At 31.3% G+C, this 68,097-nt stretch overlaps 4 protein-coding genes, 1 long non-coding RNA gene and 1 pseudogene across 10 annotated transcripts; 2 read left to right on the top strand and 4 right to left on the bottom strand.

Moving 5' to 3' along the window:
• Positions 1-14,632: 14,632 nt before the first annotated feature.
• LOC107920154 (signal recognition particle receptor subunit alpha) lies at positions 14,633-18,863 on the top strand. Of its 4 annotated transcripts, none has more exons than XM_041117208.1 (11): positions 14,682-14,822; positions 14,918-14,959; positions 15,244-16,232; positions 16,803-16,887; positions 16,979-17,074; positions 17,186-17,338; positions 17,429-17,536; positions 17,676-17,795; positions 17,981-18,106; positions 18,382-18,465; positions 18,575-18,863. In XM_041117208.1, the coding sequence occupies exons 3-11, from the start codon at positions 15,265-15,267 to the stop codon at positions 18,698-18,700; spliced, it is 1,866 nt and encodes a 621-aa protein (XP_040973142.1). In that variant the 5' UTR covers positions 14,682-14,822; positions 14,918-14,959; positions 15,244-15,264; the 3' UTR covers positions 18,701-18,863. The 4 variants fall into 4 exon arrangements, with proteins under 4 accessions (XP_040973141.1, XP_040973140.1, XP_040973142.1 ...); XM_041117209.1 differs by having other exon boundaries at positions 15,236-16,232; XM_041117207.1 differs by lacking the exon at positions 14,918-14,959 and having other exon boundaries at positions 14,633-14,822.
• An 802-nt stretch (positions 18,864-19,665) lies between these two features.
• Positions 19,666-24,376, bottom strand: LOC107920609 (leucine aminopeptidase 2, chloroplastic). Of its 3 annotated transcripts, none has more exons than XM_016850403.2 (10): positions 23,804-24,376; positions 22,890-23,304; positions 22,603-22,791; positions 22,199-22,424; positions 21,525-21,651; positions 21,228-21,323; positions 20,991-21,068; positions 20,826-20,886; positions 20,267-20,454; positions 19,666-20,155 (listed from the first exon to the last, which is right to left on the bottom strand). In XM_016850403.2, the coding sequence occupies exons 1-10, from the start codon at positions 23,852-23,854 to the stop codon at positions 20,027-20,029; spliced, it is 1,560 nt and encodes a 519-aa protein (XP_016705892.1). In that variant the 5' UTR covers positions 23,855-24,376; the 3' UTR covers positions 19,666-20,026. The 3 variants fall into 3 exon arrangements, with proteins under 3 accessions (XP_016705892.1, XP_016705891.1, XP_040973139.1); XM_016850402.2 differs by having other exon boundaries at positions 22,603-22,797; positions 23,804-24,374; XM_041117205.1 differs by having other exon boundaries at positions 22,603-22,797; positions 23,704-23,814.
• A 4,750-nt stretch (positions 24,377-29,126) lies between these two features.
• Positions 29,127-32,532, bottom strand: LOC107920305 (probable WRKY transcription factor 32). Its single transcript, NM_001327173.1, is given in 5 exon segments — positions 29,127-29,498; positions 30,074-30,232; positions 30,358-31,058; positions 32,106-32,155; positions 32,281-32,532. Coding segments are annotated over 5 exon segments (1,518 nt in total). The 5' UTR covers positions 32,531-32,532; the 3' UTR covers positions 29,127-29,140.
• Positions 32,533-37,581: 5,049 nt separating this feature from the next.
• Positions 37,582-40,768, bottom strand: LOC107918856 (probable LRR receptor-like serine/threonine-protein kinase At2g24230; annotated as a pseudogene).
• Positions 40,769-56,466: 15,698 nt separating this feature from the next.
• On the top strand, positions 56,467-58,223 carry LOC107918796 (CBL-interacting serine/threonine-protein kinase 6). The gene has a single exon (XM_016848383.2). It carries the CDS (start codon positions 56,725-56,727, stop codon positions 58,027-58,029), a length of 1,305 nt encoding a protein of 434 aa, XP_016703872.2. The 5' UTR covers positions 56,467-56,724; the 3' UTR covers positions 58,030-58,223.
• Positions 58,224-59,771: 1,548 nt separating this feature from the next.
• On the bottom strand, positions 59,772-67,887 carry LOC107920802 (uncharacterized). Its single transcript, XR_001690792.2, has 3 exons — positions 67,592-67,887; positions 66,510-67,484; positions 59,772-60,203 (listed from the first exon to the last, which is right to left on the bottom strand). It is a non-coding gene; the product is annotated as an uncharacterized lncRNA (long non-coding RNA).
• Positions 67,888-68,097: the final 210 nt, after the last annotated feature.

Genomic DNA, 68,097 nt, shown 5'->3' with positions numbered 1-68,097 from the left:
GCGCGGACTTAATTTTCCCTTCCGACCAAATCTCAAAATTTTCTTCCACGGCGATACTTTGAGGAATACCTTATCACCAACGGAATATTCAATGTCTCGTTGTTTCAAGTTTGCGTAAGATTTCTGTCTGTTGAAAGCGGCTTTCAGTCTATCTTTAATCTTTTTAACTGTTTCTTCTGTCTCTTGAATCAATTCCGGCCCAATCACTTTTCTTTCTCTTAATTCTGTCCAACATATTGGTGATCGACACCTTCGACCATAAAGTGCTTTATACGGAGCCATTTGAATACGAGATTGGAAACTATTATTATAAACAAACTCGGCCAATGGTAAATAACGTTCCCAACCTGATTCAAAATCAATGACACAAGCTCGAAGCATATCTTCTAATATCTGAATTACTCGTTCAGATTGTCCATCAGTTTGAGGATGAAAAGCTGTACTGAAACTAAGTCGAGTACTCAATGATTCATGCAGCTGCTTCCAAAATCTCGAAGTGAATCGAGGATCTCTGTCTGAAATTATTGATACCGGAATACCATGTAATCTAACAATTTCTCGAATATAAACCTCGGCAAGCTTCTGTAATGACCAGTCGGTTCTTGATCGTCACTTTGTTTAACTGCCGGTAATCAATACAAAGCCGCATCGATCCATCTTTCTTTTTAACAAACAATACTGGAGCTCCCCAAGGTGAAATGCTCGGTCTAATAAATCCACGATCTAACAAGTCCTGTAACTGCACTTTCAACTCTTTCAACTCAGTGGGCGACATTCGATACGGTGGTATAGAGATTGGTGCTGTACCCGGATACACTTCTATAGAAAATTCAACCTCTCTGTTAGGTGGTAAACCCGGTAGCTCTTCAGGAAATACATCTGGAAACTCACATACGGTTCTGATCTTACTGCACTGACTACCAACCAAATCAGAATTAATAACATAGGCTAAATACGCTGTACAACCCCGCTGAAGCAATTTATTAGCCTTTATTGCCGAAATAATACGTGCCGGCCCATTAGTACGGATACCATTTACCTCAATTCTGTCCCGTCTTCTGTCTGAATACTAAACTTCTTTTTATAACAATCCAATACCACTCCGTGCTCAGCCAACCAATCCATCCCCAGTATTATATCAAAATCTCCAAATGGCATAATCAACAGGTCAATAGGAAAAGTTTTATTTTGTATAATTAACGGGCATCTCGGACAGACCTGATTCACTAATACTGTTTGCCCCAACGGACTCGACACTTCTACAGTCACTCTAGATATTTCAGAATTAAATTTTCCCAATTCAACTAATTTTGAATTTATATAAGAATGTGAAGATCCGGGATCAATTAAAGCATAAACAGGCTCAGAATATAGTAAGAATATGCCTGTTACTACATCGTGGGCGTCACCTTCTTCCCGTGTTCTGACCACATAAGCTCTGGCAGGTACTTTAGCCTCAGACTGCTGAGTAGCAATATCACTGCTTCTCCTAATACTTCCTCCCCTTGAAACCGAACCACCTCTTCCTAACCCTCTGCCTCTAGCTGTAGATACCGATCTCTGTGATGTCACGGGTACAGTACTATCAACTTTCGGACAGTCTCTGATGAAATGGTCTGTAGAACCACATCGAAAACAGCCTCTAGTTAATTTCCAACATTCCCCTCTGTGTTTCTTTCCGCAGTGTTGGCAGTCTGGAATATCTATTTCTCGGGAAGGACCTCTCACACTGCCAGTAGATATCATCGTCTGTTTTCCCCTACTTCTACCACCTCTGTCTGACCTGAAACTGGATCTCCAACCACTTTGGAATTCCTTTGGTCTTTTCGGCTGAGGATTCGAACTGGTAGTTCCTGTACGCTTCTCGGTTGGTCTAACAACTTCAGTCTTTTTGTCGAGGCCCAGAACTTGTTCCGCCATTTTAGCTCGTTCAATCAAATCTACTAACTCAGTGATCCGATGAGATACTAGCTGCACTTTGATCTCGTCTCGTAAACCCCGTAAAAATCTTTTACAACTATCGGCTTCTGTCGGAATAAACTTGGAGGCATATCTGCTGAGTCTCGAGAATTCCCTCTCATAATCTATTACTGACATATCACCCTGTTGTAGCAACAAAAACTCTTGTTTCTTGTCTTCAATATACATCTCTCCGATATATTTCTTTTGAAATTCCTTCTAAAATAGATCCCACGTTATCTGACTCTCTGGTAAATGTCGAACCACTGATTCCCACCATAGATAAGCCTCCCCTTGTAACAATGATACGGCACAGATTAAACACTCTCGGGGGGTACAATCCAATTGCTGCAAAATTCTTTTAGTCGACTCCATCCAATTTTCAGCTGTGGATGGATCAACTCCTTTTAGACCCATAAATTCAGTGGCACCATATTTCCTCAGTTCCTTTATCGGAGCCCGTCTAACAGTAGGTACTGAAGTCGTAACAGGAGTAGTTCCTGCTACTCTTTGTAATGCATCAGCTATAATTCTCAGTAATTGGGATTCATCTCTATCTCTGACATTTTCTCGTTCTACATTAGAAGGTTGGTTGCCTAACGGATTCACACTCGGTGCAACAGATTCTGTTTCATCTAATTCTCTATCTTCAGTATACATTCTTTCATCAGTATCATTTATTCTTTCTTTCAGACATCTTTAATCTATAAAACAAAACAAACAAATAGGTCAGCATCCAAAAATCCCGACTCAGTTTAACTCGACAGTGGCATGTACATCTAGACTCAATTTCGAGCTCGATTTAGGCCGAGAACCGGCTAAACCTGATAGCTCTGATACCACAAAATGTAACACCACTTAACCCCGAACCGTCGCCGGAACAGAATTACGAGGCATTACCGGACGTATCGAACGATTTACAACAATTCTTAAATAAATAACCAATATATTAAAATAATTCATAAAATTTATTAGTTTGTTTACCAAATGACTTCATTTTTTTTTATAAAAATTTCGGCAGCATTTCTGCTTATTTTTACATAAAACCCCCTGCAAATTAAAACCATATAGTTCCCAAATATCACCAATTCAACCAATTCATTTCACATTCACATTTTCTATTCTAAATACTTCTAATCAAACTCAATCTACACAATATCAATTTAAAATTTAACAATGTACTAATTAGATAAAATAGATAGACTTCTTTCATTAAAATCCATAAACTTTTAATACTAACATTTTTAACCATTATATATTAAAACATAATAACATTTATACACAATCTATGTACATGCCACCTTTACCAAAGGAAAAATACATCACCAAGTTTTGCCGAAGCCGGGATTAATCTGGATGCTGAACCGGGACCTTTGACTTCTATCGACCTGCGCACGAAAACAACCGTACGCTGAGTAATTCATACTCAGTGGTATTACCATAATTCAAATTATAACAATAATGTACATGTAATGCATAAATCGTATATACAATTTAAATTCAATATTTCAACAATAGCAATTCATCAACCAATATCGTATATCCACAATTTGAGTTTGAATAAATCACGAACCTTAGGTTCATTTCTCAATCTCATTTCACATTTCAATTCACAATTCAACTTTTTCATATCATTTCAATAGCTCGTTTGACCAACTCGTTCGGTTTATCATTTCATCATTTACCCTATTAACAAAACTCGGACTTTCGCGGATACACGGATCCAACCAAACACACCAGAATGGCACCCAGTGCCTCATCGGATAGTTCGAAGCAATAGTTGACACCCAGTGTCTCATCGGCAAAGCCGAAGAAAGTTGGTACCCAGTACCTCATCGAATCTATCCGAACAAATATAGTGACACCCAGTGTCTCATCGACTCGAGGTCGAAGTATCCCTGAACTCTTCCAATCCTATGGCATGCCAACTATATCCGACTCAGCCCGACTAGTTAATAGGGTATTTAAATCACATATATTCTCAATTCAATCACAATTTCTCACACTTTCAATTCAATCATTTTTCCACATTTAATCAATAATTATTTCACAAATTCACACATTTTCACAACTCAATACATTTCCATACAATTTAATACCATTCACAATTCGATTCAAATTCATTTCCCGCTTTCAATCAACAAACAATTCAAATATTAATTCATATAAACTATTCAATTTAATTCCCACTCATAATAATAATAATAATACTAATAATAAATTAATACTAATATTATACTTACCTCACATTTCATTTACTAGACACATAAATTAAAATTTAGCATTTAATAATAAATAACTTGAATTATAGTAATACAAACCGTTATTCTCCCGTTTTAGTCCTCGATAACTTTCTCCTTTCCTTTTGACGCCGATGCCTCGGGTTCTTTGTTAGCTACGAAAATAATAATTTGTAATATTAATTACAACACTAATTATAATAAATAATTGAATTTCTATTCAATTTCTTCCTAATTCTCAATTTAATCCTAACTAAATTCACTTACTTTCCTAATTCAATTCACACTCTATTTCTATTCAAATTTCATCCAAACTAAAATTTAACTATCAAAATTTCAGCATATTTTGATAATTTCGAATTTCCCTCAATTTAGTCCCTAAAACATAAAACTTATAGTTTCTTTTACAATTTAATCCCTTTTTCAATTCTAACTTAAAATTCCTTCAAGTTAATCCCTAATTCATCTCTTTTGTTCAACAAAAACTATACTTGAAAACCTATGAACTTACAAAATATCAACTTAATTCCACCAAAACTTTGTTTTAAAGCTTTTAAAACATTAGAATTAAGAGAAAAGGGCTAATTTGACTTACCAATCAAAGCTTTAAACCTTAAACCTTCAATTTTTCCTTTTTCTTTCTTTTTTCTTCTTTCTCCCCTGTTTCTTCTCTGTTTCGTCTTTGGCTATTCTGTTTCTTTCTTCTTTTGTTTCTTTTATTCTTTTATTTTAACTTACTTTACTTTATTTCCTTTATTTTATTTCTTTTGTTTTCTTTTATTTAATTACTTTAATATAATAATTAAAACAAATATCTATTTAGTAATTAAATATAAGTATTACAATTGTATGTATTTTATTAATACACTTGTATTAAATATCACCATACATTTGTCTTTATTTAATTTATTTCTTAATATAATGTTTATAATATAATTAATTTAATAATATCCTTTATAATTAATTTATATATTTATATAAATAAATAATATAAAAATCTAAGATTTTTACAATGTTATGCCGCCTCAACTTCCAAATGTGGCTTAATTGCCCATTTGGTCCCTCTTATTTTCTTTTGATCTATAATTAAACATTTACCCTTTATTCAATTTAATCCTTTTTCCTAATTATTCTTAATTAGATTAAATTCATCTATCTAAAACTTAATTAAACACACAACTAGTCTCGTAAATATTTCTAATAATTATTTTCGGACTCAATTTACTAAGACGGAGGCCCGATATTATACTTTTTCGATGCCCGTGAATTTTGGGTCATTACATTAGCGAATCCAAGAGACAAAACGGTGTGGTATTCACCGTTGGGAAGTGGTGATCTAGCAGAAGGTAGTCCCACAAAAGCGATTATTGACTAGAGTCAGGCTCCGCCAAATTTTAAGTCTAAATCCTTGGAGCTGGTGGTCGTAGGCGTCTTCTTCCACTATAACTGGCTTATCCTGCTCGAGAAGGGTTACTTAAAAGTCAAGGGTTGAACCCAAGGCGGAACAAGACAACCGGAGGTTGAAATCTTGCCACATAAGAAACTCTCTTTTCCCAACTCTATTTATTTTTATATTCCTCATTTTAATTTCTGCAATTTATTTAATTTTGCAATTTCAATTCACTTTAAATTCTGTTTCTATTTTTCTAGATTCTTGATTCGATTTTTTTATTTTTCAGGAACGCAGGTTTTCTTGGCCAAGAAATTGTCTAGGATTTCAAGAAACGAGCATTTGTACAATCCGGTCCCTGAGCATTCGACCCTACTTCCCCTTTTCTATTATTTTTACTATTATTTTTTACTATTTTACAGGGAATAGGATATTTTTAGTGCTCTCAACGATGCATCAATTGCAAACATCACCCATGATTAAAAATGAAGTTACAAATAACCTCTGAATGTTAATTTAATGGTTAGGATATTCGCCGCCCCAAATTTGATTTGTTTCGAGTCGCATTAATCACAATTTTTCAAAAAAAAAATACAAATCATTTAAAAAAAACAATACAACAAATATTTTAAAATTTACAAATGAAAGTATTTTATCTTTAATTCTCAAACAATCTTGTTGACTTAATTATTACTTTTCACCCCCCAAAGGTTAAGAGTTTTGACATTTGACAACCACATTTGTAACAGGTTTGGGTACTTGCAAACATGTAGTACTACTGTACTTGTTATGATTATTGAGCTTTGACCATTTACATTTGTCCAAATTAATAAAAGAAGTGTTTTTTTAATTAAAATATTAATCTCAGATTCAATCTTTAAATTTTATTTAAAAAAAAAACCTTCAGCGGTGAAACAGCTAGAGAATTAATTTCACAGCTCAAAGCAGTGAGAGGTCTAATTTATTCAACTCTTAACAATATTTGAGATTTGCCCATGATTTCCGAGATGTTGCCTCTACATTCTTTACTCCGTGTATTAATATATATAGGTCTAATTTTGGTTTTAGTACTTTTACTATGCTAATATTTTGTGATTTAATCCCTTCAATTTGTTATAATTTGATCTTTTTATTTCTATAATATTATTATCATTACTTGCTATTGTTAAAGTGTTGATTTGATTTTCTTTTCTTTTCAAGCATTTAACTTACATGTAAATTTACTATTGATTTAACACAGTTAATTGGATTTTTATATGGCTCCATCTCTGTAACTGGTTAACAATAAAATTAAAATAAAAATCATGTCATCGCTTTAACCGCAACGACTAATGGTGTTATCAATTTGGACTTATTCATGTAATTAATTTTGGTTTTTTTTTAAAATTATATGATTTATATTTGTTTAATCTAATAATTTTTATGGTTAAATTCTACTATTAATGCTGCAATTTGTAAAAGTTGTGAATTTAGTCTTTGTACTTTAATTTGATCAATTTTAATCGTTATACTTTTCGAATTGGTCAGTTTTGAAATTTTAGTACCCAAATAGTAGCTGTTAAATTGTTTGGTTAAATTTAATCATTAGTCCTATACTATCCGCACAGTTATATGTTTAGTTCATATTTTCCAATTAGATCATTTAAAGTCTCTATACTTTTCAAATTTTGAAATTTTACCTTTGATGTAAATGACATTTGTTAATCCATTAATTGGATTTTTAGTAAGTAATAGTTAGAAATAGCAAGCCAACATGGTATTACATGTTTGTTAATATGTTTACCGCATCGGATTTTGGAAATAGCAAAATTTAACTTAATAGATTTAACAGTTATCATTTGAGAGGGATGAAATTTTAAATTTTAAAAAATATGAAACTAAAAATAATTAAATTAAAGTACATGAATTAAATCCACAACTTTTACAAAATAGGAAAAATAATAACAAAATTTAGCCTATGATTATTCATTCATATAAATAAGTCCAGCAAATCAAAATGTTCAAAACTTTTAACAAAAAAGGATTATTGATATTTATATATATATATAGATTGGGAATTTTATTTACATTGCAAATAGACAAATACAGCCATATTATCGAACTTGATTACTAATTTATTAAAATAATCCATCAAGTAAATTATATTAGTAGTTACTTAATTATATTTTTTTTGTTATTTAATTGTGAAAGCTACAAAAAGGTTATTTAATGTAAAAATGGAAATATTTAAAAATTCAATATAGTTGGGTGACCAAAAAAAGATAAATTTGGATAGTTGCGTGACCAACTTATAACTTTTCATAATTTGGTGACTATTTTGTTAATTTTTCATAATTAAATGACCAATATATATATAATTAGATGACTAGTAACGTAATTTACCCTAATCAATTATATACAAAATCATTAAAATGAACATTTTCCTTTTTATCGGTAGAAGCAACAAAAAACATATTTTTTTTAATTCTAATTATATCTATTTTTTTTAAGACAATACTTAAAACTAGGCATAGGCCATCCCAATATGTTCTCTTGATAACAATGTCCATGCCAATTGAACTAATACTCAATCCATAAAATAGAAAAAAAAACATAATTATAGACAATATTATTTGTATGTGTTTTACACAAAACCCCATGTGCATGCTTAACATCTCTACTACAGACTAACTCGATCCAATGTGGATCTCTCATGGATCCCACAAATTTTTTAATCACCACCAATGCCATATCTGGCCTGAAACCATCTCTTTAATTTAATCCACCACTTCATATATGTACTTCAACTTGACATTTTAATAATATATAGAGAGAGAGTCAAAGGTTGATTATAGTAGTAATTTATAGAAGGAAAACGATTTCTTTGGGATGTGATGCATTATCTCACCATGTCATATAAGTTAAAACAATAACAACGTATCTTAAAAGTTGGAAAAATTTATATTCGAATTTTAGTAATAAAAACATGAGGTTGGGCTTGAAATACTGAAATATAAAATGGAAAAGAAAATCATAGTTAAGCAAAAGAACGTTGGTAGCTAGGGAGACATTTGGCCATAGATCCTCCTCATTCAGAATAAATATCTAAAATTAAGGTTGGTGGCGTAGATGTAGAGCCATACATGCAGATGATGGATAATATATATTGAGAGAAAAGAGATGTCCCGTCGGCTACGGCACCGCCGTTTGACCCCATTTTGTCGCCTTAATAAAATCATTCATATGAAAATGAATGTAATTTTCTTGGTCCTCTACTTCCACATTTATGAAGCGAGCAGATACATACAATCAGATCACATTAAAGACCATTTATAAGACAAGAAAATTATGCGGAGGAAAAACAAAAATTCATCCAGTTTTTTATTTTATCGATTTATTCGGTTTAATTTAATAAATTATTAAAAAAATTAATTCAACTGTTTATAGGTCAGTCTATTCGACCAATCTGATTTTGAAAATAATGATTTTTACTTTAAAATTTAAATAAACACTAAAATATTTATTTTTTAGAGATTATATATGGCCATTATTTGAGCTATGTAAAGCTAAATGTTTTAAAAAATTTGTTCTTTTTAATAAATTAAGTTCTATTATTAAAAACTTACACGTGGTGATATTTGAATAAGAGAACTATTGATCTTAAACTTTCAACTTTACCATTAAATTAAGATTTCACTTATTTCTTATATAAGATTTTAATAAGTATATTTCTTGCATAATGTTTTTCACCTATATAGTGGTGTGTCATAATCTGCAACCTAACATATTGATGCTTCGCTAAGGTCCTTCTACTATGAATGTTTGTTGAATTTAATTTTATTATAATTTAGTTATTTTTAGTCTTTTGAAATGTGTCTTGAAGCTTCTTGAATCCTTGATGATTTCATCAAGAAGGGTGTCTGAAAGGAAGTTAAGACGATTGGGAGAGAAACTGGAATTCTTGTGTATTATTGGTAAGTCACTTGCATCCATATACATAAACTAATTAATGACTCAACAAACTGTTAACCGAATGCACAAACAATCTTGTTAGAAATAGCTTAGTCAATATGTCAGCCACTTGTTCTATGGCTGGTACATAGTTAAAGCTCTACATGCTTTGATCTTGCATGGAAGACTGGATTTCTTGACATAGCAACGCCACTTTTATAGTCACACTATAGGCACTTGTTTTAAATAAATTGACCCAAAGGTCATCGAGCAAAGATCGAATCCAACTGAATTTGAAATTGTGTTTGATACACTATTAGACTCAACTTTTGAAGTAGAAAAAGGAAACAATTGATTGCTTCTTTGAGCTTTAGGTTATTACCACCGAGGAATAGTGTACAGCCTGAAACCCATCTTCAATCTTCCTAGGTTGGTGGATTACATGCACTTGCATGTTATTTTGTACTAGAGTGAATTTGCATCTTAAGTTGTCATCGTATATCTTCGATTGTATTAGTAAGTGGTTGCGAAGATAATTCACCTTTGAAGAATAATGATTCTGGTGGTGTTTACGACATTATTGACGAAAAATTATATTGTGTCGAATAATTCAATTGTTCATAGAATAATAAAATTATAGATGATGATAGATACATTAATATTATTTACAACATTAAAATTATACGTGAGCTCACATCTTCTTGCATATAAAAACTTATTGAGGGTTAGTAGGAGGAAATGAAAGGCAACTAAAAGAGAACCTACAAGCGCAAACATGGCATCATATAGAGTTATGAAGGCAGACCGAAAGAAACAAGACTAATAAAGCTGGGGCTCTATAATTATGGGTTCCCAAAGCCCTATTTCATACTTGCACTTCACTAACACATTTATTCAATCTCATCTTAATAGGTGCTAGGGCTTTTACTTCCTCAAAAGTTCTAATTTTTAATTTTTAATTTAAACTTAAAATTTAGGGATAAATCAATTTAATTCTTGAATTTAGTAACTTTTCTTAATTTGATTTTTAATTTTTATTTTATTCATGTTAGTTTTTGAACTTAATCGTTTTTTTAATTTTGAAATATGTGATGATGTGATACTTTAAAATTATGTCACATCATTATTACCAAAATTGAGAAATTTTACTTAATTCCAAAACTAACGTGAGAAAGTTATCAAATTTCAACTCAAAACTAATATGAACCTAAAAGAAAGTTTAAAGACCAAAGTAAAAGAAGTTACTAAATTCAAAAGCTAATTGCTGCTTTTATCTCTAAAATTTAATGTCAAGATTCGGTACTACATTCTTCGTTGATGACATTTGGTACGTGAATATGTGGTCTATTGCATTGCAGGCTTCTTTTTAGGCATCAATTGAAAGCAAGCTCAAACTTCTCCTGTTTCCATTTACTCATTTGGCAAATTTAGCTGAAATAATAATGTTGGTGCTACAAAAGGTTAGTTCACATAACTGAAATATTGGTAGGTGTTAGTATAAGTGTACTAGGGTGAAGCAAGAAATTTTATATTGAAGCAGTCGAAATTAAATTAAAAATTTTTGACAGATTAAAATAAAATTTTTATCATTTATTAATTAAAATTTACTAAAATATAAAGATTTTAAAAAATATGTTAAATTAAAAGGGTCAAAGTCCTTGTCGGCTTTCTTAGTGTCGCCTTTATAAATGTATTTTAATGTATTATTTAGTTTTATCAATATTATAGAATGCAAATGTAGCTCAATCAATATAACCATATTTACATATAAATATAAATATAAAATTATTAATTAAGTTTAATAACTTACTTTTACGATTATATATACTTTAATGTAATTATAATAAATAAAAATAATTAAAACAACATATTAAAAATTAATCTAATTGAAATCTTGATTAATTGATACAAGTTAGTAGATATACGTAAAAAATAATATTAATCGAAATGAATTAAAATAAATTAAAGTCATCACCAGATATCGAAATTTTAATTGAAACTAAATTTAAAATAATTATATTATTGAAACAGTAGTACCCATACCCATGCATTTTTTTTTTATTTTGAAAAGTGGAATAGTCCTATTTACTCTAGCTTTAGCCCATCTATCTATCGTCGAATTGGCTTCAACCGCGACATATGCAATAGACCGGTTCAAATCTTGAAGAAATAATGATGTCCAGAACATAGCATTATTACAGTCACTTTCCGAACTATTTAGAAGCATAGGAAATCTTGAGAGCTTCCTTAATCGCAATGATCTCAGCTAAAACAGGATCGACAACCCCAATGGCCTTGGAGAAGATAACCAAAGATGAGTAGATGACCCTAGGTGATTACGTAAAATACCATCGATACCTGCTGAACCATAACTACCCAAAACAGATGCATTCACGTTAAACTTTAAGGACCCAAATGGTGGAGGTCTCCAACTCACAGTAGGCATATTGTCAACACTCTTCGTAGGAGGAGCCAAAAAAAAAAATCATTCAAAGATGCCGCCACAGTTTGCCTTTGAGCCTTACACCACCAACCCAATCTTAATTTGATGGTCTCAAACAACTGAATAATATCGAATATCTTCCCATTATAAACCATGCTATTGCGCCACAACCAAATGGACCAGATGGTAGCAAAGAAAGCCATGCTCCGGACTAGATGAAGTCTTTTAGAGGGAAAGGAGTGCAACCAACTCTGGAAAAATAGAACTAATTGAACATTCCAAAGCGCACCACACATTTGCCAAATCCTCCATGAATATCACACGAAAAAATAATTTAAGTGTTCAACGGGCTCTGACACCGAAAAGCTAAAAGGGCAAGTATTGAAATTGAAAACCATGATAAAACTTCAACTTATCTTTTTTAAAAAATAAACTCTTAAAAAATTTATATCAATTAAAAAAATCAATTAACCCTTTGTATTAAAAAAAATTGATGTTGACATATTCGAACATTAATGAACACTGACATAGTTGATGGAAATCAATACATGGCGTTAATAAATACTTTCTATGTGGGATATTACATACTACATTTTGCCAATCATATCAATATTCGCTAACAGTCAAATCAATTAACAATAGTTTTTGTTGACAAAAGTGATAAGTTAATAGTTTTCATTAACAGAAAAGAATACTTTTTTTTCCTTTTTTTTTAATGTAAATGTTTTAAAGTGCGAACTTTATATTGGTACAATAAAAAAATAAATTATAATTTAAAAGTGAATGTTAACACTAACTACTCTTTTGGATCGTGACTGTGATACAATAAAACTTTTTATCTTATAATTATTGTAATTAATCGTTTTTAATTTTACTAAAGGTAAAGGCTCCATATTCTAAACCCTATGATTCTGGTTTTAGAGTCCTTTTTTGGAAATAAAAAACATGTTAAAATTCCAAGCCCTATGAATTTGGGTTTTAGTGACAAAAGTTTTATTTATTCCAATCTTGAAAGTGGAGGTAAGTGATAGAGACATGGAATCCTTGTTGGACCGCATTTTTATCTTGTTTCCAAAGAAAACACTTCTCATCTCCTGCGTTCTGAAACGCACCGTTTCAGCACTTTCAATTTTTAATTAATTTTTTAATTTTTATTTTACAAAGGCTTAATTGATTATTTAAGTAAAAAATTATTGAAATTCTTAATATTTTAAAAGGCAGCATTAATTATAAAAATAGGGAGAGATTTACTTATATCGATATAAAATTTAAGTAGTTTCATATCCTTTCGTAACTTGTTATACGATTAATATTTTAACATTCTAACCGTTGAATTTATCAATATATTTGTACTTATCATCAAATGTAATTTTTTGAATCAATTCGATATCTCTATTATATTAATTTAAAATATTAACTATATTAATATATATTTAAGGATTGAATTTTTTTAATAAAAATGAATAGTTAGAAATTTTTAATTTATGTCAAACTTGACATGCATGATCTAGATGAATGAAGCATGAAATATGACAATTAAATTGTTAAAATATTAATCGTATAAAAATTACAAAATAACGTGAAACCACTTAAATTTTACACTAGTATAAGTGAATTCCTCCCCTATAAAAATAATAATATTTTTTTAAAAATTTATAAAATACTTAAAAAATTACTAAGAATTATAAAAAAGTTTAAATGTTATAAAATATAAAATTATAGAATTATCCAAAAATTATAAAAAATTAAAACAACTACAATTTTTTATTTTCTCTCAAAATATCCTGCATTTTACCTCAACTTATCCTTATCGGTTTTCCTTACATAATACTTTCCTTAACTAAAGCATTACACATCAATAGTGGTCTCTCTACTTTTCAGATTCAAAAATTAAGTTCAATTGTTAACATTGTTAATTTTTTTTGTTAATTTTGTTGATGTCACATTTTTAAATGAAAAATACTCGGCATTCATGTAACTAAAAAATGACTTATAATGAACATGAATTTAACAAAATACTTTTAATAATGCTAACAACTGAACCTGAATTTTAATATCTAAAAAGTAGGACTAATCTAAAAATAAATGTACATAGACTAAATTTCAAATTTATGAAGAGTACAACTAGTTATGGCATATTTTAACCTCGTATAAAAATATAAATATTTTAATTATATAAATATGAGTATTTATTTAAATAATATTTAGCTTCATTTATATTCTAATATGTCAATATGTACTATTATATATGTAATTTAAATTAAATTTTAATTAAGCATTATTTATTATTAAGTTTATATATGACATTGATTATTACAAAATATTTTTTATTATAAAATAAATTTCGATTGTTAAAAGAAACTTATGCTATAATATTTTATAATAAATATATTTATGTCATATTTGTTTAAAAAAATAAAATATAAATTTATAAAATATAAAATAAATTTAATTAAATAATAAAAAGATAAAAAAATATCAAATATATGTGTATTTTAATAAAAATATTTTTACGAAATCTACTCAATAACAAAAAAAATATTTTACATAAATTAATTTAAATATCAGAAAATATTAAATTTTTTAAAAAACGAAAACTATTTCAGTGAAACGAACGAGTGTAGTAAAAAAAATTATTTATCTCAAGTCATTAGATTGCAATTAACGGAATAAACGGAGGAGTGAATGAAACGAGAAAAATAGCTAAGGATGGTGTTACTAAAAAGTTATTAAAGAAAAAGCCCTATATAAAGCCCTACTTCAACATTTTCTCAATTTGATTTTCTTTTTTCCTTTTTCAAATCGACCTTTTCGTTTTCTCTTTATTTTGGGATTTGTTAGATTTAGAAGGAAAATTCAGGTATTCTTCTTTTCATTTTTATTAACTTTCAATATTTACAATAATTTTCTAGGTTTTGGTTTATAATAATTTTAGTCTTTGATTTTGTTGGCTAGACGTTTTGATTTGATTGTGATTCCTGCTGATCTACTAAACAGGTCTCAAATTTAAACCTTTGTTTTGTTTTGTTTGGTATCTGAGAAAATTGTAGACTTTAGGTTGGCATTTTAATTGAGGATCTTGAATTTTGCTCTTGATTCTTTTATTTTATTCCTTCCAGATAAGATAAATATCATTTCTTTTTAGAAAAAACCTCTTTCATATTATAGGGAAAGGGCAGATAAATTTGAATTTGTAGCTCAACGGTTTCTTTCTTGCACAGTTATGTGTATTATATTGCTTGGGTATTTGAATTTTGAGTTTTGATTTGATAGTATTGCAGGAGAGTTATTGAAATCAAGAGATGTTAGAACAGTTGCTGATATTTACTAGGGGAGGATTAATCCTCTGGACATGTAAAGAACTTGGGAATGCTCTTAAAGGATCACCAATTGACACCTTAATCCGGTCTTGTCTTTTGGAGGAACGCTCTGGTGCAGCATCATATAACTATGATGCCCCAGGTGCTTCTTATACCCTCAAGTGGACCTTCCATAATGAGCTTGGCCTTGTATTTGTTGCTGTTTATCAGCGTATTCTCCATCTTCTGTATGTGGATGATCTTCTTGCACTGGTCAGGCGTGAGTTCTCTGAGATTTATGATCCGAAAATGACTGTTTATAATGATTTTGACGAAACTTTTAGGCAGCTTAGGATGGAAGCAGAAGCTAGGGCTGAGGAGCTTAAGAAATCAAAACAGATGGTTAAGCCTGTCAATAACAGTAAGAAGCAAGGGCAGGCTCAGAAAGCTGGTTTTGATAAAGGAAATAAGAAGAGGGAGGGTAGCTCGGCTGCTGGTGGTGGGGATGATAATGATGAAGGGAAGGGTCGTAAATTGGAGAATGGGAACTCCAACGGTAAGAATTTTGAGATTGACGAACCTAGGATGACAGCTGCTGTAAATGGTAAAGAAAATACTAGTTCCAATTTTAGTGCTTTTGATGTAAGTAAGCTCCAGAAAAGGACTAAAGGTGGAAAGAAAACTGACACTGTAGTTAATAAGGGTTCCAAGGTGGACCCTAAGAAAAAGGTTACAAAGAAGAATAGAGTTTGGGATGATGCACCTCCAGAGACAAAATTGGACTTCACTGATCCAGTGGATGGAAATGGAAATGAGAAGATGGAGGTTGTTCCAGCAAGTCAAGGTGAAAGTATGATGGATGTAGAAGAGATTATCAGCAGCGATAGTGGAGGTGAGGAAGATGACAATGTGCAGAAGGATAGCAAGCCTGAAGCTACGAAAAAGGGCTGGTTTTCCTCCATGTTCCAGAGGTAATTTATTGATGTAGTTCCTTCATTAGATCATAATTCTATTCTTGAGTATATTTGTTCTGTCTTCGTGAAGAGTGAAATAGGATGCAATTTTTTTGTGAAGCCTACTTCATTTTGAAATAATGTCTCATAGCTTGATCCTGTTTATATGTTCATTATAAGGCTTGTCCTGGATGCTTTTTTAGTTTGTATAGATCCTTACAAGTTACAACTAGAGTTTCAAAGGTTTGTTTATTGAGTTGGCCACGTTAATGTTGCCAATTTTTGGCTTGATATTAAATGGAGAAACATGGGTATATTAGTTGATTTATGAGATGCTAGACTTTATCATGTAAAGAAAGGAATATTTTAGATATGATATGCTTGTAACATTGCCTGTTTTTCAGCCTTTCTGTTTTCCCATAAAATCGTGACTCTTATTGTGTTTAGTAAGTGGCAGGCAGAACTGTATGCTTCTAGACATGTTTCATTTGGTCTTTGTACAACTTTTAGTGGAAGCTTTTATCATATCATTGTGAAATTTACTATCTGATTAAATCATTTATGCATTTTCTTCTTTCCTGGACTTAGTATCGCTGGAAAGGCAAATTTGGAGAAGGGAGACCTGGAACCGGCTTTGAAGGCTCTGAAGGATAGGCTTATGACCAAGAATGTGGTATGTTTTCTGCTAATTTAACATATTTGATTGCTGTTATTAGTACCTATTCATATCTATAGGTCTGCTTAGTTATATCTGACATTCATAGGCTGAGGAGATAGCAGAGAAGCTTTGTGAATCAGTATCTGCAAGTCTTGAAGGGAAAAAATTGGCCTCATTCACAAGGGTCTCTTCAACAGTGCAGGTCTACAAACTTCCATCTTTATTATGCGAACTCTCAATTTATATTTCTGTTTTCTTTTCCTGCCTTTTGATTTTGTATAAGTTTAATTGTTTATGGTAATTGTGACTGCAGGCTGCAATGGAAGAAGCCCTTGTTCGTATTTTAACTCCTCGGCGCTCCATTGACATACTGAGGGATGTGCATGCTGCCAAGGAACAGAGAAAGCCGTATGTTGTTGTCTTTGTTGGAGTTAATGGAGTTGGGAAATCAACAAATCTAGCCAAGGTTGAGCTGATTTAACTGCTCTATGTCTAGATTTTTGCTTTGGGATATGCCTTCTGGTCAGGCTGGCTAAACTTAAATGTTACTTTGCAGGTCGCTTACTGGCTTCTGCAGCATAATGTCAGTGTTATGATGGCTGCTTGTGATACATTCCGATCTGGTGCTGTTGAGCAGTTGAGAACACATGCATGCAGACTCCAGGTATTACATCAATTGTAAATGTTCTATTTTTGACATACTTGGTGCCATTATGCTCGAAGGTGGTTTGCTTCATGTAAAAACGAGTATCATTTTATAGCTACTCTTTTATATCTGATTTGCTGCTTCTTGCTCTTGCTAGATTCCTATATTTGAGAAAGGATATGAGAAAGATCCTGCAATTGTAGCGAAGGAAGCAATTCAGGAGGCCACTCGTAATGGTTCAGATGTTGTTCTTGTTGATACAGCTGGTCGGATGCAGGTATCTTCTAATCAGTAAATTTATTTGTTTGTAGACTTTATACTTAGGCTATAGTACAGTCAAATTAGTTTTTCTAAAGCCCATGACATGCGAGAGGTTTGCTTTGAAAAGTAGTACTTAAATGCAATCCTAGGATATTTGCTTTTCTTGTTACCACATTAATGATATAACTCTATGCTTATCAGGATAATGAACCGTTGATGAGAGCCCTTTCGAAGCTAATATACCTCAATAATCCAGACCTTGTCTTATTTGTTGGAGAGGCACTAGTTGGGAATGATGCTGTTGATCAGTTATCAAAATTCAATCAGGTTTGCTTTCATATCAAGTATTTTGTCAATTTTATCTAAACCATACCTATGTTACTCAGACTCGGATGTAAGTGTTGGATACGGGTTTGTCTATGACACGGGTATACTAAAATTTTCTGAGTTTTTCTTGGAGAATCATACCCTCATTCTATGTCCAAATGTGTCTTGAATATGGATATCGGACACTAGTACTTCAGAAAGATGTACAGTCGGAGCAACATAGACCTATACAACTTAAATCTATGTTACGAAGCTGTGCCCTATTCTTCTTGCAGAAATTGGCTGACCTCTCCACTTCTTCTACTCCAAGATTGATTGATGGGATTTTGCTCACCAAGTTTGACACTATTGATGATAAGGTAAAATGAGCTTGAAACTTGAGAAGGTTTTCATATTTTACATAGGTTTGAGAAATCACACTGCCATTTTACCTCACTTATGGTGAACTTCCAACTGAAATTGATGTAGGTCGGAGCAGCATTGTCAATGGTTTACATATCGGGAGCACCGGTTATGTTCGTTGGGTGTGGGCAGTCATATACAGACCTGAAGAAACTTAACGTCAAATCAATCGTCAAGACACTGCTGAAATGAGTGAATGCTTTATCAAAAAACCACCCCACATTTTATTTGCAATGCTCAACCAACTCTTTTGTTAATGACTTTGGCCTGTGATTGCATGTTTACTTTAATGGAGGTGCATTGGTCCCTTGTAACTGTTAAGTTTGTTTTATGTGAGATCTTAAAATTATTCCTAGTTTGGTTACTTTGGTATCCTAATTCTCTTGTCCGTGCTGTTTAATCTTAGAAAAGAACAAAATTAATTACCACTCTTTAGTATTTAAGTAGGAAAGATATTTAATTTGCTTTTCTTTTCTTTTTATTTTTTTCTCTTTTAACTTTTAAAACAACATGATGACTGAGATGGGTTAGAGATAAATCTTAAAAATACAGTTCACCAATGTGTATTTGTTAAATATAAAATCTTACTTTTGATTAAATTAAATATATAATTTTGATTTTAGTTTAATATTAGATATTTTTTCTTGGCCGAAACAAATGTACCCATTGAAAATAAATAGATTTAATTGTTTTTAAGGTAAACTATACAAATAGTCACTTAATTATGTTCGCCTTCTTATGGTCATTTAATTTTAAAAAATTTTAATTTAGGCATTAATATTTAAATTTTTTTTTGGTCACTTTTCATTAAATTGATGATAGAAAGTTTCATTCTAACTGGTATAATACCATATTTAGTCCTTAATACTTATATATTTTATTAATTTGATCTTAATTCTAAATAATTTAATAAATCTAATACTTCACATTTATAAATTCCATCAATTTAATTCTTAAACTTCTTAACATAAATTCTACATGCTATGTGAAATTTAAAAATTAAAAATTTGAAGTACACAAAACTTCCAAAATAACTTAAAAATTTTCATAAAATTTAAAAATTGCAATCAACAATCGAATTTGACTCTATGAAATTTATTATTACCATTTGAATTAATATTGAAATTAATGACTCAAATTAAAGTTCAAAAACTAAATTCATAACATGGCGAATTTGATAAAGAAAAAAAAAACCATGTTACCGATAAAGAGGGAAACATGTTACAAAGGCAGACCTAAAGAGCAAAAGGTTTATTGATAGAAATGAAGAAGCAATATAGATTTTAAAGGGCTTCTCTTTTTTTAAACAATAAAAAGAGCATGGAATAGTTCTATAATCTCACTGTCTGCAACAACCTCAAAAACAAAACTATCTCACTTCCCTTCTTTCCCTTAATCACAACATACATTTTTGTTCATCAAACATATCTCAAAGACCAACAACCTGGGAAAAGTTTTATTCTCCTGTTTCCTCCTCCATCTTCCTTGTCACTACTACAGCATGCTCCAAGCTTTTCATTAAGATGAGTTTTTCAGAACCCATTCCACCAAAGTCGCAATGCCAAATCCTGTTGCTACCCGCTTCTTATCATTCCAGACGGGGCCAGCCAAGTCGATGTGCATCCACTGTACTTTTTCATCAACAAACTGCGAAAACATAGCTTAACAATCAAATTCTGCAACAAGCTTTATATCAAAGAGGTTGAAATATGTGTGCAAGTGTATAATTCAGATGGTAAAATTATTCAAGAGACATACCTGTTTTAAGAACAGAGCAGCAGTGATAGCGCCACCTTGACGACCACCGGTATTTACCATATCAGCAACTCCTGATTTCATCGACTCCCAATAGCTTTCTTCTAGTGGCATCCTCCAAAATTTCTCACCACTGACCTCTGAAGCTTCGAATACCTCCTTTGCCAGATCATCACTGGGTGTGAAAACACCTATAAGCGAAGAGGTTCCGACAAATTGGTAGTGGTTAGAATGTCCATACATGCTTTTTTTTCAATTGATTAACAACCAAGGAAATGATAAATGCAATGACTTCTCAACTGACTACGAATTGATAGTGTTGATCATTACTACTATTAAAACCTTTAAATTTGAATGTCTGGAAGGCAAATGAAGGATTTCATTCATTATGCCTAACAAATATGTCCATTTATTGTGTAAGGTATCATCTTGTCAATAGTCATCCAGAGAATAGATGAATATCATTATTAAAAAAATCACGTTCCCCTGCATCTAAAACTAACAAAAGATCATTTCAAAACACCCTTTTTGAGGACTTTTAGAATCCAAATGTTGTGGATACCTGCAATGGAGGGTCCAAGAGCAACTATACAAGCTCCAGTTAGTGTTGCAAGGTCAACTATCTGCAAAAAGGTTGACAAAGTCTTAAAATGTACTCCTGATTACTCAGAAAATAGCAATTTACAACTGTCATCACAAATTAAGATTGCAGAGTGTTTGGCTTGACCTTGTCAACACCCTGGTTGCAAGCATATACCAGAGCATCTGCAAGTGTAAGCCTGCCTTCTGCATCAGTGTTATTAACCTGCGTCGGCAGAGTGAGCAATGGCGAGCAATAAATTTATTGAAACAATGAAGAAAGTAAAAACTAACCCAGTTAGCAATGTCACCGTACCATATAATATACCTATACTTCAAAAAAAAAAAAAAAAAAAAATAATAATAATAAAGAAACAAAGCATACCTCAATTGTCTTTCCATTCGAAGCTGTGATAATATCTCCGGGTCTCATACCTGTTCCACTTATCATGTTTTCGCAAGAGGCAACAATAAAATGAACCTGCTTATTAGGACATTTTTACTGGGTGACAATCTAGATTCATGAAGCAACTGGAAAAGCAAATAACAAAGAAAAGAGAATAAAATACAATAACGAAAGAATACTCATCCTTTCCCCAGCCCTTTAGAATGTAAATTTGAAAAGGTTACAAAGAGAGAGGTAATGGTGAGAGAGCAAAATGAGGGCAACCAAATGACTTACCTCTACTCCAGGAGGTTTGATTTGCCCAAGGGCTTTTGCTGCACCAAGAACTGCTGCAGAACCTCCCATGTCAGTTTTCATGATGTCAATGGAGCAACCAGCTCCAGTCTTGATATTGTAGCCACCACTGAGAACATTTAAGACAAACATTCAAAGCCTATATAAACACGCAGCTAGAATACAAAAAGAACAAGGGACATGCATTCTGACCACTCATGTTAAATAGATCTCAATAGCATTAGGAAGAAATTTTGGTTAGATTATTCAAGTAATATGCTGCACATGGACCCATGGTGACTGGTAAAACTGTAGATGTGTACATAAACACTTGGTGAAGAACCCATCTCTTTGTTTATGGCACTGCACCAGAAACTTGAATGTACCATGCAGGCATCTCATCCCTTCCTTTTTTTTCTTTTCTAATTTCCTACTGTAAATCATAAATATCTTCTTGTAGAATATATGGAATCTATGTTACAATGAGTGTGACATACCAGCATGTGTTCAATATAGATATACATATGCTCCATCTTTTAGAAGTTCTTTCTTTCTTTTTTCCATATTTTAAAGGATCTTATCCCTCATAACTGTGTCCAAATATGTGTCGAACACAGGTATCAAACAAGGGTACAATGGGGAAAATAAAGAGTCGGAGTAACATAGTACGAAATTACCTGTCAAAAGTCAATCCTTTTCCAACTAAAGCTAACTTGGTTTTAATAGGTCCACTTGAGGGTTTGTAACACAAATGAATAAAATGAGGGGGATTTGCAGATGCAGCGGCAACTCCCAAGTAAGATCCCATCTTCAACTCCTTGCACTGCTCAGCGCTCAATATGTTTGCAGATAGAACATCACTGTACAAGGAAGCAATATTTGAAGCCTCTGCTGCTAGTGCAGCTGCAGCATAAAAAGACATTAGATCAAAGGCTAAGAATTATATCATCCTTCTCAAACAAAGCCCTATTATAGTCCCATCACCGACAATAAGAAGTTCAGTTTTGTACTTATGCCTGAAACAATAATCATAAAGAGAAAAGGATTTAAGATAAAAGGTAAGAATAATGCCTATACGAACCAGGGGTAAGTACATTTGCTGGTGAATTCACAAGCTCTCTTCCAAATATTATAGCAGAAGAAACATTTTCAGCATACTTGAGCTTCTTCTCCAACTCCGGTCCAGTTCCAAGACCAATAATATCCACAGAATTAAGCTTTGGTTTCCTTGGCTCCGACTTGTATCTACTATCTTCATACATGCCCAACACTGTCCCTATGATAACGCAAATGTTCAAATAACATCAATTTCAATCTTAGGAACAAGTACACATTAATCATGATGCTAAGAAACCAAAAGAGCTTTACCAGATGCTATTGCCGAAGCAGTACTCAGCTTTGACTCATTTGAGAGGTCTTCGGAAGAAGCCAGAATGATAGCCACACTATTGGCTTGCGCAGTCTTTGAGGCTGCAGCAACAGCTTCACCAAGCCTTTGAAAAGATGCTGGATATGAAGCTGTCTTTCCAAGACCAATCAAACCAACCCTTTTGGAGCCACAGCTAGGAAGTCGAAGAACCATAGACTTGCCAGCTTTCCCGGTGAAATCCTCCTCAGAAGAGACCTCAGCTAACATACCACCCAACAGGCCATCCAATTTTTTCAAAATTGAGTTTTGAAACTTGGAATTTTCATCCTTGGACATGTCTTTTTCAGTGACCCCAACTGCAAGTATGTCCCCTTTCCATTCTGCCACATCGATCTCTTTTGCAGCAAAAGAGATCTTTCCAGCATTTTTCACAAAAAGGCAACATCCATTTTAGTATTTAACCAAATTAAACACACACAAACAAAACAACATTTACATATTAAGACCATAAGCAAATAAATTCGTGGATCTAACTAACATGATCTTATCATATAAAATCAATATTAAAAAAATGAAAAGAAAAATGTTTAGCTTATCTTTACTCCATCGATTTCAGAATTTGAGCCTATACTAAAAGAAATGGACATCAAGAAATTAAATACCAAGAACCCTTAAAGCATCAATCCACAATCAAAGGCCAGTTCCTTAAAAACAAAATCATCCCCAAACAATTAACAAGAAGTTCACTTTCTTTTAGATATATGCATTACCCCCATTAGCAAAAGATAAAAAGATTTTCAACCCAGAACTTACTCTGAACCTAAAAGGTCAATCCAAAAACAATTTTGCTTAAACCCAACACAGAGAGAGAGAGAGAGAGAGAGAGAGAGAGAAGGGAGTCAGTCTCAGTCACCTTGGGGTGTTGGATGTTGGCTGGCTGAGTAAGGCCAAGAGTGTGTGCCATGAACTTGGCTCTTGGAAAACACAAAGGAGCAGATTTAAGTTGGTGAAAACACAAACCAAGAGAAACAAGGACTCTAAAAGAGAAGTAGGTAAAGGAGCGACAATGGTGGCGATCATTTCGCAATGTAGCTATAGTGCATGTATTTATATTGAAGTTCCCCCAAGACCAAATGGGGTTCAGCGAAAAGTAAACGTAAAAGGGGGCTAAAGGCTAAAGCTGATGGATGCATTGACATCATTATCTTGGGCATCTCGTCGCCATAAGTTTTGCTTCGTTGGATTAGCTTGATATTTTATTAATGCTTGCTCAGCTTTATCTGGTTTTATCTTATTTTAGTTTCTAATATTGTGCATTACATTAGTTTTTCCAAACCGCAACCCGATCCTATGCATGAAAGAATATTATATTTTTCAGGTGCAGCATAAATAATTAACAAAATTAATATCTATGATGTAATAAAATAATTTATTAATAAGAATAAGAGTAAAGAATTGGATATGATTGGTAGTGGAATTGATAATTTTATCAATTTGTTGATTTAATCGATTTAATTATTTACAAAAAAAAAATTAGTTGAATCAATTTGTCATTTGTTCAACTAGTTTTTAACTTGGTTCATATTTTTCTCTAAATTAATATTCTGATCGATTTTTAGTCAAATAAATTTGAAAGATGAATCTGATTCAATTCAAAAGACTGCGTATAAGAGGACAAGAAAAAAGTTGGTTGGCAAATCCAGCCATTAGCAAAGGACAGTGAAGATAGGTTGAAGATGAATCCTGTATTATTGGCAGGCCGTTGATCCATATTGCTTCCAATCTTATTTTGCCTAGTTTGGAAGGCCCTTAGTATAGAAGAACGGTAGTGTAGCAGCGTTAGAGGAGTTGGTTGTTCATCAGAAAAAGCACACCTTATTTCTGTATTTGCCATAGGATAACAACACATTTGATGTAGTAGAAAGCCTCTTCATTATATTTCAACCAGTGTGCTACCTATTCGGTTAGTTATATGTAGGAATTCAATACAATCAGTTGACCCAAACCAAACAGCATGGGGAGTGGGCATAGATGATCTATCAGGAACCCTGCATTGTAGTTCCTATCTAATTGATAGCCAACTGTTTCCAAAGAAAATTAGCAGTTTAAATGATAGTTTAATCTTCCGTTTTGCTAAGTAATTGAATCTCACTTTCAGGCTTGTAGAAACATACAATCCTCCTTTAGACTGAATCTCCAAACATAGCAATCGCCTTCCTTTAAGAGGGAGAAAGCCCAATGTGGAAAACCCTTCATTCCAAGGCCTCTGCAAGCTGCAACTGCGAATGAATCTCATTCTACTCCCACATAAGCTTAGCTTCAGTTTTGTTATTACTTACAAGCACACCCGATAGACGTTGACTGTTATATTGCCCCGATAAAAACCCATTGATACATTATTGCCATCCCAAATTTGAACGTCTGACAACAGATATCACCTCCGCACAAAATGCTTTTCCAAGTCCAAGTATATGCTTTCCTTGCTTGAACCTGCAAGAAATTTTGTTCCGTACAATCTTTTGCCAATAGAATGCTTTGCGTAAAGCCGTGGCTTGGTAATCAGTTTCCACGCTTGCTTAGCTAGAAGAGCATCATTCTTCATCTGAGTATGCTGAATACCCAGACCTCCAAACTTCATCGGTTTGCAGACTCGGTCCACTCATATCATGACCCCAGAAGAAGGATCGAACTAATCGATCAATGTACCTGAATACTAAATGGAGAATGACTTATGATGTGCCATGAATATTTGTTGAAACTGATGATATTAAAGAGTTGGTAAATAAAAATTGTAATGTGGTTGACTTGTTGAGATGAACATGTAGCATAATGCGATATAGCAAGGCACAATATATGAAATTGTAGATTGTTAACTAAAAATAAGCTAAGTGGTTAAAAATGAATTAGAAAATAAATTATTACAATTGAAATAAGAAATTAATTTGATTAAATGATCATGTGAATTGAAAATTTCTATAAATTAACAATAACTGAAAATGTACAAAGATTTGAAATCAATTAATAAAATGTGGTAAATAGTAACATAATCACCTAAGAACGTATATAGATATGAAATGAAAGAAAGAAAGTAATAATAATGCGCTAAGAGTAGTTGCATGTATGAATGAAATACTTTCAATTGAAGTGGTAATATAGATACATTGCTTATTGATGGGTTACATGAGAAATGAGATGTGGAAATTGATTAAATGCTCAATGAGCAACGGATAAGTGTATATATATATGTGTGCATAAGAGTTATTATGATGATTAATATGTGTGAATATGAGATTTGCCATAAAATTTAGATATGTAAAATGAATAATTATATATTTATTTCTTAGTAAATTTGATAGAATAATTAAGATATAGTTGACATGTTATAAGAATTAGTTGCACATTTTTACGGAAATACATCATTTAATGGAGATATATGCCTTATGATATGCCTTATGACATAGCATTTATGTGCAATTTATAAGACCTACATATATGTGATTTTGGTTATGATGGTTGGATGCATATTCGTGCAATGTACATATGGTTGTGGTTGGATGAAAATTCTGAGTGTCCAATTTTTATTTTACTTAAATTATTAAAGGTTGAGAAATGAAATTTAATAATAATGGACTAAATAAACAATTGATGACAACATGAAATTTAAAGCATATCTTTTAATTTCGCTTAAATGAGGTAAGAGTGATTGTGTAATGAAATTATAAATTAGTAAAAGAACTTAGGGTTATGAAACCAATTTAATGGAATGTATAAATCTGCACATTGTAAAATGGAGTTAAAGAGATAGAATAATTTACTAAGATGCTCAACAAGTGTATAATGAGGAAAGTGAATTGATAAGGTGAAATTGTAAAATGGAGTAATATTTAAACTTATGAAGTTAAATTGATTGAATAATATATAAACCAGATAATAAGTTACAAGATAAATGATTAAGTAAATGGTACAATTTGAAACTATAATTCTTTATTTATTAGATATTCACCGTAAACTTAAGAAAGGATTTAGTAGAGAACCTTTGTGTACTTACTAAGCTCGCCGAGCTTGGCGCGTTAATTGTTTAAAAACGTAGGTGAAGGACTTGTTTCAGGAAAGCATGGAGGACTTGGCTACATCAAATGCACCACATCACACCCTCTTGAGAATTCAAGGTCAAATCCCTGGTGTAATCTAGGGACTTTGGAGGGGCATGTATATAATTTGTGTATGTTTATAGTGAGTAGTGTAATAAGTGTTTTGTTAAATTCTTTACAAGTGTATTTAAATGATAATGTGATATTTAGAATAATAATATGATGTTCCTAATGGTTTTGAAAGGTTTTGTTACTATCGGAATGGATATGAAGATGTTTTATCATGTTTTGAAGTGCTCCAAAGTTTAAATTTAGGTCTCCTGTATCCATGTATCTATGCCTAATCTTCAAGTATCGGTACTAGGAAAGGCATTTGCCAGATTTTTACAGTATCAAGGTAAGGTATCAGTACATATTACCCTATGCCTTAAAATTTATGTTTTTGTCTTAAATTGTCACCCAATGACGACTAAAAGTAATAGCTTTCTAATAAGAGCACTAGTTGTATATGTGTATACCTATGAACATATTTTTGCAGTTTTTGTGGACTTTGATCCTATTGCTATATCAAAATTAAACGAGAAGAGGTTAAATAGCACCCGGACGCATGGCAAGTTCATTGTTACCGAAACTAAAGCTTTGAGAATGCACGCCAAATGCCTAGGGTGGATGCTCATTCTCCTTTTAACCCTTCTAACCTTTTCGATTATGAGATTTAGTTAACAACTAATGACAGTCTCCATACCTGATGGAATAAGACAAAAGATTTGATGTTATTGTGTTAGACAATAGCACAATTCTAGCCGTCCTCTTTATATATGGGCTCATTTTAAACCTATACTCCTAATGTAGGATTCATTAAATTGATTGTTACACCCACAATTAGGTAGCACTTACATCTTTCCCTCTTGACTTAGCAGGTAATTAGACAAAAATAACATGTTCTTAGTGATTATTTTATTTTCCCAAGTTAGGTGAAAAGTAGCGAAGTAATGGTCCAAACCTTTAGGCTTGTGTTACTCAGATTTGAGTGTGAGTGTCAGATATGAATATGTATCTAATATGAATATAATTTTAAGTTTTTACATACATTTGAAGGATCTAGTTAAATTCTTTTTAAACTTTTACTTACATTTAAAAGATCCTGAAAGTTCATATCCTCATATCCATATCAAGAGTCCAACCAACAATTTTCCAAGGATATATGTATCATATAGGACAATTTTACAGTTTGATGACATATTTTACTTCATAAACTTATTATTTCTATCCATTATATGCAGCTTGCTTAGTTGATAAATCCCATGTCAATTCATTTGATTTAAATTACTTTCCATCATTAACCACTAGTCCTCGCTAATGAAGTACCATACCATATATGTACTTTCCATAGTACTGGTGATTATCATTTTAACTAACTTTTTGCAGGTTTTGATGATACCAGGTTATAGATGAGTTTTGGGTCATTCGACGACTATACGGAGTTTTGTGAACCACAAGCCTCTAGTTAGCAAATTCAGATATGCCGGCCAGGTTCCGGTTAAAACTCCAAAAGCAGATGTCATAAGCAAAGATATGGTAAGAAGGGGTCTCCAAATCACGGAGCGCATGTTAATCTACTCGTTCATGCAAGTGGCGGAATGACAAACGACCAACTCATAAGTTGTTTCAGATTCCAGGAGTGTACAACAGCAGAAGGAAAAGAAGAAAACGGGACCGAAGACATGCCCAAAAAGAGAAAAAACCAAATAATGTGAGGAAGTAAGACTTGTCCATAGCTATTTACAGTGAATTATGATTGACAATAGAGAAGATTGCCTTCCAAACTATGTATTAAATGCAGTCACCCGCTGACCTGCATGGCCGCAATCTTAAGTTCCGGCTGGCTCATGTCACATAAAACAAAAAGAGAGAAATTTGGAACATGGTTCCAAATAAGATCACAATAAATGGGTTGCCAACCAAATCTATATTGTTTCCACTATTATAACCTTGTTCCAAACAGATTGAGAGAGAGAATACAACAGAAAATATACAGCCTCACCAGAAATAACAAAGGAAAAACTAAGCGTAGGAAAAATAAAACCTGATGAATTACCATTTCAATAGTTTATATAGAGACATGCCTGATGTTGACAACAGAAAAAGGCCCAATAAGTTCAGCATGGCTTGATTTCAAATCCGATACTCAGTAGCGTTCTAGCTGATTCCATTGCCTTCTCACCTCCAAGGTCTACAGCCTCACCGGTCAATTCACCTTCTGTATCCACTGACCACTTTGTTGATGTAACTTGCTTTTGCTCTCCATCAGCTATTGCAAGTTGTAAATTGTTCATAGAAGCAGGAGCAGCAGCAGCAACGAGAGGAGCACTTGAAGGGCCATGCCGCTTCTTTGGCACAGGCATGTCATGGTCATGAACACCTTTATATGTTATAACGACAGCATTTGTATTATCTACAGCTGTCTCAATATGCTTACGAACAGGACACCCAGCAGAAGTGCATCTATAGTAGTTCCTAGAAAACATTATCAACTAAAAAGATCAGAATGAAGCCAATACAACCCATACGCATTCAAGTAAATTGGAACTAATAACTTAGTTCAAGAAAGAGCTTGCAAGTCTACCAAATTGGTCATCCTCAGAAGCAAAAATGCCCCATATAATTCATAGTGGTTTGGGAGAGATTTAGATAAATATAGCACAACATTGCAAAACAAAGTGAACCTGCATGACTGTGCAAAGTACACTAAAAGGGCAAAGTACTGCAGAGAACACTAAAAGGGCAAAGTACTGCAGAGACCGAAGGCAATGATGGACCACTGGAACTTTTTAGCATTAATTGTCATCAAACCCCACAGTATAAATGAATGATTTATCCAATATTTCAATAAAACAGAGACAATATAGTAAACCTTGCAGGTTCCATACCACAGACATGTAAAAGAAGCAAACCACCATAACGTAGATTAACAATGATAACAGGTAGACAAAGAAGCCACATGCCTGAGCAGCCAGATACATTGAGCAATGGTTTGATGGGAAAAACAATGAAACCTTTATCACAAAAGATACTGAGAAGTGAACAAGCACCTGGGATTAGAATTTCCTTTCACCATTTTCTGTCCATATTTTCGCCATCTGTATCCATCGCCAGAGATTCCTACATCACCAGCTGCATGCACAACAAATTTAGGTTTTTTCCCAGTTTTTACAACAGAACCAGGACAAACTGCATCACCTTTCTTCCTCCTGGATATCAAGAAAATGAGAAACTATTAAAACCAGGTTAGCAAAGACACTTTTCCATTAATAGTACACATCAGATATATGTCACGAAGGGGGAAAAGGCAAAGAAAATTCATGGAAAAGCTTGCCTTTTATTTGGTTCTGCTTCACTCAAAAGCTCTTTCTTCATTTGCACATCACCGTGCCCATCAGAGCCACTTGAACACTGTCGTTTTCTTTCAGGATTTACCGTTGGCTCTGGTAAAGATTCTTTAGAAGATGTAGAAGGATCAGAATCATTAGGTATTCTGCTAGGCTGTTCTCTGACAATTGAAAGAGGCACAGCAGGTGATAAAATCTTGTTTTCCCTTGTAAAATTCATTTTCCGTGGTGGTTCATGAGTATGTATGCCTTTATTAACAATCTCAATTACATGGCCAGTCTGATCAGAGCATTCTATCTTTTTGACCTGACAATTGGAGAATGTGCATTTGTAATAGCTTCGAGAACCTTTAGGACTCTTCACTTGCTTCTGACCATATTTCCGCCAATTGTAACCATCAGACACAGGTGTCTTCACAACGGGAACAAAGGATAACATTTTGAGATTAGAAGGGTTTTGCTGGCTTGCTACAGGAGGAGACGCGCCATTAACCTTCTGATCTGAATGACTTTGTGCTGGTAGAGTTGGTGTGGGAGGAGATGAAATATCTTGTGTAATAGAAGTTGGCGATGGTTGTGATGAAGAAGTTGGAGAAACAGATGACTGGAGCAGATGTTGTTTTGGAGCTTCTGCACCCTGGACAGCCAAACTAGGCAAAGCTTTCTGGTGGGCTATCTTAACTTGCTCCTAAAGAAAATTAAACAAAGAACCAAATTGAAAGAACTATTCAATCACAGAAAAAAGTTAATTTTTACATATTTCCTTTCTCATTTATATTAGTCTTGAAGACCTCTAGGAGAAACAGAGGAAGAGATAAGATGTGCAGGTCCTAAAGAATTGATGACCACAAAGATCTTCCACATCACTGTAATCGTTTAGAACTCGTTCAATTCTCTAACTTGAAGGACGACATACATCACCACTAAAACACTTCAAGTCAACACAATTTGAAGTTATTATTACTGGCAAAACTTTGGCAAGGATGATTGGACGTTTGAGGAAATGATTTTTGCACCCTTTAGCCCATTGATTTACCATTGAAGTTGATAAAGCTTTATCCTTTAGTGACCACTTTTATATAAAAGATATATTAGATCATTGAGTTCATGCACAATGACCCACATATTTGCAAAAATAAATAAAATTAATCATTAGTATATTTTTTTAGAGATTTGGTCGTAACGGGCTTCTAAATATGAACACTTCCATAATAAAGGAGCACACTTGACATGAGAAACTACCACATTCTTATATCCTATAATTCAACTTTACTACCATATAGGGTGGTGTAGTATTTAATCTTGCAAATTCCAAACAGTCATTTCATGGACCTCCAACATCGTTGAAAAGAGAAACACAGCCGCCCTCAGCACATTATTTCATGTGCAAAGTACTATTAGTAATATATTTGATATTTCAAGGCAAGATGGCATAAAAGGAAAATCTTTAAGGCAACAAAGTCATCGATCCATACACCATAGAGAAAATCTAATTTTAGTTTCTTTGTGAAAAAGATAGATTCCTCGTAAACACTAACGAAATTCGTATGATCGCCAAATAAGGAATCAAACTACGCAGAGGAAAACACAAACCAAAAGTGTGGATTTCAAGCAAACAGATCAAAGTAAGAACACCGGAACATCGTAATTGCAATTTTTTTTTTCAAAAATAAAAGAAAAACACAGAAACGAAAGTCTTAAAATGATTATAGTAGCAAAAGAGTATACTCCTAACCTTAGATTCAGCTCCTTCCTTCAATTCCGAAGTAGGATTTTCCTGCAACCCTGAGAGATCAGGGCATACTCGCTTAAGAACAATTCCAACATTTTTCTTAAAAAAATTAGGGTAAAAAGAACGAAATTCTTCCATAAAACACTCACACAAAAACAAACAAAAAAATAAAACTTACTCTCACAACGATCATCATTTGTTAGGGTTTCCAATTGCGAGTCTCTCACCTCAGCATCACTCGACGGCGCCGTTCCAGCCCCGTGCGACTCATTAACTCGACTCACTCCTTCCTCTTCCTCTTCCTCTTCATCCTCTAACTCGTCCACTTCTTCTTCTTCTTCTTCTTCTTCTTCTTCCTCCTCCTCCCCTTCTGAATTGTCGTATTGCTTTCCCTCATGTCGTTTTGCTTGGCTCCCAGTCTCAGCCATGCCCGATTTTTCCTCAAAGAAACAAAGCAAACTAAGCAAACAATTTTCGTGCTCTTTTTATTTCCCTGTTAAAAGAATTCGACACTATTCGTTTCTCAGACCGATAAAAAAGGTCAAGTTTTTTATAAAATCCCTGTACTTTTTCCTTTTTTAGATTTAGTCTTTCAATTGTAATATCCATTATATCTAGTCCCTCTTTTAAAATATTTTTTTTAATATCGAGAACAATTTTTTCGTAAATTCTATAAAACAATTTGGCATGCCTTATTTTACATATATTTTTTTTGATATTTTTCTAACTGTACACAAAAATAATATATATATCTTGTATAACCAAATGTTCAAAAATAAGCATACAAATTATTTGATGAAATTCATTAAAAAAATAGTTTTCTTAGGATTTAAATACAAATTTCAAATAATAAAATAACAAAAAACAATCAAATTATAGTAAAGAAATTAAATCCGTAAAAAAATAAAGTACAGGGACCTTCCACAAAATTCTACCGGAAAACTGGACGTGTCGTTTTAATATGTTTATAACTTGAAACGGTATGGAATAGATTTGGAGAGAGAATGAAAGAGAAAGGGGAAAAAGGTTGCTTTAAAAGAAGGAAAGGAAGAGAGAGAGTAGAAGGGTATATATGTCTTTCTTTGACTTGAATTGACTCATCTTTTCTTTCCCAGGTGGTTTTTTTGTGTAACAGAAAACACCGTTGATTTCTCCGTTACTTTAGATGAGGGGGATCACCGTTGATATTGTTGACTTTGACTCATTCTTTTGATCCACGTCGTTTCGCTGGCATGGCCCGGCCCTCTTTTACCTTTTCGATGGAGTGGTGTGTTATTTGGATTCTTATTCCCCGACATCAAAAATTAATGTGTCACAAAATCGGGGCCTAGTAACGCTCCACGTGAATTTCTGAATGATAAGACAAAAATTATAAATTACTCCAATTTTCAAATTCTCTACGCTCTTCATCCGAATGTTTCAATCCTTTTCTATTATTTTGTCAGGGTATTGGGCGGGGCAATATCGGTTTTTTCACCTCAACTTCAATTTTTTATTATTATCTTCCGAATCAACATTCGGTTAAATCGAGTGAAAACTTATTGAGCTGATGAGTTTTATTTTATTATTCTAACTTGATCTTAATTTTTTTAATTTAGTAGAGTAAAATAAAATAATAGTTCAGTCGAATAAATTTATTTGAATTAAAAAAATTAAACCAATCATATTGAAATCTTGTTGATAATATGACTAAATTTCAAGTTAAATAACATAAATACCATATATTAAGAAAAATAAGTTATAATATATATTTTAGGGGTAGTTTTTGATACACTGTCAGTAGAATATTTTAATTCAAGATAATCTCAAAACTTCGCATGAATTTTGATTTGATGTGTAATTTGATACATGGAACTTGAATTCTGGTTAAAATGTACACATGAAATTTTAATTTTGATTCAATTATACGCATTTAAAGAACTAAATACATAAATTGATTTATATATTAGAGAAATATAACAATTTCTGTATACAATATGTAAACGTAAATTGATCTAAAATGGTAATGGTATTAGCGATTGTGAAAATTGAACCGAATAAAAATCTCATATATAAAAATGCACGAATCAAAGTCCATATATAATAGCGCACATTTGTTCAAAGTTCATTTATTAATATAATAAATATTATTTTAAATATCAACTTTTTATTTTCTTAATATACTTTAAACTGGACATATGTCACCTCATGGAGTTTAAAACAACCAAATAGATATGAACTTATTTATTACGGAGTCGGTGCCTCAATAATGAATTTACCAAATATCCTTCGTTCTAAATAGGTAATAAATATTATTTTAAGGATAATTTTATTTTTTTATATACGATCTAGAATAATAGATGCACACAATGAAATTTGGGCCAAAAATATTATAATTTTAAATATTTTAACTTTATCATTTTAATAAAAATCATTATTATATTGTAGATATAACATAATCTAGTTTTTGAATATTGATTCCATTGAGCAATTATTCCATTGATGAAAACTATAGGCACCAACCCATATTCAGCAAAACGATATAAAAGAGAGAGAGAATGCAAGGACCAAACCAAAGAGGGAAAAATGGAATCGAATGACTTGGAAGAATATGTGGTAGTGGCTCAATCTTCTTTTAGTTTTAGTAAAAGGGCCTAACTAGCATTTTTCTATTTATACATATAACTACTATTAAAGCTTCAGGGAAGTCCACCTTTGATTTGATTTTAGAATCCATTTAGTTTTCTTTGGCTTAATGATAAATTTGGTAATTAATGTTTACATATTTTATTAAAATGGTCTTAATTGTATTTTTAAGTTATTTTTTTTGCCATCAATCTTTTTCTTTTTTAAAATTGCTTTTTTTAATAAATTTGATGAAAGAACTGTTAAAAAAGTTAATGGGATGATGTGAAATTTTCTATGTGAAATAATTTTAATGAGATATAATTTATTACTTAGATAATCCAATAAAATAATTACATGTGAAAAATAATAAAATAAATAATTCATGAAGTTAAAAAATAACATTTAGGCTCCGTTTGTTTCATTGAAACTGACTTCTAGAAAATGATTTATAGAAAATGATTTACTTTTCTGGAAAAGCTAATATTTTCTTGTGTTTGAATGAATCTGTGTAAAATATTTTTAAGAAATATTTTCTATTGTTTGGTAAATTTCTTAAAAATATTTCATAAAAGTTGTTTTCAATTAAACAAATATACATTTGATATTTTCTTTTTTTATTGTTTAATTGAATTTATTTTTATCTATAATTTTATATTTTACATTGTTTTTGCAAATATTAAAAATATTATGTTAAATTCAGATTCATTACAACGTCATTTTTTAATTACATAACTATTAAGTGAGTATTTTTTATTTAAAAACGTGACATCAACAAAATTGACAAAAAAATTTAACAATGTCAACAATTAGACTTGATTTTCAAATTTGAAAAGTAAAGGGACTAAATTCTTGAAAATAAAAGTACAATGGCTAAATTACAAATATGTGAAATGTACATAGACTTATGACATATTTTAACCTTTATACTACAAAACATTTATTATTAATATATTTATAATTGTAATAAATATTTATTATTAAAATATTAATATTGATATTATTTTCAATAATATGTGAATAACATTATTTAAAATTATTATTTTTAAAATTTATTATTAAAATAAAATTGAAATATTAAATAATTTATTAAAATAATAATTTATATTTATTATATTAATAATTTATTATATGACTAAATATAAATAATTAAATATGTATGTTTAATAATATTAAAAAATATAATATTTTAAATATTTTTAAAATAAAAATTATTATCAATATAATAATATTAAGCTTGATTTAAGTTAATTTTCATATAAAAATAAAATTATCTATAGATGAGCTCTTTTCCGAAAAATGACTCAAGTTTTTCAAAATGGTAAGTCATCTTACAGGAAAAATGGTTTATTTTACCTTAACTTGTAAGTCATTTTCCCTTGGCCAAACAATTTTCTGTGAAACAAACACAAGAAAATGCAAAAAAATATTTTCCATAAAACCTTTTACATGTAAACAAATGGACCCTCAATTTAAAGAAAATAAACGTAATTATCTAAAGAATGTTTCAAAATGAATGCACACATTCAGTATTTTCGGTTTGATTTATTAATTATTTTTAAACGTATGCATTCATTTTAAAACATTTTTATAGATAAGTTTACTTTTTTTTAAAATTAAGAGTTTTTTTTTAATTTCATGTATGATTTATTTATTTTATTATTTTTCACATGTAATTATCTTTCTAGGTTACATATGTAATAAATTACATCCCATTAAAAATATTTTAATCATCCTCATTAATTTTTTTAACAGTACTTCCATTAAACCTATTAGAAAACACAGTTTGAAAAAAAATGTTGATGGCCAAAAAATGCTCAAAAATATAACTAGGGCCATTTTGATAAAACATGTAAACGTTATTGGCCAACTTTGTCATTAAGCCTTTTTTTCCTCAAAAAAATAATAATTTAGGAATCCGATTCTTCAGTCTATTTCTTTTAGGGTAAACTATCAAAATAGTCACTTTTGTTTATCTCAGATTACATTTTAGTCATTTATGTTTGAAATGTTTTGTTTTAGTCATTTACGTTAACGTGTTGTAACATTTTAGTCACTGAGCCGTTAATTGTCATTAACAGTGTGATGGCAAGCTAACATGGCATGTTAAATCTTTATTTCAAACAAAAATTTTAGGTTAATTTATACAATTAACCCTCATATTTTTTCGTTTTGAGTAATTTAATTTTTTTCTTTTATGTTATTTTAACTTTTATTTATTTATTTATTTTTCATTCTCTTCTGTTTCTCCTTTTATTTTCCTCCATTCTCTATCTGTTTTAATGTAGTTTTTTATGTTTTTTATTTGTTAAAACTAGTCCCTATATTTTTATTTTTCTGAACAATTTAAATTTTTCTTTTTATTTCTTTATTTTCCTTTTCTTCTTCCCCTTTAATTTTAACAAATGTAAAATATAAAAAAACTATATTAAAAGATATGAAGAAGAGAGGAAAATAGAGAAAAGTAGAAGAGAATGAAAATAAAGAAAAAAAAAGAAAGTTAAAAGAACACAAAAGAAAAAAATTAAATTACTCAAAATGAAAAAAATATGGAAACCAATTGTATAATTTAACCTAAAATTTTTGTTTGAAATTATTATTTCACGTGCCACATCAGCTTACCGGTACACCGTTAACAACAATTAACGGCTTAGTGACTAAAATATTATAACACGTTAACATAAGTGACTAAAACGTAACATTTTAAACATAAGTGATTAAAATGTAACCTAAGATAAACAAAAGTGACTATTTTGATAGTTTATCCTTTCTTTCATTAACGAATTCTTTAATGCATTTTTCGTGCTTAAAGTACTATATTTTTAATAAAAATAAATATTTAATTATCTAAATTTTAACATAATATAAATTTAAAATGTTGATTTGTAAAATCAAAATATTTCAGCAGGAATTTAATCTTGAAATACATATGAGAGTTAGACCGAGCAAATAATTGATTTTCCATTGAAATGATAAACCCTTAAAACTAGGATGCCAAGAATGGAAAAGTGAAGAGAAAGATAGCAGGGTCCAAGACATAATTTAACAATCACTATACATATATCCCCCGCCATGGTGGTTCTTATATCATTGTTTTTCATACGGTAGCTCTTGGTTCAATATCTTTGAGAAGACCAACAATCTGTTGCATGGTTGGTCGCTTGTTGGGAATATCAGCCGTGCATAAATATCCAATTTTCAGGGCCTCCTCCATTAGATAACCTGGTCCTGTTTCACGGATTTTAGGATCAATAGCTTTCGATCCTTGGCTCTTTCTCACCAACCCTCGAACCCAACTCACTAAATTTGCTGCTTGTTCCTCTGGATAATCATCTCCAATTGGCTTTTTCCCTGTTGTTAGCTCAAACAAAACAACCCCAAAGCAATATACATCGGATTTTGGTTCAGGTGGTACAATTTCATCCTCTGCACCAGTCGCAAAAACAGTAGCTAGTCCAAAATCAGATAATCTAGGCTCTAAATTCGAGTCAAGATAAACACTACTAGCTTTAACATCTCTGTGGATTAATGGAGGTGAGCAACCGTGATGAAGAAATGCCAGTGCTCGTGCAACACCAAGGGCGATTTTGTATCGAAATCCCCAGGTTTGCAGTAGTCCTTTAGACCCAACATTGTTTACACCATTGTTGTCTTCTTCTTCCCATGTATCAGTGCTCCAATCCTCAGTTGCTTGAACACCAAGTGGCAAGTCGTAGAGCAAGTTCTGCAAGTTCCCATTCTGCATGTAATCATAAATGGCAATCCTTTGATCCCCAGCCAAGCAATAACCAGTTAATGGAACTAGATTGGGGTGTTTGATTCGACCAAGAGACTCGAGCTCTCTTGCAGCTTCTTGGTTTGTTAATCTTGATCCATGAACCAAAACTTTAACAGCTACATGGTTTCCACCAGGCAGAAATCCCCTATAAACAGGCCCGAATTTCCCTTCTGCTAGTAGTGTGCCTCGATCAAAATTAGAAGTTGCAGTCAAGAGGTCTGCAAATGTTAGATTTAATAATGGTTTCTCAAATATCACTACTGGGACTGATTCTGCCTGCTTAACATCTGCCACCCATGTGGTTGAATCCGTTTGGAAGGAAAAAGGACCTGAAATGTTCTCCTCTTTATATGAAGGTTGCTTAACAATCCATGTCCTGGATTTCTTTCTGCAACTAAAGGCTAATAATAGCAATCCACCAAGCAAGCAGACCACGGAGAGGGTTAAAGCTAGGGCAAGCTTGAACCTTTTATGTGTGTGGGGTCTTCTTTGAAAAGGGCAGGATTTGCAGCAATAGGGCAACTGTGTAATGAGCCATAAAAGGCTGTTTCCAAGATCTCAGCAGATAACCCTGAATCACAAAGGGTCAAGTTGTTGTAAGAGAAGTTGTATCTCTCCATAAAATGGAGTTTTTCCAAGAGAGAAATGGGGACTTCTCCACTCAAATTGTTGTGTGAAACATCAAGTGATTTGAGGTTTTGGTTAGCCAGTAATGGAATGCGGCCAATGAGGCTGGTTTTAGACAAGTTGAGATACTCTAAACCCAAAAGCATTTCAATTCTTGGGAATTTTTGGCTAGCAAATCTATTACATGCAAGATTAAGATGTCTAAGATTCTGAGCTTGACTGAGATTCATGAAAATTTCTCCACTGAGTTGGTTCTCAGATAAGTCTAGATAAATCAAATGAGACCACTTGAATTGTACCTGAGAAATGTGACCTTGAAACTGGTTCTTGCTGAGGTCAATCACTTCCAACTGCCCTTGAAATACACCCACAACTGAACCCTTAAACAAGTTCCTGGAAATGTTAAGGATTGTTAGAGACTTCATTTCTGCAACATCCACAACCCTGCCATGAATCTCATTTCTAGCAAGGTTTAAAGTTTTGAGCTTAGGAAATGCAGCACCAAAACCATCTGGCAAGGAACCATTTAGATGGTTTGAAGAGAAATCAAGTGAAACCAAAGACTGGCAACTCAGAATTCCTTCAGGAATGCTCCATTCAAACCCATTACCACCAAGCTTAAGAACTTTCAAACTAACTAGTGAGCTTATAGTTGCAGGAATTTCCCCAGAGAAATTATTACCAGAGAGATCCATAACTTCAAGCAGACCAAAGTTGCCAATATTGTTTGGGAGAGACCCTGAAATCTGATTATATGAGAGGTTAAGACTCTTAAGTGAGACTAAACTCCAAAAATCTGAAGGCAAAGCAGTAATTTTGTTATTGCTAAGATCCAATGACTGAAGCTGAGCTAACTTTCCAATGGGGGTATCAGGAATCAAACCAGAAAGTCCTAAACCTGAAGCCTTCAATGTAATAACATTCTCCTTGGTATCATCACACTTCACCCTCACCCATGAACAAACAGAACCAGGGAAGTTGTAAGACAAAGAAGAGTTTGAACCAATTTTGTTCAAGAAGTTAGAGACATAAAACCCATCAGTGTTGGGTAGTTGACAAGTAAAATGCTTGAAGAAGAGTGATAGAATTAGTAAAGAACAAAAGAAACCAAAACCCATCTGAGCTAACAGGTCAAAACTTAGAAGCAACAACAAAATGAGTACTCCTCTCGGAAGAATGGATGGTTATTTTCAAAGGGGAAAAAAAGGATTTTTTTAATTAAAAATGAAGCTTTGAGTGTCTTAGAACAAAGTGTGACCTTACCTTGTCTGGCATTGCAAGTCTATCAAAGCCAACAAAACAAAAAGCAACCAAAGTACTTTTGTGTCTTTGTCTCTACATAGGGCATAAAAAAAGCTCCATTCCTTTTTCAAAGGCTTTGGGCTGAAAATAATTATTACCAATCAAGAAGAGAAGAATCCATAAACAAGTTATGGAGAAGATAGAGAAGCAAAGACAAAGGGTGTATTGGGAAGGCAAAGATATGGTAGTTTGAAACTGTCAGAACTCTGAAGTTGAGCTCATTTAAATGAAATACAGTTCATTAATTTAATACACAGATATAATCAAATTTTCGAACATGACAAACAAAATTATATATAATCGAGGATGGAGGATTTATCAAGTATGTTGGTGGCTATTCAATGATTATTGAGGGTTGTTCATCATTTTTTTTCCTGCCTAATTGATGACAAGTTCTGGTTTCTTCTCTTACTTCTTTCCTTTTCTTTATTGTTTAACTCAATCAATATACAAAAAATATAGTTTAATACTTACTATATTTAGCATTTATGAAGATTAAAAAATATCATAAGTAATCACGGTTTTAATTGTGGTTTGAATTTAAATCGTGTTAATCGTATTATTGTTAAAATTTTACTTTTCTCTTATAATTCATTAAAAAATATATATTATAATTTTCAGCTGGTCAAATAGAATTTAATTCCATTCAAAATCTAATTAAATTTAATCTTATTTATTAATAAAATTGATATTCAAAACTTTAGTTAATATTTTCAACATCAAAACTAATTCATTCAGCAATAACCCAAAAAAAAAAAAACAAAAAACAAACCATCCCTTTTGTTACAAACGAGGTTAGATTCCTTGTCTAAATGGGTTCGAGCCCTGTGCCCTAAAATTTAGCAAACAATTCCTATTATTTTAGTTTTATTTTATATTCTCATTGTTTATTTAAATAAAACAAAAATTATAGCAATATTTATTTTAATGAAAAATTATTAATCCATTCTATGGGTATACAATTAGAGGAAAAAAAACATAACAAATATTTGTTGTAAGCAATGATGGATACGCTCCATCGACTTAGTAAAAGCTTCAGTTTTAGTATCAATAGCATATTATAACATGTTGATGATTAATTTTGTCACAATTTAAATACGAAATATTTAGAGTAATTGTAAACATTTAATACAATAAGAAAATTTAACTTCGGATGGGCAAAAGTAGCATGCAAAAATCGACAAGAGAACCTAGCATCTATCAAATTGGAGAAAACAAACACTTATAAATCGACAAGAGAAACATGTTCTATAAGAGCTGGCAAAAGCTTATAAAAGTGAGATTTATTAAACAATGGAAAACAAACAAAAAAAACATATGAAACTTAAGACAACATGAGTTCAAATCGACTCGTGAAATTATTTATTATTTTAAAATATTTTCAAAATATAAATATAATAGCAAGCCAGCGAAGAACTACTAACAGTTTCCGAAAAGGGAAGTAATGTGTCTCTCCATGATAACTTGTGAAAATAACAAAAATATTTATAAAATAAATTTAGAAACTGAAAAAAGAAAATATATAAAGTGAATGAAGGAAAAAGAAAAAATTAATAGAAGAGAAAAATAAACAAATAGTAATCAGCTCGAAAACTAATACAATCAAAAGGGAACAAACAAACCGCTCGACAGCAATATTTAAGTTAATAGGACTTGGGAAAAATAAAATAATAAAAAATTAACAGGAGAGGGCACTTGTAAGTAACACTTATGTCAAAATTTTGAAACCGTGGGAGGTATATCATCATTAGTAATCATTACTACTATCCACTCATAAAAATAAAAATAGGTAATTTACATTATTATTCTTCCTATTATTAATATTTTTCATTTTCATCACTACGTGATATTTTTAAATGGGTATAGATAAGGATCTAAACATGCAGTTTGGCTGAAGAATCCATAGCTCCCAAAAAGGGTTCCCACAGACAACGCGAATTGTTGAGGTCATTTTTAGTGATGAGGCTCGTTAGAGATCTGCAAAGGGAAAAGAAAAGTCAAAACCCGATGCTTAAGTCAGCACTGTGCTTAGTGGATGAAGTATATAAGAATGTTAGGTAGCAGGGTGAGGTCTCCTACCTCTGCTGCAGACATGCTACCTTATTTATAGGCTTTTTGGCTCCTGCCCTGTCGATGCTGTTGAGTTAGTCCGATTTTTCAAAGTCGTTAGCTTCCTCATACTTTTTATGCTTTGCTTGACTAAGCATTTGACTGAGTTGCTTAGGAGAACTCTGTATGCTTTTTAAAGCATTGAGAGAGCTGTTGAAGAGGGAGCTTTGAGAGCGTGATACTCTTACATGGGAGGAACATTGACGTTCCAGAGAGGGATGGTCCCTCTAAAGCTTAGGTGGCGTGGGCCTTTGAGGCCAACCCTTGGTGGGCTAGTGGTATTTGGTTGGACTATGTTTTCCGCCCAAGTTTATTGGGTACTAAGTATAAGGAGCAAGTTCCTATACTTTTATTTTTAGAAATTTAATCTTATTTTTCATATTTTAAAATTTAAGTTCAATTGATAGCATTATTAAAATTATTTTATTAAATATAAATTTATTAAAATATTATTTTTTTAGTTATATTGCTACAAAATAAGTATTTTTTTATTTCAAAATGGCTCACTAACGAAAGTTTAATAAAAAATTAACATTACTAACAATTAGACTTAAATTTTGAAATCTAAAACATAGAAGGACTAAATTTTGGGAAATAAAAGTAAAGGAACTAAATTTCTAAATTGGTAAAAAATACAAGGATCTATGGCATATTTTAACCATAAATGAAATAATAGAAGGATTCAATCTACACAAAATTAATAGTATAGGGGTTGCCCGTAGAATTTTAGTGCATTTAAATATACGTATGGGTATCCAAGCGAAAAATAAAATAAAACTAAAGAAAGAAAAAAAAGGAGAGTAGGTTAAAGCGGTGCAGCGGCGCCACTTTAGCTGTTTCTTGGGTCGGTCAAACCCTGACCTTTTGGCCCAATTTGTACTCCTGAACTTCAAACTCTTCGTTTTCCGGAGCATTGGAGGTTAAGCAAATGGAACCATGCATATATTTAGTAAGAAAACAAAATTCTGATTTTATTCGTCGAGTGTTTATTTTCTAAAAATATTTAATAAAAGAATAAAATTTTAAATTTATTGGTCGAGTATTCACCTTTTAAAAAAATAAAAAATATTTTTTCTATGTTTAAATTTTTAATAAAAATATATAAGATTAATAAACATTAAATTAAAACTAGCACAAATTAATCTTTAAAAGAAATATCGATGAGCTTAAAATGTGTTTTTAGGTTAATTATTTACAAAAGTCAGTAGAATTGAACAAAAGTTGAGACCCATATTTCGAGAGTTAAGTTTGGATAAATATGGATCATGTCAATACCATACAATAACTCAACCAAAATGTGACTCCTCAACCAATGAATCTTTCTAATCTTAGATTCAATTTCCACCATTTGTAAATTTTTTTAATTTGAAGTACTTTCTTTTATAGATTTTGTATAAAATAAAAAAAAGTATATTTGTTATAATGATTGTTATTTTTTAAACCAAAATGTTTTTTTAATAATTCTTTTAATTCAATTAAGAAATTAAAAAATGTTGGTACAATATGATATTTTGTATTATTTTTATTTATTTCCTAGATTAATGGTTGGTATCCTCTGGATGTTATAAGGAGCCAGACCAACAACCCATGGCTCCCCAACACTTTGTATGGACAACTAACCATGACATAATCAAAGTCTATTCAAATCTTTCATTGAACACGTAGCTTTTCAGCAGGTTGAGTAGTGTTGTAAGAGTATAAATCCAAATTATTTTTTTATACCCACATTTCTTCCAAAGTTTTGTATTTATAAACCATATATCAACAATCAGATTCTAGGATTAGGATTAAGTTTAAAGGGAGTTTAGTAAAATTTTTAAAGATTTTTAAGGGCTTAATAAAAAAATAATTTTAAAGAAAAAAATTAGGGTCGAATTAAATTTTTTAAAATTTTGTGAGATTAATGAGAATTTTCAAAATTTTAAGGGGTTACTTACAATTTTCTAAAAATATCAATTCTCAAAATTTGAGAGGATGGAACAAGACTATTGTTACGGTCTGCCTTTGAAAAGTGCACTTGAAAGTAACAAAAGCTTAAAGAAATTACGAGTATCTTTGAAAGAAAGAAATAATTCCAAATTATACTCTCAGAACATATCCTAACAGATTGGATCGAATTGTGATATATATCTTCAAATACAAATGATTATTTATTTAGAGGGTTGTAAACATCCTATAATCACCTGGAATGATGATTATTAAAGGTTGAATTAAGCAGCCAAGTGATAGCTTATTTGCAATAAGCTGAGGTGTTAATCAACAAGAATCCACCTGGCTGATGCAAAATTTTGTCCAAGGACCTGTCAATGATGATTCCTGGGCACTTTGTAATCTGCTTTACTTCATCAAATATTAGCCCCAGAAATATTGTTTAAAAGCATCTAATTTCAAAGAAACATAATCTGAGAATTCAAGTTCGTCAAGAAACATATCTGAAATTGAGTCATGTCATGAAATTCAATCCAACATATTCATTTCCATGCTGATAGAGACAGAGACACCTACCAAATACTAACAAGTATAACTAGGTTTTACGGACTCATCAATTTGTTTGAATTGCCTCCAATTCAATTATTGAACAACTCTTTAGATTTTAGCATGTTGCAATGGTAAATTACCTAGTTGATTACTCAATTTTTAGGGTGCTTTTATTTTGATCACTCAGAATGAGATTCATGCAATTTCGTTACTTAACTTTTACGGTGTTTACATTTTAGTCACTCAAGCATTAAATCTTTAACAATGGTTGACTATACATGCCACATCATGTTTAAACTTTCAGTTTGACCCCTTGCCTTCCAAGTTGCTTTTAATTATAACAAATTTATACCAATGAAATTAAAAGAGTGTACTACCAATATACTAAGTAGTTAGAGGTGAGTGTGCGATCGAATCGAGTAAAAAACTTTCAAGTTAATTGAATTGACAAATCATATTTTATCATCCTAACTTGATTTTAATTTTTTTTATCTAATTCAAGTGAAATTGTTCAAGCTAATTTAAAAAATTGAACATGTCAAATTTTCACCTGAACAATTTTTTAATTTGCTCATTTTCAAAATTGATTGGGACCGAAAAGGTATTTGCATCAATCTATTATTCGAATTATTTGAGTTATTTGAATTGTCAAATTCAAGTTAACTTCGAGTGACTCGAAATTTAAATTTTTTTATTTTTTTGAATCGAATCAAGTTTTACTCACCTAATTGATTCAACATAAATTCTATGTAAGAGGAAGTTCTGTATCTAGCTGACTACCACTATTGTGATAGGATTATATTAAAAAAAAACTCCACAAATTAAAAAAAAAAGCATGTAGTGATATTTAAATTTTACTTATAGAAATAAAATATTCTACTAATAGTAGTGTACTTTTTTTTTGATCAATCTTGTTATAGGTCTCTTTTTCAGACAATGCATAGAAATTACCTATAATCCCTCTCAACCCATAAATAAGAGGATAGTACGTTTTAGTGTACTTAAACCCGTATCCTCCTGCATTGATAATAATACTTATGCCAATCAAGCTAAGACTTAATCAACACTAATACTAATGTATTAAATATTAACTTTTATAATAATCCTTATATTAATGAGAAACCAAATATAATAAGACACTTTTACTAATTAATAATTAGTTTCACAGTATTTGAAGCTTTTAATATCAACTTAGCAAGCTCTCCAATACCTGTAAATGATTCGAATCATAATTTATGCAATCAAGTGAAGAATAATGGAGTCAGCTAATCATAATTTCGTAAAATAATTATCTCTAAATTCATAACCAGATATCACTAAATTAATTTATATGATATATGAAGCCCAAAGTTCATGTCAAATCCTTGCCTCCCCCACTTCTGTCGTATTGAAGAGTTTGGATGTTAATTAATTTATAATAAAAAAAGAAATTAATTACGTTGATTTTTTTCCACTTGTTTTATAACTCCATTGGGTCGATTAACGACATGAACAAAATACGTATGGTTAATTACGTGTGAAAGAAAAACTAATGAATACATGGGTAGGGTCAGACGTGATTATAACTTTATTTTAAATTATAATAAGTTCATATTTTAGGGCTTAGGGTAAATTACACTGAAGGATATTAAATATTATTAAGTTTATATATTGATTACTCAATGTTAAAAAGTTACATAATGGTCATTGAAGTATTCAAAAGTTTTCATTCAATTCATTGGACTATTAAAATCATTATGTCCTTGTTTGTTCACATTGTTTGTACCAATCGAAAGCTCTCATTCCCCTTCTCTTTTATTGTTTAAATTTTTTTTTCATAAAACAACTTTGAATATCACGAATCTACGAACCAAAATCCAAACAACTTTTTTCTCCGGTCTCCAACACCGCCTGTCAGATCGACTTGGACCTATAGTATATTTTTCTACTTGTCAATGGGTATTGACTGTCGAATTATCAACTGGAACTCACTAACTGGATTTAAAAAAGAAAAAACTTAACAATCTAGTGATTTCAATAAAGACTTTTGAATAGTTTAGTGATTTAAACAAAATCTTTCGAATAGTTCAATAACCATTTTATAATTTTTTTAAAATTAAATGACCAAAATGTAAACTTACTAATAATTTAGTGACTTTAGGTGTAGTGTAGTTTACTCTAAATTTAATTGTTCCAATAAGTGGTGACCTCTGATGTAACACCAACTATTGTTCTTTTTCAGGAAGTGGACGGCCATCAAAATAGACCTGGAGAAGGCCTTTGATCGAGTACAATGGGACTTCATTGAGGCATCGCTCCATGTTGCAGGTATCCCTGTTTTTTTACGTAATGCTGTTATGTCTGCAATCTCTAGCTCCACTTTGTAGGTCCTGTGGAATGGTGTCCCTACCCAGAAATTTCGTCCAGCTAGAGGCGTTCGTCAAGGATGTCCTTTATCTCTTTACTTGTTCATTCTTTGCATGGAGTGGTTAGGTCTTAGTATTCGCAAGGCTATTGATGTTAGCAATTGGTCTCCTATTAGGCTGTCCCGTGGTGGCCCACCGTTATCCCACCTTTTCTTTCCTGATGACTTGATACTCTTTGGCCATGCGGATGATAACCAAGCTCGAGTCTTCAAATGTATTTTGGATGAATTCTGCGATTACTCAGGTCATCGGATTAATTCTCGTAAGACTAATATTTTTTTCTCTAAAGGAGTGGAAGATAACTTAGGGGAACATATTAGTCATTTCTTTGGTTTTCAAAAAGTTACTAATTTGGGGCATTACCTTGGAGTTCCACTTCTACACGACAAAGTCACTAATAGTACTCTGAATTTTGTGGTGGAAAGGGTTCATAATAAACTTTCCAGTTGGGATGCAAGTTAGCTTTCTTTAGCTGGAAGGGTTACTTTGGCACAATCTGTTCTTCTCTCGATTCCTAGTTACTTCATGCAGACAATGATGGTTCCTAGAGGTATCTGTGAGGAGATCGAGTGCTTCGTTCAGAAATTTGTTTGGGGAATGCACAATGGCAGCTTAAAGACAACCTTGGTTAGTTGGGATTCAATGTGCCAACCCAAGTCTCACGGAGGTCTTGGTCTTAGACAGTTGATAGATCATAATACCTCCTTCATGATGAAGGTTGGTTTTAACATCATTTCTAACACTAATGCCCTCTGGATTCAGGTGCTTCGTTCTAAATACAGAGTCCCTATTGGTTTACCTGATGATTTATCAAGGAGTAGATGTTCCTTCTTATGGAGATCCATCTCTAAGATATAGCCCCTCATTCGTGAAAGCCTTATCTGGTCAGTCGGAGACGGAAGCAGCATCAGGTGTTGGCAAGATCCTTGGGTTCCTAATTGTGGCCCCCTTTTTAAATTTATTCCTTATTTTGCTAACCCTTCTCTAGATTGTTCCCTTAATAGTATGGTTGCAAGTAATGGCTCTTGGAATCTTGATCTTTTCAGGTCTTGGGTTCCGAAGGAGATTATCAACAAAATAATAGGCGTTCACCACCCCATCCTTCGTCTGGTCCTGATCGAATTATTTGGGGTGCTACCTCGACTGGCTACTTCTCCATCAAAAGTGCTTACGAGAAGGTTCGTGAAAACACTTTCAATGTAAAAGATCGGATATAGGAAATACCATGGAAGTTTTACGGCCTACATAGGATCTGCTTCTTCATTTGGTTGGCCCTAAAACATCGTCTCTTAACAAACTCAAAGAGGGTAAGGCGTGGTTTTGGGAGCAGTAATGCCTGTAACCTTTGTGGTCATGACTGTGAAGATGTTGTGCACATACTCAGAGATTGTAATGCTGCCAGACGCATTTGGGACAAACTTATTCCGCAACAAAAACTTTCCAGTTTCTATTCTAGATCTTTTTCCGATTGGATGAGGAGTAATCTTCAGAGCCATCTCACTCCTCTGGATGGAATTGATTGGCCTTGTCTCTTTGGACTCACTGTGTGGCGTATTTGGAAGAACCGGAACCTAATTATTAAAATCTCTTATAGCTGGGCGAAACAATATTCATCCACTTTACAGTTTTCATCTCATAAAGCTCGAGGTCATCTCCATAATTGGCTTTTACCTAACAGTTGGGTGAGTTTGAACACAAATGGTTCGATTAGATTTGATGAAGGGTTCGCCGCTGATGGTGGTTGTGTGAGAGATCATAATGGTGAGTTGATCATCGGGTTCGCTAAATATTTGGGTAATTGCATTGTTTTAGAGGCAGAGCTCTGGGGAATTCTAGATGGGCTGAATCTTATTCTGGATAGGAAAATCCTAATTCAAACTGATAGTACTGAAGCTATTAATGCAATTTTGGATAATACTTCGAGGAGTCCCAACTCTACCTTGGTTCGGAAAATTCACATTATCTTGAGGAAGATAAAGCAATGGAGAATTCAATATATTCCCAGAGAAGATAACTTAATTGCTGATAGTCTGGCTAAGTCTTTTCGTACTAGAAGAATAAGATTAAGATTGTTTGAAGATCCTCCATTGAGGGTCTAAGCTTTTATCTTGTATCTCTTTTTATCACAAGAAAAAAAATATTGTTCTTTTTTCTCTCTCCAAAATGCAAAAATCACCTTACCATTAAATACCAAATTATTTCTCCCAAGCTAAATACATCGTTTTCTTTTTCGTATTCTTCATGTTTGGGGTCGGGCTACTCCTCTCAATAATGTCAACTTCAAGGTTTGAATCAATGTCTCCTCATAAGAATGCAATATGCTTTACCATTACACTTAATACTTATTAATTAATAACCAACCAGACCATTTAATAGAAAGAAAAAAAATGCCATATTCCAAACTTGAAGCTAGCATTTATGAGCCAACAACGAATCCAAGGTTCAAAATAATAGAATCAAGTCTTTTCGTAAAATTAGGTAAATATTCCTTAATGCATAAAACTATAAATGAATAGAGCATTTAATGAACAATTCAAGGTAAATAAATAAACATTATCGAATATGAACAAGACATGATCAATTCATTTATGTTTATGACCAAACTTATTGATACCCATTTAAAGTTCAATTATGCGAGAAATAATCTCGAACCTAAACTATAAAATCGATGTAAAGAATATCAAAGAATATTTATTATTAGATTTATCAAATAAAATAATTTTACTACTGCTTGTGTGTTTATTTTATTTATAATATAATTATTAATAATTATTTTATTTTTTTATATCTACAAATAAGAAATACATTTATTTATTTTTTTATTTGTCAATATTAAATTTTTTATTTTTCATGAACAAACTAATATAATCTCAATAAAAACACATCAAATAAATCAACATAAATAACATTTTAAGTATTTTAACAAACATAAAAAATATTTGGATTTATTTATTTTCCAAGAAATATCACATTGAACAAAGGACTGCCATTGTTGTATTTTCCAATCAGCCCTACACAACAAGACACTGCAATGCCATTGATTATTATGACAAAACCCAAAATCTAGCACATTCCGGATTTTTCTAATGGCTAATGCATAAGTTTTAGGGAACAAAACTTTCAGCTCACCATTGGCAGCCTATTGATCCCATCAAAAAATTTAATAGATTACATTCCCCATTTGCGTCCAAATAATAGTTGTAAAAATACCACCAAATTGACGGATTGTGTTAATATAGGAAGTACTGGATTCAAGTGTGTTGAAATGTATTATTTTTTTATTTACGGGTTGGGAGTTAGGAAAGTACTATAGATAGGTTGGGAGTTAGGAAAGTGCTATAGATAGTTTTAGATATTTTGTAAAAAAAAACAGATATAATTAAAACTTATAATAAAGTTAATCGAAAAAAATACCATCATGTTACAATAAAATTACCAGTCCGTTAAATAAATTAAATTAAGAATCAATCGATTAAATTGGTTAAATTCAGAACTAATGACTTGATTGATTCAACCATAAAACCCATTTCAAAAATCACGATTTCTATCAATTTTTATTATTAAATTCAAATTTAATTTTTTTATTATTTAAATAAATTAAATTCGAACTAGGCTAGTCTGAAGTTAAAATCTCTTCTCCAAGCAATGACTCAAGTTGACAACTTGATCTATAGAGAGGTATGTCGTTAAAGAAATTTTTTTTAATGTTATATAAACATAATATAGCATAGGTTTAACCTAAATTAAAAATGAAATTTGATTAAATGTGTAATGAGATACATAAAATTTGATTTACTGTAATCGAATACATAAATATTTGATTTTATTCAATTTTCAAAAACTATTAATACTACTATTAACATAAACTATTTTTATGTTTACATATTACAAATATAAATAATTATATTTATTCAAAAATATATATATTTGATGAATAAGTCCCGAAACAAATGTGGTAAAAAGAAATTAACAACTAAATTATGAAAATTTGTGAAATCAACATCCATATTTCATATTATAAACAAAATTTAGACCTAAATTCAAAAATTTATCCCTACAATATATATATATATAGATATACAATATGTAAAACCGTGGACTCCAGAGAATGGAGTAGAGGAAGTGGAGTTTGAAAGATAAAAACAGAGAAGGCTGAATTTAGAGAAAACCCGTGGACGGACCAACTCAGTTGGCTTGACTTGGACACACATTTTTATGACTTGTTGAGCTATGGAAACCACAAATTTCTTTGTGATATTTGCAGTCTTTCATTTGAGTTCCATCTTCACTGACAATTATCGGATAACAAAACTCACGTCATCTTATCCCTCTTCTCTCCATCCCTACACTGAATTTCTCATCACCCTTACATCTCTCTTTTTTACTTTTTTACTATTTTTAGATTATTTTTAATAAAAAAAAGTAAATTAGATTAAAAAGTTAAATAAGTTTTTTTAAAATTTTTATCTATTTTTATAATTAAAAATTAATCCGTATACATCAACATAAAGTACATATATAAAGTACACATAATGTGTCACATGTCACTAACTAATTATTCTATCAATCACATTGATTTTTAACTATACAAATAGATTAATTATTTTTTTAAAAATAAATAATTTGCTCTTTAATATAATGTACATGGACTAATTTATCCATTTTTAAGTAGAGGAGACAAAATGTAATCTAACTTTTAATACAGAGAATTTCACGATATTTTTATTCAATACTTATAACGTAGGTGAAAATTTTTATGTAATTAATTTTTAAAATGATTAATACAAAAGTTAAAATTATTATATTGGTTGAATTTTATTGTAAAAATAAGATAATAAAAATGATGAGATCCTGTGTTCAAATCATCGTATGTTTTATTCAAAATATAAAAAGATAAAAATAGCTCCAAAATAATATTTTTTTTGTTTTAAAACGATTATATATTTTTGATAATTTTATAATAGAGTTGAAATTCGATTAATAAGTAATATTATATCTTAATCAAATTAAAGAATGTGTAGATATTTATAGTTGTTGTAACCGAATTAATTGAACGTATTAGATAAATAAATGAACTAAATAAAATCTTGACTTTGGATTTCTAATAAGTACAGCCTCCATCGATCTAAATTTATTATTTAATAAAAATAATATTAAATTAAATTGTAAAAATATATTAATATAAGAACATTTTTAATGTTGTAACTAAGATAGAGCACACTTTAATTCTTAATACACAAAAGACAAATCTTAAAAGATAATTCTAAATATGATATTTAATTATACATGTATTTACATTACTCTTGATGTCATCCTATATTATTTTATATTATATAAAAAGGAAGAACTTTGGTGCATGGTATCACGTTTACTGCTAAAAAAAAAAAAAGATAGAGAAAAACATGAATGGGGGACCCAAAGCTATGAATCAAAACCTGAGCCAGAAACAACCGGTCAGCATACGTTTTCTTTTTTTGTCTTTCTCATTTTCCTTATTGCCTACTTTTCATTTGTTGGTTGATTAATATGTATGAGATTAACAAGTTTTCTTAATTATCAGGAAAAAAAAATCTTTTAAAAATTGTATTTATTAGGATTAAGGACCAGCTATGTTGATATAGTATTTGATGATGATTCATAAAAGAATGTGGAGAGTTGTTGAAAGCATGTAAAATTTTGGGATGAAAATGTAATTATATTATATATTAATTTAAAATTTTATAAAGTTTAAAGAGTTAAAATTAAAAAATTTCATTTTAAAATACCTACCAACCCTCTTAGCAGCGCCCTTGGTACCATTCGTACCAACTAGAATGTCTTGTTTCAGTAATAAATTGAAACAATAAAGTTTAAGTTTTGTTTTCGTATAAATTTTGATTGCTACCAATCATACCAATGCACGTTGGCATATAAAATGGTGTTTTTTAGTCATTTAGGTAGCAAGGTTTAAATAGTTAATTAACTTAAAGAAGTCAATTCTGTATTGATACCACTCATGCTAATCAAAATGTTTCGTAATGATGGTAAACCGAAAAAAAGAAGAAGCTAAACTTCATTTGGTATAAATTTCTATCGATACTGGTCACCCCAGTGTGTACGTAGTAATAGATTTTGTTGATACCACCTGAAATGTATCAAGTGGTCTAGAAAATGTTTTTTGAGACTAAAAATATCAATTTTATCTAATATATGCCTTTACTAATTACTAATTAATGCCTTCGCAATCAATTATGTGTAGCATAAGTAAAGATTTATATGCTAATTTTTTTTAAGCCTTAAAACTAGCAATGTTTAGTAATCTGTGTTATAACCACCATCCTCAAACAGAATGTCTTGAATCTTCCTTGGAGGCATATCATAAGTACGTACCCCAAGTTCCTCTGATAACATGAACTTCGATCGCCCTTAAATCTGCTGCCCTCTTAGCCTCTCGATACACATGTTTGATTTTCACATCCCATGGTCGATTAAAAAGCTCCTTAATCGTCTGGACCAACGATAAACAAAAATGATTCGCAGCATTATCTGTCAACATGTGCACTACTCTTATATTTCTAGACTAGATTCCAAACCCCATTTGATTCATTCCACTCACCTTTTGTCAAACGTCTATAGGCATTACTCTTAAACGTAGTAATTGTTAAATTTAGTGCTGAAGTATATTCATTTTTTTATTTGTAATTTTTTGAATAAATTGACTTAATAATATTTATTAATTATATTAATACTCTTTTTATATTGCTCTCAAAGTTTTTACACGTAAAGTAAAATGAAAACAAATATTAACTAATTGGTCGTCTAATGTTTAACTAATGCTAAGCTATATTACGTGGTTGGATCGTAATATAAAAGACAATTTATATTAATAGATGAAACTAAACATATCTTTAGTATAATCGGAAATAAACAAACTGATTGAAAGGCTAATATATCGTCATTGAGTATATCGAATACGACCCAAATAGAATAAATTCTAAATCTTTTATAAATTTATCTTCATACTGTGACGTACCTTAATTTTGAGTAGATGATGAATTATATATGTTTGACTCGTATATGAAATTAATGATATAAGATTTTTCTATCATTTATAAGGCAGACAAGGAGAATAAAGGCCCTGATGCTCTTTCTCGAAGGCCCCAATCTGCTGATTTCTTGGCATTGGCTACCCCATTTCAGCTTGGATTTACCAGGGACATCAAGCAAGCTCTTGCTGCCAGTTCTTCATATTTTCCGGATTTTTCTGTAGTAGGTTAGAACTTTTACTACAGAATCAATTCGTCATACTTGCAACCTTTTGTAAATACCATAAACTTACCCTTAATACATGTATTATACGAACTTTGGCATAGTAGGTGTCGTAGTTAGGTTAAAATTGATTTTTTACTATTTAACCCAACTTAACCCTAATATATTTGTGTTGACATCCATTGAGGGTGACTTTTTTAGAAAATTTTTACCATGCATCGATATCAAGTTCAATATAATGTATTTATTAAGATTTAACCATCATTAATAAAAAAATAATTTTATATCAATTACAGGTTATATATAACTTTCACACTCATAAGTATCGAGATAACTTAATCTTTACATAATTATTATTTAAATTGTATTGAGACAATAAAAACTGTGCAGTGCAAATTTTACGATATTGAGCTTAATATCTATACTCTTAAAAAATCAATAATATTAAAATTAAAAAAAAAAAAACAAAACAACAAGATAACGTATATCTTTTTGAAAGGCATAAAAGAATTTGAAAGTTGATCTGATACCATAGAAACTTTCTTGCTTGCATTAATCTTTTATCATTTACTTTTATTATTTCTAAACTGAGTAAAAATTCATCAAAAAAATTTAAAAGAAATTTGAATTTTGAAATAATTGAATTGAGTTATTCGATTTTTTGAGTCAACTCGAATAGTAATTCGAGTTTCGATTTTGAGTTGTGTTAAACTCTTCAATTTGAATAATTCGAATAACTCATATAATAAATTGATGTAAATACTTCTTTAGTCCCGGTTTAATTTTGAAATTGAACAAATTAGTCTCTTACAATAAAAATTTAAAAATTTCAGAAAAAGTCAAAATATTTTTTAAAAATAAATATTTATTAAAAATTATAAAATAAAAATTCTAAAAAAGTTGTAAAGAATATATAAAAAAGTTAAACAAATTCTAAAACAATAATGTTAGGAGCTAAAATAAAGTAAATTATTTTTCTTTTATTTTACTTTGAAAAAGTTTTCAAATATATATAATTTTAAATTTATATACTCTAAATAGAATTAGTTATATAATAAAAAAAATTTAATTTAATATTTTAATATTTTAATTTAACTCTAACAATTTAACTCTATTTAATTTAAATTTTCTTTTATTCAACTTAATTTATTTTTTAAATCAAATTAAAATAATATAATAAAACTGATAGACTAACTTAAAATTTTTTTACTTAATTACATCGTATCCTTACGCTACTTAAGCTTGGAAGTAATGATCACCTACAGCCCAAAACAGAATGTGTTAGTGAGTTACTCTCTGGCTCCAATCTTCCCCTTACACGTGTTCTCGGAAAACTCATTAAATAATAATTATTTATTAAGAGTTAAAATAGGAATTCAATAGTTAGAAGGAGGATCTAATTTTAAATTTCATTCTTACTTTACTGCTTAGATAGAAAGATATCATTTTGAATTCTATTTTTTTTTAAGAAAATAATGCTTTTTTATTTTAATTTATCATAATTTAATTTTCATAGAATTAATTAAATAATACTGATAAGTTTGTTATTAAATTATTATCAAAAAATTAATAGTTAAACAATTTATATAAAAAAATAACAAAAACTAATAATTCTATTATTTGCATTTACATTTAACAAATTAACAAAAATCAATTAATTGTGTTAACATGTTTATCGGCAATAGGATTGATTAGTAACAAATTGAAGTAGAATGAGTAACTTTTTAGTTGTTGTAAAGTAGAGGGACTAAATATAGAATTAGACCTAGCAATAACTTCTATAAATAGGGCAGTGAAACGGCCCAGTAGCGAGCATATAAAGTAATGCAATCTTTTGAAATTTGGAGAGAGAGATCGAAGGTAGGGAATGCAGAGAGATGATAAGGGCATCGTTGGAAAGGGCTGAACTGTGCCGCCACGGTAAGCGGTCCGTCCGCCGCAGGGATTGCCACCGTAAACACGTTGAAGACGGGTGAATATTTTCATTCATTCATTCCTATCCCTATTCCTACTCTCTCAAAGACACTTTTTCTTTTTTTTTGTGGTGTATTGTATCTCTTGATTGACAAAAATGGCGGATAAAGCTAAAAATAATAAAAACCCGGGTTTGCTTCACGGAAAATACGAGCTTGGTCGGATGTTGGGTCATGGTACTTTCGCCAAAGTTTACCATGCACGGAATCTTCAGACAGGGAAGAACGTTGCCATGAAAGTCGTCGGCAAAGAAAAAGTGATAAACGCTGGTATGACGGAGCAGATCAAGCGTGAGATTTCCGTCATGAAAATGGTGAAACATCCGAATATAGTCGAATTGAATGAAGTTATGGCAACTAAAACCAAGATTTACTTCGCCATGGAACTTGTCCGTGGCGGAGAACTTTTCTCTAAAGTCGCTAAAGGCCGGCTCGATGAAGACTCGGCGAGACTTTACTTTCAACAATTGGTTTCCGCCATCGATTTCTGCCATAGCCGCGGCGTTTACCACCGTGATTTGAAGCCTGAGAATTTGCTGTTAGACGAAGATGGAAACCTGAAAGTTGCTGATTTCGGACTCAGTGCTTTCTCGGAACATTTGAAACAAGATGGGTTATTGCATACAAGTTGTGGAACACCAGCTTATGTTGCCCCTGAAGTTATTGGGAAGAAAGGATATGATGGAGCCAAGGTTGATATTTGGTCTTGTGGTGTTATCCTTTATGTTCTTCTTGCTGGGTTCTTGCCATTTCAAGATGATAACTTGATTGCCATGTATAGAAAGATTTACAGAGGAGATTTCAAATGTCCGCCATGGTTTTCTTCTGAAGCTCGCAGATTAATCACTAAGCTTTTAGACCCTAACCCGAAGACTCGAATCACCATCTCGAAGATCATGGACTCGTCCTGGTTCAAGAAATCTACACCCAAGGTGGTTAAACTCAAAACCAAGGAAGACCCAGAATTTGAACATTTCAATGGCGACAAATCATCAAAGCCTGAGACATTGAACGCCTTTCATATCATTTCATTATCCGATGGCTTTGATTTATCGCCGTTGTTCGAAGAGAAAAAGAGAGAAGAGAAACAAGAGCTGAGATTCGCTACAACCAGGCCGGCGAGCAGTGTGATATCGAGACTGGAAGAGGTGGCCAAGTCGTTGAAGTTCAGTGTGAAGAAGAACGAGTCGAGAGTGAGGTTGCAGGGTCAGGAATGTGGGAGGAAAGGGAAATTAGCAGTGGCCGCCGATATATTCACGGTGACGCCCTCGTTCCTGGTGGTGGAAGTTAAAAAGGACAACGGCGATACCCTAGAATACAACCAGTTTTGCAGTAAAGAGCTCCGACCGGCGCTTAAAGACATCGTGTGGACGTCACCCGCCGAGAACTCGACACTTGCTTGATTAGTGTACAAACAAAAAACAAGTACCGAGGTCTAAAATATATATTTATCTTGATTTAGACCATTGATTAATGATATTGTTGTTGTTACATTTTGGACCCAAAATGGAAACAGAGGATACTTATAGTTCTGTTTATGCTGATGTAATGTTTTTCACGTTTATGTTGTCATCAACAGTTTCTCTGCATTTTCTTATTGATGTTTTTAATCATTGATTTAATATCATATTATGGTCTATTTAAGCACTAATTAATTTGCCGACGTCCGCCCGCAAAGCAAGTTCATGGAAGCTTTTGAAATATGGTAATCATCATTGGTAGGAAACAAGAAAAATGAAAAGATAAAAAGTAAAGGTTTTTAACAATTACCTGTTCACTAGAATTAATCATGTGGAGTTGACTTAAAGATTGAGTCAATGTAAATTTTTAATTCGTTTTTTCAATTTATATTTTTACTTAATTTTTCTCATTTTTCAAACGTAATTATTTAAGCATTTAATATTTATATCTTATGTAAATAAATTTAAAATTACAGTATAATACTTATGATAATTTATATAAAATATAATAAAATAACATATTAAAAAAAATTAAAACATGATAGGGTATAAATAGTAACAATAAAATGAAATAAATATATGATTTGTATGAGCTCTCTGCATACTGTTGATCTATAAATAATAGTATATGCTAATTGTTTTGGTGCACAATTTAAAAATATTTTTTTCTAAGTTGAGTCATTATAATAAAATTATTTAAATTATATAAAATCATATAAGTGTGATGCAACAATATGAACATAATTTTTTTCTAAAATTAATTGAGATAATAAACTCTAAAAAAATATTAAATCAAATTATATATGACACAAATATAATATTAAAAAATAATTAAAATGCAACCAAAAAATAAAAATAATATAAATGAAAGGATTTCATCTCACCCTAGCTATCCAGCCTTCAGGTTTGGATTCTCAAAAGCCAAAGTGAAATAATGTATCTTCTTTTTATATATGGTAATACATATCCTTTGACTTTAATATCCATTTTGCTATATGAAAGTATTTATATTTGATTTTTGTTATAAGAATTGATATTATTAATTTTTTTTCACATGACTCAATGCATATTTCACATACTTCTGATATAGTTTGTCACCTTGAAAATTAAAAATATAAATTTTTTAAAAAAAATTATGTAATTGTTATTTTTTATATAATTTTATATAATAAAAAAAATGTCTTGGTGAATTTTTTCATGATTTTCATTTTCTTTTGTAAGCATTATATTTCTATTTCTTATAAAGCATTATAAGAAAATTTATTTTTAAAATATTGTAATTTTTATTTAATTTTTTATTTATAAAAACTTATAATTTATAATTTTATATAATAAGTTTTTGAGAGTTTCTATACCGTCTTTTTAATAATTATTTTTTTTGACAATAACATTACTCAATTGGTCACCTACCAAACATTCATTCAATCACACATAAAAATTAACAGCATTTCATCTAAGTAGATGGAAATCAAATATAAGTAATTGATTAAAAAAAATTACATATTGCTCGATATTTGAAGCTTCAAATATTGCTCTTTGAAAGAATTTAAATAAAAATATTACACAAGCAAAAATTTAAACCCACTTGAATATATAATATATATTTTTCACTTGCATCACATAAAATTTAAACCTCTTTTTGACTTTCTCTATGTTTGTTTTGAGTGATTGATGAAGGCTAATCATTTCAAAATTTAAATTCATCTTTTTCAATAATATTAATTTAAAATTCAAACAAAAAATTCCTTCCAAATTATTACACCTGACACTGTTTATTTTCTAAAATTGTGAAACACCGAGGGTTGGATCAATCACTCATGTTGTGGCTGTAGCAGTGATGTTAAAAAGGTTTCAGCACCTTTGATGTCCTGGTTAGCGACGAGTATGTAAAACAGCAAGCATGTGCTTTAACAGCCACGTTAATACCCTTGAATGTTAATCCAAAAATCGAAATCTTTTCTTTGGAATGTACATACTGATAGAAATGGTCGGTCCTTAATTGAGCTTTCCAATGAAAAAATGAAATGTCCTTTGTTCCAGCTTCAAAATAACTACATGGAAACAGGCATTACAATGTCCACTAGAATACTTGCACAGTAGAGAGAAGTAATTTAAACCTGAAAACCACAAAGATAAGTAATTTTCTGTCATGCATACATGGATGGCGGTTACCTGACTTTGATACATATTAGAAGTATGAGAGTAAAAATCCTTCACGCATATGAAAACAAATTAAAAATTTGAGTATACTTGTATCCAACTCATTCCAACCCTAGGTGAAATGCTCTAGGCATAGTACTGAATTTATGGAGCACCACGTCCACAATTGCCCTATCTTTTAATATCACTGAAAATTTGTCCTGTAAACTTCAGCAATAATAAAATTCTCAAAAACCGCTCCACTACAAATGCCCTTTAGCAAAACCATAACCAAGATATGATTCCAAATACTATTTCCATCTTTCTGGCCTCTTTTACTTGCTTTTTTGCAATCAAAGAGAACAATAGAACTTGTAGCACTCTGTATTGAACATTAGGAGAACAGTCTTGTGCTTCTAATCCTATGGAAGTTAAAGTGTTAAAATAAACCTGAATTCTGCATATTTTGATTATAAGGTATGTTCAAGATGTTTTTAGCAAATAAAAGGTTTTCACCAATCATAATGAGATCAGAAAGCATCTTTACCAAGGCTGTATATAATTCAAGCTGTTTTACCAGTAAACTCGTACTTGTCTAGTATCACAGTCATTGTCTTGTTTTGAAAAGCTTGAAAGCACCACATTTCCCCAGAAACATAAGAACCTTATGTACGATATTGCAAAATAGCATTGGCCATCATATAAATTCTACTTCTGAATCAAAAGAGTTAAGTTCGACTTTTTATGACACTTAAAAACTGTAGTTAATGACAATAAGCTGTACCTCTTCATGAGATACTACTTTGAGAAAGAAAACTGCCACAGGTGACTTGAACATGCGAGTTGTATCAAAATAAGCAAAGGTGATTGTACAAACATACACATGATACTCCCTTTCAAGTTTTCACTGTTTAAAAACTTATTTATGCCGTGTCTTCCATTTCTTTCTTCGGCCTCTAGATCATTAGATACATTTTTCTCAAGGGCACAAGGCACACTCTAGCTGCAAGACTTAAGGTATAAGGAGCAAAAAATGCACCTGCCTGAGTCGAATATGGCACAACACGTTGCATGCGTATGTGCATTGTATGAAATTTAAGGTTATAAGAATTATGATAATAAATCTACAGAGAGATCCAGTAACCAGTATCTACAAAACATGCGAAATTTTGGTTTCTTTTATTAGCCTATATGCACAATTTTCTTATGATCCCATGTCTGTATTGAATACTCAAATAAGTAAAACTAATGGAAAAGATAAAAATAAAAGAAATTAAGCAGAATTTCAACCAAGAGGACCCTTTTTTACCTATAGCCTTGCAGAAAAGTGCATTTAAATACGCTAATCATACACTTCATAACATGTGCGTTTCTTGAAGGGATTCAAAGCAAATTTGTTGTTTGGCCCTAAGGTGCAATGCCTAACAGTGCCTTGGCATAATCTTGACAACATTGAGTACATGGATTTTCCATTTGTCCTTACCCCCTTGTTTACCATAATATAAAAATTAATAGGTATGGAAGCATGAAAGCAAAGAACAGCCAACATTTTTATACATGTAAGATATATGAATAAAGGAAAATTCATCTTAATGCCAATCACTCTGACAGATTAAAAACATCTAAAGGAAAAAATTCTCTTAAAAGAATCTGGATTCACTAAAATTTCATTTGAGAGTTGAGCTTGTAGATCTCCTCTCAAGTAATATATGATTTTCTACCATATTCCATTCTTAACCCTTCTTCAAAGCCTAGCCATTTTGAATCCCACTTTTCTCTTCTAGACGTCTACAACAGATTTTTATAGATTTCCTAAGCTCTTCCATATAAGTCATGTTTCAATTATTTGAATCTAGTGTAACTTGTTGAGAGGAGAGACTGGACATTACAATTAGTAAATGATTTGAAGCCGACAAAAATATAAATTATTGGCAAATATGCAGGGACAACTGGGATTCTTTTCATTCCAATGCACAAGGAGAGACCACAGAAATAACATTTATGGTTTGAATCCAACATAAACACTACAGCAAAACCTGGTTTTAGCCTATATATACAGATATCACAGTGTTTACAAATGCCGCTGAAAGTTTAGCAGCTTAAAAGAAAAATGCTACCGATAAGAGTTCTATAAATATACCACTGAGAACTACTTACTATGACAACTTTTCATGTATTTTTCTCTATCCCAATTGAACAACTTTTTGTGTAGATTTTTGTTGTAAAAAGAGTACAGCTTAGAATTAATTACTTTTGACAATTTTTTATTTTGCTTTCTCCTACAAATCAAGAAAATAACAGTAAGGTATAAAACACAAAATTAATTTATTAAATAAAAGTTATAAATAGTTATGAAGAACTCATATTACAATCTATTGTGTCTCTTCGTTTAAAAAAGATCCTTCTTGGTATGAGTAACTTGAAAAAGCTCAAGCCTTTGAATTTTTTTCACCTTTCTCAATTTCTTACAAAATAATATAAATTAATATAAGCATATTTATCAATACAATCTTACAAGGAAAATATATACTTTTCATTGGCAATTCTAGCAAAGCTTTTCAAACCTACTTTTCATTGGCAATTCTAGCAAAGCTTTTCAAACCACTTCTGTGAATATACATTTGTTTTCTTCTACTAGAAATCTCATATCGTTCTTGTAAATTCTTTAAAACCATTTATATGTTATATAAAATTATTTTATTAGTAATCCAAAATTAATTTAACTTAATTGATTTCTTTACCTCTACTTTCTTTAAATACCAACAATAAATTAAAAAAATGTACTACCACTAAACCACACCACGTGGTAAATTAGGTCTTGTGACCAAATGATTGATATTCTGATCAAAATACTTCAAGACATGCTTATAAGCTTTCCAATTTTTCCCCAAATGACTTCATTACAAATGAATGTGGAATTTCTGGAAAAAAAAATCTTTGTTGCAGTTAAAATATAATCATTTGGTTATGAACTTTCCAAAATTTTCCCCAATAACTTCATAACATATGAATTAGGAAAAAGAACCCTTAAGATTTCTAGTAAAAACAACAAAAATATATTCACTCAAATAGCTCAAAAAGCAACAAAAATATATTCACACAAAAAGTTCAAAAAGCTTTGCAAGAACTGTCAATGAAGAAATATGTTATAATTATAACTCAAGTATGTCTTTTTCGACATCTATTGCTCTGGATGAGAGATTACACACTATGTGAGAAACTAAACACAAAGTGTTCACTAAAGGTGTGTTTGGTTAGGTGGAAAAGTGGAGAGATAGGAGGAAGTGGGAAAACTTGAAAGAAAAAAAATTTTGAGTGTGCTTGGTAGGGAAGAAAAGTGAGAGGAAAGAAAATAAAAGGGTGATAATTTTCCAGCCTAATGTATTAAAACCAATACTTCTAAACTGGAATGTTGAGATCAAAGAAAATGGGAGAGAAGTGTATTCTGGTTCAAATTAAGCATTCTTCAAAATTTTTATTTTCTTTCCTTTTATTTTTCAACTCTACCAAATAATGGGAGGAAAGAAAATTACTTTCCATTTTTCCATCTTCCCAATTTTCATTTTACTCTACCAAGCAAAGCCTAAAGTTACTAGATTAAAAAGGAATGGATAAGTTCAAGGTATTATATTAAGTACTACTCCCTCTAGCTACTTTGAAAGTAGTTTTCAGCAGTATATTTCTTCACAACAGTCTTATACTCAAGAAGATGTTCAATTGAGAGAAGATATGAAAAATATACAAGCAAAGGCAGCCAAAATTCAAGCACAAAGAGAAGGCAGAAGAAGATATCAATAACTTCAACCACAAGCTTCAGTCGTAACTTCAAATTTTCATGATCATAGGTACTTTCAACTAAGAGTTGACAAAGCAAAGGCAGCCAAAATTCAAGCACAAAGAGAAGGCAGAAGAAGATATCAATAACTTCAACCACAAGCTTCAGTCGTAACTTCAAATTTTCATGATCATAGGTACTTTCAACTAAGAGTTGACAAAATCTCCTTTTTATAAATAGAATTTGTAATAAAATTTAAACTTTATAGGTAAAAAGACCTCCCCGCTCACCTCAATTTTGATACTGAGCAATTGATTCCTCTAAAAAAAAGGAGCAATTTAGTCCTTGCCAATTTCAAATTGATCAACTAAGGATAATTAATCATAACACTTACATTTTCATCAATTTATCCTAGTTTTGATTGGTATAATAACAATCTTAGCCTTCAATGTTTACAAATTTTGTCATTTTTGTTCTAATTCTAAAATAATTTCAACAAATTTAGCTCTCATTGGATATCAACAATTCTAGAATCAAGATCAAATTGATAGAATGTATAAATCTGGAAGGCTAAATTTGTTGAATTTTTAGAATTAGGAAAAAAAGTGAAAGAATGCGTAAACATTGAAAGCTATTAATACCAATCAAAAGTAGAATAAATTAACAAAAGAATGTGTAAACACCATGATTACTAGTACTTGGCTGCTCACTTTCGAAATTAAGAGGGAGTAAATTGCTTAGATTTTTTGAAGTGAATCAATATGCTCAATACCAAAATTGAGATGGACCAGAGAAGTCTTTTTACCAAATTTTATATATTTTAATTGTGTTCTAATATTATTTCAAGTATTACTAATTGTAAATGAAATGCTAGAAACACTAAATTCTAAGAAACCCTACAAAAATAATTTAAAATGAACAAAAGTGTTGAAATGTTTCCTGCGAATTAACTATGTCTTTTGAATTGAAAAACCACTACAAAACGAGATTTAGAGACATTTCTCAAGAAGATTCACCATTAACATCGAAAACTTAGTTGCATTTAATTAATAGAAATGTCACTACTAAATCCATTAGCTTACCAGTGTTTTCAAACAAAAACGCAGCTAAAAATGGCCAAAGGAAAAAAAGGAAGTGTGCCATTTCAACATGCAAACACCAAAAAGATGTTTTTCGAAACACCGACATAGTTATAATAAAATCCACCATTTAGCAACATCTACAACTGAAATGTTGCTATATTTAACAATGCTCTTAGTGGCATTGTTTCTTGCAGAGTTTTTCATTAAGCCGGAAACTTCTAGTGATGTTTATAAATACCATGAAATATATAAAAGAAAGTTGCTAAAAGCAGATTTTGTTGTAGTGAGTGCAGTCATGGTTCCAAATTATTAGATACCACCAATATAACATATTTTAAAGATAAAAATGATACGAAATATATATACGTAAATTCAGCATAAAATTTAATTAGCAATCTTGTTTTCATTTCTCTAGCATTCTCGCTTATCAGTAGTATAAGCTTGCAACGAAATTAACCCTAGATTAATTTAAACAATAGATGCTTATGAAAAAAAAATACTAATAACTCACACCTTTACTAGGCAATTTTATCAACTTCTCTCCCTATTTCTAACTTTAAAAAACTTATGAATCAAGTGACAATTTCAAATAAGAACATATATGCATGAGCACAAGGTCATTCATTTTTCAAGTTCCAGTAAAAATTCACATCCTAGCATGATAATCAAAATGTTCCCTTCATTTGGTTATCTAGAATTAGTTACTTTTATAACTAAACTAAGAAATTTCTTGGTAAAAGATAGCAAAAAAAAAATGCAGAAAAAATGTAGTGGACAATTTATCAAACAAAGTGCCTTTCAAATCAAATTCAATATGAACACAAAGTCAGCTATTAACGCCAAAATTCCTGACTCAATTTCTCCTAGCAGGCTATATCAAAGACAACATCAAAAGATGACAAAATACATGTCCACCATTTTCTCATAAATACAAATTCACATCATTAATTTACGATTAACTTATTTGTATGACTGATACAATTGTACATTAAGTTGACTATCACTAAATAGTGAAATCAAAAGTTTATTAATGGGCATCCTCAAAACAGCTATAAGTATCTCCTTTTTTATGAATGTCAATCACAAAACACATTTTAAGTGAACTTGTGCTACTGTATCATATGCATATTAGTCCCACTAAATTTTATGCTAAATCAATCCATGGTCCTAACCTGTGTTCATTCATCTTCTTCTATTAAAAACAAATGTTAAACCATTAGTATCTTCAGTTTAATCAGTATATTCAAGTATAGGATCGAAATCTCCTTTTTTTCCAACATAGAGAAATGCATTCTTGTCTAGATTAAAGATCAATCTCTCAACTAATCACATAAAATCTAGAAAAAATAATTAAAGAGTTTCAGCAAAAAATAAAAATAAAAAAAAATCAACCAAAACAAGCTTAAAGGAAAATTGAAAAAGGTTACCTGGGTGATTAACTCAGGTAAAACAGATAAAGTTCGTTGCCTCTCATTGCCAAGTAAAGTACTGTGTAGAACAACTGCAAACTACTTAACACCAAGATTAACATCAAAAGACAAGCATTTGCAAGCTTCAGTGCTTAGACAACAAAGGAACCCAAAATCATAGCCGAAAACACCAAAAAAGTTACCACCTTTACCGTTTCCTGGGTCAAAACTCAGGAAAAAGAAAACCCAGATTAAGGTTAAGATTGTGAAGACAAGGGTGTTTAAAATAGCTTGCATGGTTTCCCAGAAAACAAGAAGATGAAAAAGGAAGGGAGATGAAAGAGGAAGCGGGTTTTCAAAGAACAAGATGAAGATAAAAATTTACAAGATAGCGATACGGTTTTCCGTTAAAATGAGAACAGTAAGCAGGCGTACCTTCAAAGAAGCCGCTTCGTCCTCTTTCAAAGAGAGGACCATCAAAAGTCACGCTTTTTTTCTCTTTCAAAGCTCTCCATCAAAACATCATTATGTTATTTTAATAATAGAAAATGATATTCCCAAAAAGAGTAGCGGAAATATAATCAATTAACACCGCAAAAATGGAAAACAATATATAATTGACAAAATCATAACCAAAAATAACAATAAACATGATCACACACTTACTGTGCTTTTTATCTCTTCGTCAATAAAGAGAAAAGAACAAGAAGTCTACATATAAAATCCCATATGGGATTGTTTTCAACTCAATGATCTGTAGGAGAAGAAGGTGTAGAAAGTTTCCAGCAAATGTAGAAAGGAGAGGAAAAACAAGTGAAAAGAGTGAATTGTTAAGCTGACAGAAGAGAAGTGAGCACACGGCGGGCAAAGGTATGGCCTTTCATACAATCTGCCTGCGTGTGCTCACTCTCTTCTGTCAGACCTCTCCTTCCTCTCTAAATTACTCACTTTTTTTCCCCGATCTTTACCATTATTAGCTTTAAAACAAACTGCCTGCAAAACAAAGGAAAAAAGAACCCATTTGTAAACAAAACCGGAAATTATAGAAACCCTTTAATTGGGAAAACTTAATAAAACCAGCCCCCCAACATCACCACCACCTGCTATACTGCTGCTGCTTTAAATGAGATGATAGAGATCACACCTTCCTTTGAGAGACTCAACAAACAGATCTGAGAGATCATGCTTCAAATACGACAGTCTGAATGAGAGAGAGTAGGTCAAAAGCTTTAGGGTTTTCTCTGCAATTATTCACCCAAACCCAAAGACCCCAAAAAGCATTCGCATTGTATTTCCTTCGATAACCATCCCATCCAACTCCCCCGTCTCCCCCTGATTAATAAATGCAAACTTCTTTAGAAAAAAACAAATCAAGCCACTTTTTAAATATGAATTCATTTTTTAAAAAAACTTATAAGTTTATATTTTATGCTTTATTTGGGCGAATTATTTTTTATAAATTATAAATTAGAACGAAATTCAAGTCACATTAAATAATAAATATTTTAATTATCAAGTCAACATATAAATTATAAATTAACTTTTTTTTAAACATAATGTGTTCATGTCTTGAAATTAAATCCCTTCAATATATGTGGCTTTTTTA

The sequence above is a fragment of the Gossypium hirsutum genome, chromosome A07 (assembly GCF_007990345.1).
Source record: "Gossypium hirsutum isolate 1008001.06 chromosome A07, Gossypium_hirsutum_v2.1, whole genome shotgun sequence".
In the NCBI taxonomy this organism is placed as follows: Eukaryota; Viridiplantae; Streptophyta; class Magnoliopsida; order Malvales; family Malvaceae; genus Gossypium; species Gossypium hirsutum.
The sequence above is the reverse complement of the archived record's forward strand: the minus strand, read 5'-3'. Positions and strand labels throughout refer to the sequence as shown.

Coding starts and splice junctions, on each gene's coding strand:
- LOC107920154 (XM_041117207.1), top strand. CDS start 15,265: ATGTTAGAACAGTTGCTGATATTTACTAGGGGAGGATTAATCCTCTGG. Junction 16,233..16,802: donor TTTTCCTCCATGTTCCAGAG/GTAATTTATTGA, acceptor TCCTGGACTTAG/TATCGCTGGAAAGGCAAATT. Junction 17,796..17,980: donor ATACAGCTGGTCGGATGCAG/GTATCTTCTAAT, acceptor TATGCTTATCAG/GATAATGAACCGTTGATGAG.
- LOC107920609 (XM_016850402.2), bottom strand. CDS start 23,854: ATGGCACACACTCTTGGCCTTACTCAGCCAGCCAACATCCAACACCCC. Junction 22,425..22,602: donor AGCAAATGTACTTACCCCTG/GTTCGTATAGGC, acceptor TTTATGCTGCAG/CTGCACTAGCAGCAGAGGCT. Junction 21,069..21,227: donor CGAATGGAAAGACAATTGAG/GTATGCTTTGTT, acceptor CTGCCGACGCAG/GTTAATAACACTGATGCAGA.
- LOC107918796 (XM_016848383.2), top strand. CDS start 56,725: ATGGCGGATAAAGCTAAAAATAATAAAAACCCGGGTTTGCTTCACGGA.